At 44.9% G+C, this 63,902-nt stretch overlaps 2 protein-coding genes across 2 annotated transcripts; one reads left to right on the forward strand and one right to left on the reverse strand.

The window, feature by feature from the left end:
• Window positions 1-34,570: 34,570 nt before the first annotated feature.
• LOC124663492 (hydroquinone glucosyltransferase-like) lies at window positions 34,571-51,307 on the forward strand. The gene is made up of 3 exons (XM_047201188.1): window positions 34,571-35,243; window positions 36,152-36,155; window positions 50,539-51,307. The coding sequence occupies exons 1-3, from the start codon at window positions 34,571-34,573 to the stop codon at window positions 51,305-51,307; spliced, it is 1,446 nt and encodes a 481-aa protein (XP_047057144.1).
• A 523-nt stretch (window positions 51,308-51,830) lies between these two features.
• On the reverse strand, window positions 51,831-57,926 carry LOC124660973 (factor of DNA methylation 1-like). The gene is made up of 7 exons (XM_047198828.1): window positions 57,876-57,926; window positions 55,459-56,183; window positions 55,149-55,330; window positions 54,691-54,780; window positions 54,318-54,605; window positions 54,014-54,226; window positions 51,831-52,271 (listed from the first exon to the last, which is right to left on the reverse strand). The coding sequence occupies exons 1-7, from the start codon at window positions 57,905-57,907 to the stop codon at window positions 52,047-52,049; spliced, it is 1,755 nt and encodes a 584-aa protein (XP_047054784.1). The 5' UTR covers window positions 57,908-57,926; the 3' UTR covers window positions 51,831-52,046.
• Window positions 57,927-63,902: the final 5,976 nt, after the last annotated feature.

Consider the following 63,902-nt stretch of genomic DNA (forward strand, 5'->3'; position numbering starts at 1 on the left):
TCCGCCTATTTATTCACGATCTCGTGAAAAACCTAAACACCCGAGCCTCCATCCACGAAAAGTTCCATCGCGGCCGCTATCGCAGACTATAGCTCGGGAGGGTTCTGAAGCTCTTCCCGGCACCCTGCCGGAGAGGGAGATCATCACCGGAGGCCTGTATATCGCCATGCCCACCTCCGAAGTGATACGTGAGTAGTTCATCCCTAGACTACGGGTCCATAGCAGTAGCTAGATGGTTGTATTCTCCAATTTGCGCCTCATGTTTAGATCTTGTGAGCTGCCTATCATGATCAAGATCATTATGTAATGCTACATGTTGTGTTTGCTGGGATCCGATGAATATTGAATACTATGTTAAGATCGATTATATACTTGTCATATGTTATTTGTGATCTTGCATGCTCTTCGTTGCTAGTAGATACTTTGGCCAAGTAAATGATTGTGACTCCAAGAGGGAGTATTTATGCTCGATAGTAGGTTGATGCCTCTAGTTTTCTAGAAGAGTGACAATAACTTCTAAGATTGAAGATGTGTTGTTGCTACTAGGGAGAAAACAACAATGTTTTATCTAAGGGTAATTCTATTGTTTACTTTACACACATTGCTTAATGCGATAACCTGTTGCTTGCAACTTAATACTGGAAGGGACGATAACCGGAAGGTGGATAATTTGTCATAGACGCAGTTGGATTACGGTCTATGTATTATGCTGTAATGCCCAAACGAATCTCATAGTAATCATGTTGTCATGTATGGTCTTTATTCTGTCAATTGCCCAGCTGTAGTTTGTTCACCCAGCATGTTATTTATCTTTATGGAGAGACACTTCTAATGAACTGTGGACCCCGGTCCTTTCTTTTACACTGATACAATCATCATGTTCTGATTACTTACTACAAGCACTATTCTCTTTAATTCCACTGCAAACAAACATCTCTTCCCACACTATACATTTAATCCTTTATTTTCAGCAAAATCGATGAGATTGACAACCTCACTGTAAGTTGGGGCAAAGTATTTTCGTTGTGTTGTGTGCAGGTTTCACATTGTTGCTGACGCCACTAGTGCGCCCTTCCACAAGTCAGCTAGCAACACCTTCAGAAGTCACGCATTTCTCCTATTGGTTGATTATACCTTGGTTTCTTACTGGGGAAAAACTTGCTACTATGCTCATCATACCTTCCTCTTGGGGTTCCCCAACGGTGCGCAATATGCGCTCATCACCAATCTTGCCGTCATAGAAATGACATGGGCCATAGTTAGTCGGGAGAACCACGTCGTTGTTGCGTTTGCAGATGTCCCGGTCATGTGCGAAGGGAATGCCCTTACCGTTGCAACAACAACCCGGCTTGATGTAATTTGTTAATATGCTGTAATAAATTTATAATTATTTCTATTCATGATGTGTTGTAATAAATTTATAATTATTGCTATTCATGATGTGTTGTAATAAATTTATAATTATTTCTAATCATGATGTGTTGTAATAAATTTATAATTATTTCTATCCATGATGTGTTATAGCATATTTATAATTATTATGTGTGTACATGTGATGATGTCACAGTTGCCAAACCTTTTAGAGGCGTCGTTTGATGCCGGTCACCGTTGTCACAATGGTTAGACCCGAACGTCCACTTCGACCCCCCATAGACCTTCAGGCTACGCGGCATCAAAAATAAGTTCCATGTTCACGATAGTTATATGGATCACTTGCGCGCTCACGGACTTCTTGCATATTCCAAGCTTACATCAAGCACAAAGAAGTTTCTGTTGGACCCGTCTCTTATGTCAGCCCTTGTTGATTGCTGGAGACCTTAGACCCACACCTTTCAGTTACGTCGTGCGGAGTTGACACCTACCCTAAAATATGTGTCCATGATTACTGCTCTTCCTATCATTGGTAAACAAGTGGTCCTCAAAGCAGAAAAGCGAGGGAATCCTTTGGAAAAAGAGGCGTGTGAATCAGTACTAGGGTTAGGGTTTAGGCCTGTCGCAGCTGCTGACGCATGCCGCCACAGCCGGTGGTGGCACCCGGCCACATCATCTTGCCGCCACGGGTGAGGATGGCAGGGCCCACCACTCGACGGCGCCGTTAACAGCAGCTCCAGCTGCCCAACGTGCCTCCACTCCTCATGGTGGCAAGGCATGCCGCCACCGGCTACGGCGGCATGCTCCACGTGTCACTTGGCGAGAGTGCCGCCTCAATAGTTTTGACATTTGTACTAAGAGGTGGTCTTTTTTTGCATTTCACTGGGCAGGTGGTCTCATCTGTGAAAAAATCGCACCGATCCTGACAAAGAGGACGTAGAGTGGTGATAACTTAGGGCACGTAGTCCCTCCGATCATAATTACTTCACGCCCTATTTTTTGCTAATAAAGTCAAACTTTGTAAATCTTAACTAAATATTTATGAAAAAAGACATAAGTCTATTATATTAGAATTGACATTAAGTATACTTCCATATTATATCTATTTGGTATGATAAATATTGATAATTTTTTTTTATTCTTGTCAAACTTTGCAAAGTATGAATTTGACTTAACGTAAAAGGCAAACTAAATATAAATGGAGGAAGTACAAATATCTATATCTTAGTGATGTCACGTAGGATAATTGATGATGTGGAGAAGAGATAAATAGAAAAAAGAGGTTTATCTACTCTTAGCTAAGAAATGATCTCTTAGCAACAATTTCTCTCACCATATATTTAGGGTTGTCTCGTTACTAGAGATAAGAGTACAAACTAACTAATTGCACATTATGTTTTATTGTTATATCTAGATTACGTGGTGTGTTTAAGATAAGACGGTCTTATCAACCATTGATCATGCTCTAAGTCATGTGTATAAGATAAGGGGCTGCCGAGAACACTCCACGCTAGCACCCCAATTGTCTCGGAAATAGAGGTATCAGAGCTTAACGTGACGCGTAGCCGTTGTCAAGACCGGGACGGTCAACGGTTTTCGCCCGGATTGCAATGAGGGGGGTGACTACATTGACACCGGCAGACATTGCCTCCGCAGGCACCAGAGCATTGAGCTTTCACCTGGAAAAACCTTTGCATCACACATCCAAGTACCCTCGATCGCCTGCTGTCGCCAAGCCAGGTTCCCAGGATGCAATCTTGGAGCTTCCATTGTCGAAGAGATGCCCACACCTCCCTCCTCGCCACCCTCATCTCAAAAGAGAAAGGCCATCACCACTGCCACATCATTTGTCGGATAGCTAACCGCGTAGTCCACCTTCTAGTGTCGCCGCTCCAGCATCAAATATTTGGTACCCGGGAGAGAAGAAAGCGCAACCGCGATGAGCCCAATGACGCAGGTGCCACCATGGGATGAGTCGTTGCGGGTCTGCACACATCCATCTAAGAGACCATCGCCGGCCACCCAGCACTGCCCACCTTGTCGCCAGCACCGCACGGACGCCCCGAGCCACCAGAGCAGCAGGACCATGCGCTCGGAGCCGAGGAGGACAAACGAGGAGGTGCCTGACCGCACCTAGGCGCAAGGGGCAGAACAACCGGGGACCACCAGACCTAGATCGGGCCCTTCGGGCCTAGACCAGATTCGGCAAGCCTACGCCACCATGGCGCCATCTCTGGCCGCCCAGCACCGCCTGCCGCCAGCGTAGTCGCCGTCATCCCTAGCGCCGCTGTCGCTGGCCACCCGGGAAACCACCTGGGCCACGCTGCTCGCCAGTGGACTTGGTGGCCGCCCGAGAGCATCCGCCGCCTCCAGCACGGGGACGAAACCACACCACGAAGCCGCCACAGCGCTGCCGAGGCAGCCACGCTGCCGCGCCCCTCGTCAAGTGCGCCGTCCTCACCAGCCCCGTCGGCCCGCGCTAAGTCCTCCGTGTGAGGGGGAGAGGAGTCCCCGCCGCCACCAGCGCCCCGGCTTTGCCCAACGATGCCCTCCAGTGGCGACGAGCAGAGGGAGGATCTAGGGTTCCCTCTCATCGCCCACGGGAGTGACGAAGGGGAACGAGCTCTCTCTTTCCCCTTCTCTATGATTTTTCGAGTCTCCTTTCACAATTCTTTTGCCTCAAATATTTTTCTTATCTTCTTCTCTTTTCTCTTTTATTATTATTTTAAACCAAACTAATGATTGTGACATGCTAACAAGAATTCTTCTTTTACTAGTACTATCAGTGTGGAAGACCATAAAATCATCGTGAAGTACAAGCAAGATATTCCTTATCTTAATTCATACATCTAACACAATAATCATAAAACCAAAAGTACTCTGAATATAATAATGGCTCAAAAAATTCATGGGATTTAAATCTTTCCTTCCTCCAATGGAGATAATTATGCAACTGATGCAAAACTTTAGAGGCTCCGATAGTGGAGAAAGGAAGATCAAGAGGGTCAAGAATGGAGGCCAGAAACATGCTTATGAACTTGGGGAAATAGATCCCTTAAATAGCCCTCACTCGGATTCTAACTGTTGGAAACATGCAACAGTTCTTTCGCTGCCCGGAATGGCTGGCCTGGCCTGGCAAGACCACTCTAACCGTCCAAACTTGTCCGGACTACCTGGACTAGGTGTGGCCTAAATTACCGCCTTCTCTGGAATTATCCCGGAACAAGGGTCCTGACTGGTCCGGGATGGCTGGATTTTTTTTTACCAAGAACTATGAGGCAACAGCACCACAACAAATTTTATTATATAAAAGGCAAGAAGTATCAAATATGTACATATATACAGAAACAAAAAGAAAGAAAGGGAATAAGAACACTATCTATGGCAGGTCTCTAATCCACTTGAGAAAACCTTTCCTATGCTTTCCTTTAATTCTATATTGCAGCAAAGTGATATCATACACAAATTTGCCTTTCCACCTTGCAAAGGTAGGCTTTTCATTCCTGAAAATTTTCCCATTCCTCACTAACCAGATGTTCCAGCAGGCTGTTATCATGACCTCCATGAAAAAAGGTCTTCCAAAACTTTTTTTCGCCACATTCAGAACTTCCTGCATACTGTCATTGGACTGCCATGTGATCTGAAGATAATTCCAGACTCTCGCACTGTAATTGCATTCAAAAAACAGATGCGCCCTATCTTCATATTTTCGACCAATACAAAGTTCACAATGCTTGTCATATGTTACTCTCCAGTTCCTCCTCTGCAATAGATCTCGAGTACTTAGTCTGTGAGACAAGAGCAACCAAGCAAACATTTTCAGCTTCATCATGCAAACCTCAACAAAGCGGCAGCAATGCATCCAATCTGTCAAAAAAGTGGCAGCAGCGCATCCGATCTACGTCAACATGCGGCGCTGCCATGTCCAATCTACAATACCAAAGCTGCAGCAATAGTCTCACTCGCGACCAACTTGGTCTCATTAGGTCGAATCTCCCGGCAAGCTTCGTCAGGTTCCTGGCGGTTGACCGCGGTGTCGTATGGTCAGCTGGAGGAGGGTTAATTCCTAGCAGGCCTTCACATGGACCTTGATCTCGGCAAGCATACGTCTGGGGAATTGGGCCATGGAAACAGCGAAGGAAATCTTCAATACAAGTTCTAGGTACTTTCGACGGAACTAGTTTTGTCCTCAACAAGGCAGCCTCGTGAATCACTACAAGAAGAGAAAAAGATACGACAAGGATAGAAAGTTTGCATGTATGCCATGGAATTTCTCGCAAGGATCAAGAAAAGAAAAAAGAGATCAATCAATATGCTAGTACTATCAAGCTCGTGTACCTTCTCTGATGAAGACGACGAGTCAGCACTATACTGTACCAGCAATACATCGGGTTGTGCGGACAACTTCGCCGCAATCACTTTTGCTTTCTCCGCGGCTGCCAACGACCTCAACTATAAACACAGCCACATCAACACCATCCGACAAAATAGACATCAGCTTCGGCTACTTCGCCGCGTACAGTCGCCACACTCGGGGGCTCACCCGTTGTGGATTTGTCACAATCAACTGCGTCTTCTTCATTAACTTCGTCCTCTTCATCAACTGCGTCCGCCACGTCAACTACTTTCGGCCAGGCGCCGTGCAACTACGTCCGCCAAAACTATTGCTAATCATGCAATATCACATGGAGTAACTAAGCTAAGTTTAATTTTATACGTTTGTTTTCTTTAACTAAAAAACAACATCAGGTATGCATGTTTTTATGGGCTAATCATTTTCGTACAAGATATACTTGATTGCTTTTATTTTGCACCGATGAATTATCGGGCCACTTAGCAATATATTTCGTCCCCATCATGGCGTACATCGGCTTCGGAGAAACCGACATCTCCATCGACACCATCTGCCAGATTTGCTGCGGCATTAGCTTTTATCAGGTGCTATATTTCCAGTTAATTGATATTCTTAAAAGATATTTGGACAAATATTTTTTCAGCTTGTACTATTATTTGCGCACAGAATTTTTTTCGCTTCAGTACAACTACAGATCGGATTAAGTTCCAACTATTCTGCTGCATCGACACCGTTCGCCATCATGCACTCGCCACGTTCGGGGGCTTGTCATTGTGAACTCGTCATCACAGGCTCAACACCCTCGGGTGCTCGCCCGTCGCAAACTCGCTGATTCACTACGTCTGCCTTATCGACTGCGTCCATCGCACGATCTGCTTCCTCGACAACTTCGCCGCACCCAATTAAAAAGCTAAGTGTTCCTCTTCCAAGAGTCAATTATTATTTACTTTCGCCGCACCCGATACCTGGAGCTGCGCCATTACATCATTACAGCAAATACACCCGATACTCGGGGTTGCACTATTACTAGATTTATTTTCTATGGTTATCTAGCACTAACCCGATGAACTTCCGGGCCAATGGGTTCATCTATATGGTGGTTATTGATTTCCTCATCTACAATACTACCCAATGCATTTTCAGTGGATTCATTTTCTAATGGTTGTCAGTGGATTCATTTTCTAATGATTGCCAATGGATTTTTTCTTTTGTGGTCATATAATACTGACCCGACGAAATTCTGGGTCAGTGGATTTATATTCAGTGGTTATCCAGCGAATTCATCTTATATAATACTACCCGACGCATTTCCGGTGGATTCATCTTCTATTGTTATTACTGGATTTGTTTTCTTCGGGTCAATGGATTCATCCTCTATGATATCAGCAAATTCATGTTCTATGGTTATTACTGGATTCATCGGTTCAATGGATTCATCCTCTTTGATATCAACGTATTCATCTTCTATGGTTATTACTGGATTCTTCGGTTCAATGGATTCATCCACTATGATATCGGCGGATTCATCTTCAATATATGCTTAATATTTAATGACGTAATCTTCAATGGTTTAATCTTCAAGCGATTTCAACTCCAATGGCGTAAATTTTTAGTGGATTCATATTATATTATTCTCAATGGCTTCATCCTAAATGGCTTCACCTTATACGACGCCGCGACTCCATCAACTTCTTCTGACATCACGGCTAACACTCGGGGGCTCAACAACGACTTCGCCGCGAGTAACAACTGTGACACGGCATCTAAGCAACAATAATGACATCACCCCAGCAGCGCTCGGGGGCTCGGCTATTTCTTCATCAACAATATGGTGGCATCTACTTTCGCTATTTGGTGGTTTCTACTTCAGCTCGACTTCTTCTCTGCACTCGAAGATTTCATCGCGTCGACTCCGCCGTGTCCAATAAGCTAAGTGTTCCTTTGTTTTACATAAAGTTGATTATCATTTACTTTTGCCGTACCCAACACTCGGGAGTTGCGGCGCCATACTTCTTCACTATACATCCCAGGTTGACAAAAGAAGAACTGTGCCTACAAAAATTTCGTGAAGGAGGAACCCGACAAAATCTTCTTCAGGGAGGAACCCGATGAAATTGTCTTCAAGGATGAACCCGACGAAATCTTTTTTAGGGAGGAACCCGACGAAATCTTCTTCAGGGAGGAACCCAATGAAATTGTCTTCAAGGATGAACCCGACGAAATCTTCTTCAGGGAGGAACCCGATGAAACTGTCTTCAAGGATGAACCCGACGAAATCTTCTTCAGGAAGGAACCCAACGAAATCTTCTTCAGGGAGGAACCCGATGAAATTGTCTTCAAGGATGAACCCGACAAAATCTTGTTCAGGGAGGAACCAGACGAAATCTTCTTCAGGGAGGAACCGACGAAATTTTCTTCAGGGAGGAACCCGACGAAATTTTCTTCAAGGAGAAACCCAACGAAATTTTCTTCAAGAGAGAACCCGGCGAAATTGTCTTAAAGAGAGAACCCGACAAAATTTCATCAAGAGGGAACCCGACGAAATTTTCTTCAAGAGAGAACCCGAAGAAATTTTCTTCAAGGAGGAACTCGACGAAATTTTTCAAGGAGGAACCAAAAAAAAGACAGATGGAAAAATCTCCGGGTTCATTGGCTCGTCATTTATTCCGATCAAGAGCATCGGTGAGGTACCTGACGACAATATAGAAGAACCCAATATATTCGGCTAGCCCATCACGTCGTGAAAAATATAGAAGATCCCGAAAAATGGGTCATTACATCAGCCGAACAACGCGCTAGACAACATATTCTTCGAGCGCGTCCGCCGCGGTAAAAACTCCGAATGCCGTGACTCGTAAAAAGGTCACGAAGGTAAGACCCCAGGATCCATCCTGTGTGGCGTGGCATCGCACCCGAATGTGCTCTGCCACTTTATCCACCTCAACAGATGTGAAGAAAAATCCCGGCGGACGCGCTGTGGACCCGATAATTTTGCTGGAATTCAGTTTCGGTAAGTCCTAAAGCGGCACATTCTGAATTACGCCAGTATCCTGAATTCGTGTCCGGGGACGCGAGTTTGAAGTAGGCTTATCCGGATTTGCCACTAGAGTAATTAACTGGTACCTGATCCGTCAGTTGAACCAGCCGTATTTACCAATATCCCTGTATAATATATTTGACGAAGAAAACATAGTGTTGTGGGTATACTTTATGGGTATATCAACGTTATGGCCTAGATCCGGCAAGCCCGGGTGGCCCACAGTTGGTGGTGAGGCATGTGGCCCATCGGGCGGCCCAGTTGCTGTAGATCATGAAGGATGAAGTCCAGCCCGAGAACGAGAAGCCGGATCTCAACCGACCTACGAAGGAGGCCGGATCCGTGACGGCCCATGAAGTATCCGGATCCAGCATGTTCTTAGAGGAAGGCAGATCCTTGACGTACACGGCAAGACATTGTACCGTAGTTAGGCAACTTGTATTCCGGCTAGGACTCTCCATGTAAACCCTAGATCCGTGCGCCTTTATAAGCCGGATCCCGGGAGCCCTAGAAACAACAACTCATTGTAACAACACGAAAGCGCCCAGATAATTCCACACAAGCAGCAGTAGGCCCTGTCATCGTGCAGGTGTTCCGAAGCTGGGTAAATCGCGTACCATCGTCCCGTGTGCACTCCGCCCTATGGCCCCTACTTCTTCTCCCCCTCGTGAGGATCCCTCCTCCGAGGTACCGTCGATTAGGCAGCGACAGTTGGCGCCCACCGTGGGGCCTGCGGCGTCTGGAGGCCGGAACCGGGAGGGTTCCGCCATGGGAAGCTACGACGACACCATCGCTGTGGGGCGCGTCCTTTACGCCGGAAATCTGCCGATCGTCCCTCCGGATGAGTGCTGGATTCCGGCTAAGACTGACCCCGTCAAGCTCTCCATCGTCCCAGTTGGCGGCATACACATCTTCATCGGGGAAACCGTCGATTCCGACGGAAACCCACTGGTAAGTAGCGCTGACGCGACCGCCGCTGAGCGGGACGCAGTCGCGAAGATCCGATCTGAGACGCAGGAACTTCCCAAGGAAGATTCCGCCTTAGATCTGAAAAAATCAAAGCCCACCCAATCCGCCCCTGAGCAGGAAATAAAGGTGGAAGACCAATGCAGATCCGCCTGGGTCTCCCAGGTGTTAGAGAAGCAAAGGTGTCACTTCGTGCACTTCTTGGCCCATACCGCCGGAACCGCCCCTCAAGAAGCCGGAGCTGGTCCCGAGCAGGTCGAGGCCTCGGAAAACAACGTTGCTCCGGATCAGCAGGAGGCTGTCGGAGAAAGCGGAACTCCGGTTGAAGAGTCGATTCTGGGCAATCTAAGCCCTATTTCCGGGGATGCCCCCTCCAGGATCTCCGCTCTCGCGGGAGCGTCCGCACAAGGAAGTGCTGTCCCCAGAAGAGCTGGTTGAGCAAGCATGCATGGAGGCAATCGCACACTCGGATATTCTCAACAAAACCATAACCCCTGACGATGTCGCAGATCCGGAGGCTCTAGAAGCTAAAAGACAGGAGATGCTGGCAACAGCCCAGAAATTCGCCAGAACCGCAGCGGCAATGATGGATGAGAGGAAAGAAGCCGCGCACTTCATGGAAAATTTCCACCAGCGAGAGCTTGAGGTTGACAAACAACTGGTTAAAGTCAAGGAGCTCCAGCAACACTGGAAAGACAAGGTCACCGAGCTTCAGCGGGAGGCCGATAAAATCAGGCGGGATGCTATACCTCCCCGCAAGATTACCTTCGCGACCCCCACTGAGCAACAGCCACTCGCAACTCCAAAGGATAACATGAAGAAGGCTGCGGAGATCCTGAAGAAAAAGACCGAGGAGATTGACATCGAATACGTCCGTACGCTTGTTGCCTCAGCAATGAAGCAGCAAAGCAAGGCAGACACTTCGCGCAGGTTGGAATCCAACCCGGAGCATTGCATCTCTACTGCGCAGAAGGATGCCTACGACAATCGCCATCGTGATGACGAATCGCGAACCGGATCCTCGGAACGCAGAAGGAAAACCAGAGAACACCCAAATCCAATCCCCGTACCATCAAAGATGCCTCCGTCAGATCCGAGAAAGGGAAAGGATGCGATGTACACTAGTAGGAACAAGTACCGGAATCCCTCACCTCCACCCAACGGACACCCGCGTCCTCCACTCCCTCGCCGCCGTAGTCCAGTCGGAAACACCAGGCCTCACGGTCCAGGTGGAATCAACATCCGCGACAACATGTAGCCTCCGAGGAACAGAGAGCGTACGCCGGAACCCCGCCGAAGCCGGAACAACAATCGAGAACCCGAGCCTAGGAGCAGTCGGAACGAGGAGCGTGACCCGGAGCCTCGCAGAAGCCGGAACGACGAAGGCAACCAGCACCATGGTGAAGGCAGCCATCGAAGCCGGAGTCAACACCGCGAGGGACGGGGAGATTCGGATGGCGGAAGCAAGAGGTCACATCGGCCCCCTCGCAGGTCTCCCTCACCACCACCTAGCGGTGGAGGCGGAGGTGGAGGCGGAGGCGGCGGCCGGAGATCTCGCTCTCGCTCAAAATCCCCCCGCCACGGCTCGCGTGACGCGCGGGAACGTCTCAACGAATACAGAACTGATTACATAGGCCCAAAGTGCTTCGGCAGGATGATTCGAGAGGAACCAACGCCAAGGATGAACCTCAAGCTACCCGGAAACCTGAAGACCTATGATGGCACCGAAAGGCCGAATACCTGGATTGAGGATTACTATAATGCAGTAACCTTTGCCGGAGGAACCCCTAATATCGCCTGCCGCATGCTTCAGTTGTACCTTGTAGGTCCAGCCCGGATCTGGCTCAGCGACCTCGAGAAGAATTCCATCTTTTGCTGGTTCGACCTGAACACCGCCTTCAAAAAGCACTTCAGGGGCACCTACAAAAGACCTGCCACAACAAGCGACTTACAGGCGTGTATCCAGAAGAAGGGTGAAACATCAAGGAACTTCCTCACCCGTTGGTTGGCATGCAGAAACGAGTGTGAAAATGTCGATCATACAACAGCTATGCACGCCTTTATAGGTGGACTGTAGAGGGGAGGATTGCTGCGACACAAGCTCACTTGCTTGGCTAACGCAAACAAAATGACTTTGGATGACATGATCTCCATTGCCAGCGACCACACTGCCACCGATGACGACGCAGGCGGAGACCTCGCAGCCACAGCAATTCCCCTGCACCAGCAGAAGAAGAATCGTGATAACGGCAACACCAGCGGCACTAAGCGGAAAAATCCACCTGATGACCAGAAGAGTGGCGGATCCGAGATGGTCGCCATGGCTTTCCAACGAGGTCAAGGAGGCGGAAGAGGCCGCGGCCGCGGAGGCGGAGCCGGCAGGGGCCAGCAGCGAAGTGACGAGGTCACCGCTGCCGGAACCCGCGCTCCCCGAACATACGAAGAGTACAGAGACATGCCCTGCCTGGCCCACCTGGATCCGGCTACGGGGAAGTCCACTCACACTAACCGCAACTGCAAGTGGGTCAATGATCTGAAGAACGACCCGGAAGCAGGATACAAGCGAGTCCGGAAGCACCGCCCACGCGGCAAAGGAGGCAAGGGCAAGAACAAGGACAAAGAGGAAGACAGTTCCGAGGCAATGGATGAAGATGACGCTTCGCCGGAACCCAAAGAAGGATCCGCAGCTAAATCCAACCCTTTTGGGAAAAAGAGTGTAGGCGCGTACCACACCTTCCTCGGAACCCCCACAGCCCGCGCAAGCAAGTCAGCTTTCCGGATCCTGAACGCCACAGTTCCGGCTGTGCCGCAGTATGTCAGGTGGTCGGAAGTCCCATGCACATTTGATAGGCAGGATCACCCTACCATTGTGCCAAAAGAATGCTACGCCTTGGTTGTAAGTCCCCGCATTGACGGGTATGACTTCTCCAAGTGCCTCATGGATGGCGGAGCCAGCTTGAACATCATGTACCTGGAGACTCTGGAGCGGATGAACCTTACCAAGGAGCAGCTTAAGCATAGCACCACTGAATTTCATGGTGTGGTTCCGGGTAAAAAGGCGAATTCCCTTGGCAGCATCAGACTTCCCGTGGCCTTCGGCGACATTAATAATTTCCGCGAAGAGATGATCACGTTTGAGGTCGTGCCCTTCAAGAGCTCCTACCACGTCATCTTTGGCAGGCCCACCTACCACAAGTTCCACGCAAGAGCGTGCTACATCTACAACAAGCTCAAGATTCCGGGTCCAAATGGTATGATTACCGTATCCGGAGACTACAAGAAGGCTCATGAGTGCGAGTTGGGCGAAGCCGCCTTCGCAGAGTCTGTGATATCTGGAGAGGAGCTGAAAGGCTACAGAGCCGCGGTGGATCCGACTGAGATGCAGACCACCAAGAAGCAGATCTCCGAACAGAAAAACTCCTTCAAGGCCGCGATAGAGACCAAAAAAGTCAACTTCAAGGAAGATGACGCTACCAAGCAGGTCTCGGTCGGAGCCAACATGGACCCCAAATAGGAAGACACGCTCGTCGAGTTCCTCCGCGCTAACATGGATATCTTCGCATGGCAACCTTCTGACATGTCCGGAGTACCAAGGGAACTCGCCGAGCACTACCTCAACATAAACCCGGGGGCTAAACCGGTGCAGCAAGCTATGCGACGCTTTGGAGACAAGAAGCGCCGCGCCATAGGAATGGAATTAGCAAAGTTACTAGAGGCAGGTTTTGTAATAGAAGTTATCCATACTGATTGGGTCGCAAACCCCGTCCTTGTACCCAAACAGAATTCTGAAATACTAAGAATGTGCATCGATTACTCCGGCTTCAACAAGCATTGCCCGAAGGATCCGTTTCCCTTGCCGCGCATTGACCAAGTCATTGATTCGATGGCAGGGGCGGAACTTCTATGTTTTCTTGACGCATATTCCGGGTATCATCAGATCCGTATGAAGAAGTCCGACCAAAAGGCGACCTCGTTCATCACCCCATTTGGCACTTACTGCTATGTTACTATGCCCTTTGGCTTGAAAAATGCAGGTGCCACCTACCAACGTACGATGCAGCGGTGCTTGAAGGACCAAATTGGCCGGAACGTGCACGCCTACGTCGACGACATCGCGGTCATGACCCGGAAAGGATCCGACTTGATCAGCGACCTTACAGAAACCTTTGAGAATCTCCGACGGTACAAGATGATGTTAAATCCGCTAAAGTGCGTCTTTGGCATTCCAGCCGGAAAACTCCTTGGCTTCATCGTCTCTAATAGGGGCATTGTAGTTAACCCGGAGAAAATCAAGGCTATCCTGTGCATCAAAAGGCCAACTTGTCTCAAAGATGTGCAACGACTAACTGGTTGTGTCTCAGCAATCAGTAGGTTTGTTAGCCGTCTTGGTGAGAAGGCGCTACCCCTGTACAAGCTATTGAAGAAGACAGACAAGTTTGTCTGGGACGAGGCAGCAGATGCAGCGCTTCAAGGGTTGAAGGAAATACTCACCTCCCCACCTATTCTAGCCGCGCCAGGAGAATCAGAGCCTATGCTCCTTTACCTGGCAGCTACCAACAGAGTCATCAGCCTCGTCATCATGGTGGAGTGACAGGAAGAAGGACACGAGTATGGAGTCCAAAGACCAGTCTACTACATCAGCGAAGTGCTGACGGAATCCAAACAAAGATACCCTCACTTTCAAAAGCTAGCCTATGGAGTATTCTCCGGGTAGCGAGAAGCTGAGACACTACTTCCAGGAGCATCCGAGTAACGGTCGTGAGCAAAGCTCCGCTGTCAACGATTCTCAATAACGCCGACGCAACAGGACGCACAAGCAAAATGGGGCATTGAATTATCCGCCTTCGACATCAACTACAAAGCCAGGATCTGCGGTTAAATCCCAAATCTTGGCGGATTTTGTTGCAGATTGGACGAAGCTCCGGATATAAATCGGAGGCGGAACCGGAGACATGGGTTATGCACTTCGATGGATCCAAGCAAGCATCAAGGCTCAGGAGTCGGAGTCACCCTGAAGTCCCCTACCGGAGAAGAACTGCAGTACGTTCTGCAGATCCACTTCGAAGCTACAAACAACATGGCGGAATACGAGGCTCTACTAAACGGTCTGCGCATCGCTAAGGAGATAGGGATCAGGCATATTATTTGCTGCGGAGATTCCGACCTGGTGGCACAGCAAGTAGCCGGAACCTGGAACGCCAGAAACTCCGTCATGGCGGCTTATAGAGATGAAGTTGACGAGATCGCCAAGTGCTTCCTCGTATACGAAGTCAAGTACGTCAGGAGAGACGACAACGCAGCGGCAGACATGCTATCCAAGCTCGGATCCGGCAGGAAACCAATTCCGCCTGATATTTTCCTGGAGCATCTACGGATACCCTCGGTGAAGGGCGCTAACCCGGAAAACCCAGATGTGGCAGTATCTCCGGCTAGAGAAGTGATGGCCATCATTACGGCCTGGACGCAGCCTTTCCTGGACTACCTCATCGATCAGAAGTTGCCAGAGGACGAGGTCCTCGCACGAAAGATCATCAGACGAGCAAGATCCTACACAATAGTTGATGGACAGCTCTACAAACGAAGTGCAACTGGAGTATTTCTCAAGTGCGTCTCCAATCAAGATGGCATTGGAATCCTCAGAGAGATCCACGCAGGGGATTGCGGGCATCATGCCGCTCCCAGGTCCCTCGTTGCCAAAGCTTTCCGGCTTGGATTTTACTGGCTCACAGCTAAAGAAGATGCTGATAAGTTGGTAAAAACCTGCCGAGGTTGTCGGTACTACGCTACTCAACCAAACGCTCCAGCCCAAGAGCTGAAGACCATCCCTATCACCTGGCCGTTCACGGTCTGGGGGCTTGATATGGTTGGTAAGCTAAAGAAATCATCTCCTGGCGGTTTTGAGTACCTCCTGGTCGCTATTGATAAGTTCAGTAAATGGATCGAGGCAAAGCCAGTGAGAAAAGCCGATGGTGCTACGGCACTCAAATTTGTCTGCAGCCTCGTGACGAGATTCGACATCCCGCACAGCATAATCACAGATAATGGCACGAACTTCGCCCAAGGAGAATTGAAGGATTATTGCCATGACGTTGGGATCCGACTAGACCTGGCATCCGTGGCTCATTGGCGTGTAGTTGACGTGGGAGTTAGAAATCTTTGTGGTGTAACTTTTCTTCAGTTCCCCGGCAACGGCGCCAGAAATTTAGCTTGATGACGCGTAAAGCACACGCCCGTTGGGAACCCCAAGTGGAAGGTGTGATGCGTACAACAGCAAGTTTCCCTCAGTAAGAAATCAAGGTTTATCGAACCAGTAGGAGTCAAGAAGCACGTTGAAGGTTGATGGCGGCGGAGTGTAGTGCGGCACAACACCAGGGATTCCGGCGCCAACGTGGAACCTGCACAACACAACCAAAGTACTTTGCCCCAAGGAAACAGTGAGGTTGTCAATCTCACCGGCTTGCTGTAACAAAGGATTAGATGTATAGTGTGGATGATGATTGTTTGCAGAAAACAGTAGAACAAGTATTGCAGTAGATTGTACTCGATGTAAAAGAATGGACCGGGGTCCACAGTTCACTAGAGGTGTCTCTCCCATAAGATAAATAGCATGTTGGGTGAACAAATTACAGTCGGGCAATTGACAAATAAAGAGGGCATGACAATGCACATACATGATATGACGAATATTGTGAGATTTAATTGGGCATTACGACAAAGTACATAGACCGCTATCCAGCATGCATCTATGCCTAAAAAGTCCACCTTCAGGTTATCATCCGAACCCCTTCCAGTATTAAGTTGCAAAACAACAGACAATTGCATTAAGTATGGTGCGTAATGTAATCAATAAATACATCCTCGGACATAGCATCAATGTTTTATCCCTAGTGGCAACAAGCACATCCACAACCTTAGAACTTTCCGTCACTCGTCCCAGCATTTAATGGAGGCATGAACCCACTATCGAGCATAAATACTCCCTCTTGGAGTTAAGAGTAAAAACTTGGCCAGAGCCTCTACTAATAACGGAGAGCATGCAAGATCATAAACAACACATAGGTAATAGATTGATAATCAACATAATATAATATTCTCTATCCATCGGATCCCAACAAACACAACATATAGCATTACATATAGATGATCTTGATCATGTTAGGCAGCTCACAAGATCCGACAATGAAGCACATAAGGAGAAGACGACCATCTAGCTACTGCTATGGACCCATAGTCCAGGGGTGAACTACTCACTCATCACTCCGGAGGCGACCATGGCGGTGAAGAGTCCTCCGGGAGATGATTCCCCTCTCCGGCAGGGTGCCGGAGGCGATCTCCCGAATCCCCCGAGATGGGATTGGCGGCGGCGGCGTCTCTGGAAGGTTTTCCGTATCGTGGCTCTCGGCATCGGGGGTTTCGCGACGAAGACTATATGTAGGCGGAAGGGCGGAGTCGGGAGAGTCACGGGGGCCCCACACGCTAGGGCCGCGCGGGCCCCCTCGGGCCGCGCCGCCCTAGTGTGGCGGCGCCCGTGGCCCCACTTCGTCTTCTCTTCGGTCTTCTCGGAAGCTTCGTGGCAAAATAGGCCCCCGGGCGTTGATTTCGTCCAATTCCGAGAATATTTCCTTACTAGGATTTCGAAACCAAAAACAGCAGAAAACAACAGAATCGGCTCTTCGGCATCTCGTTAATAGGTTAGTGCTGGAAAATGCATAAATATGACATAAAGTATGCAAAAAACATGTAGATATCATCGATAATGTGGCATGGAACATAAGAAATTATCGATACGTCGGAGACGTATCAGCATCCCCAAGCTTAGTTCCTGCTCGTCCCGAGCCGGTAAACGATAACAAAGATAATTTCTGGAGTCGACATGCCATCATAACCTTGATCATACTATTGTAAGCATATGTAATGAATGCAGCGATCAAAACAATGGTAATGACATGAGTAAACAAATGAATCATAAAGCAAAGACTTTTCATGAATAGTACTTTCAAGACAAGCATCAATAAGTCTTGCATAAGAGTTAACTCATAAAGCAATAAATCAAAGTAAAGGTATTGAAGCAACACAAAGGAAGATTAAGTTTCAGCGGTTGCTTTCAACTTATAACATGTATATCTCATGGATATTGTCAATGTAAAGTAATATAACAAGTGCAATATGCAAGTATGTAGGAATCAATGCACAGCTTCACACAAGTGTTTGCTTCTTGAGGTGGAGAGAGATAGGTGAACTGACTCAACAATAAAAGTAAAAGAAGGGCCCTTCGCAGAGGGAAGCATTGATTGCTATATTTGTGCTAGAGCTTTGGTTTTGAAAACAAGAAACAATTTTGTCAACGGTAGTAATAAACCATATGTGTTATGTAAATTATATCTTACAAGTTGCAAGCCTCATGCATAGTATACTAATAGTGCCCGCACCTTGTACTAATTAGCTTGGATTACCGGGATTATCATCGCAATACACATGTTTTAACCAAGTGTCACAAAGGGGTACCTCTATGCCGCCTGTACAAAGGTCTAAGGAGAAAGCTCGCATTGGATTTCTCGCTTTTGATTATTCTCAACTTAGACATCTATACCGGGACAACATAGACAACAGATAATTGACTCCTCTTTAATGCATAAGCATTTAGCAACAATTAATGTTCTCATATGAGATTGAGGATATATGTCCAAAACTGAAACTTCCACCATGATTCATGGCTTTAGTTAGCGGCCCAATGTTCTTCTCTAACATTATGCATGCTCTAACCATTAAATGAGTGGTAAATCTCCCTCAGACAAGACGGACATGCATAGCAACTCACATGATATTCAACAAAGAGTAGTTGATGGCGTCCCCAGGAACATGGTTATCGCACAACAAACAACTTAATAAGAGATAAAGTGCATAAGTACATATTCAATACCACAATAGTTTTTAAGCTATTTGTCCCATGAGCTATATATTGCAAAGGTAAAGAATGGAAATTTTAAAGGTAGCAATCAAGCAATTTACTTTGGAATGGCGGAGAAATACCATGTAGTAGGTAGGTATGGTGGACACAAATGGCATAGTGGTTGGCTCAAGGATTTTGGATGCATGAGAAGTATTCCCTCTCGATACAAGGTTTAGGCTAGCAAGGTTATTTGAAACAAACACAAGGATGAACCGGTGCAGCAAAGCTCACATAAAAGACATATTGTAAACATTATAAGACTCTACACCGTCTTCCTTGTTGTTCAAACTCAATACTAGAAATTATCTAGACTTTAGAGAGACCAATTATGCAAACCAAATTTTAGCAAGCTCTATGTATTTCTTCATTAATAGGTGCAAAGTATATGATGCATGAGCTTAAACATGAGCACAACAATTGCCAAGTATCAAATTATTCAAGACATTTTAGAATTACTACATGTAGCATTTCTCGATTCCAACCATATAACAATTTAACGAAGAAGATTCAACCTTCGCCATGAATATTATGAGTAAAGCCTAAGGACATATTTGTCCATATGAAACAGCGGAGCGTGTCTCTCTCTCACACAATGAATGCTAGGATCCATTTTATTCAAACAAAACAAAAACAAAAACAAACCGACGCTCCAAGCAAAGCACATAAGATGTGATGGAATAAAAATATAGTTTCGGGGGAGGAACTCTGATAATGTTGTCGATGAAGAAGGGGATGCCTTGGGCATCCCCAAGCTTAGACGCTTGAGTCTTCTTAAAATATGCAGGGGTGAACCACGGGGCATCCCCAAGCTTAGAGCTTTCACTCTCCTTGATCATATTGTATCATCCTCCTCTCTTGATCCTTGAAAACTTCCTCCACACCAAACTCAAAACAACTCATTAGAGGATTAGTGCACAATTAAAATTTACATGTTCAGAGGTGACATAATCATTCTTAACACTTCTGGATATTGCTCAAAGCTACTGAAAGTCAATGGAATAGAAAAATCCATCAAGCACAGCAAAACAGGCAATGCGAAATAAAAGGCAGAATCTGTCAAAACAGAACAGTTCGTAAAGACGAATTTTATTGAGGCACCAGACTTGCTCAGATGAAAATGCTAAAATTGAATGAAAGTTGCGTACATATCTGAGGATCACTCATGTAAATTGGCATAATTTTCTGAGTTACCTACAGAGAATTAGGCCCAGATTCGTGACAGCAAAGAAATCTGTTTCGCGCAGTAATCCAAATCTAGTATGAACCTTACTATCAAAGACTTTACTTGGCACAACAATGCACAAAACTAAGATAAGGAGAGGTTGCTACAGTAGTAACAACTTCCAAGACTCAAATATAAAATAAAAGTACTGTAGTAAAAACATGCGTTGTCTCCCATAAGCGCTTTTCTTTAACGCCTTTCAGCTAGGCGCAGAAAGTGTATATCAAGTGTTATCAAGAGATGCAGTATCAACATTACTTTCACAATTTATCTCATTGGGTATCTTAGATGCTCCCTTATCTATAGTGGTTTTAAGAGCTTTATCAATTTTAGGCCTATAATAGCTTTTTGGTTTAGGCCCCTTAGATATATACATGAACCTTTGCTCCTTTCCCACATAAGCTTTCTCTCTAAACTTTATAGATGAAAAGGTTGAACCCAATGTTCCCATAGACTCTTCAAGTTCACTAATCCTTTGGGTTTGATTATCATGAATAGCACAAGATTCTAAGATGGCTATTCTCTCATTAATTCCACCTAGAGATTTATCAAGTTTATCAGTGCTATCAAGTAATGCTCCCAAAGTAGTATCAATACTTGGAAGGTTTTGCTCTATGGTTTCCAACTTTTTCATGACATCTTCAAGAGAGGTTTCAATTTTAACTTCATTAATAGGTGGTATTCCAAATAAACTCTCAATAATGCAACTAGCTTCTAAAGCAGGAGCGCCTAGGAAGTTACCTCCCGCGAGACAATCAAGAACATACCTATTCCAGCTAGAGATACCAACATAAAAATTCCTGAGTAGGATAGTGGTGGAGTGTTTCTTAGTGCACCTATTATGGGCATCACTAATTCTATACCAAGCATCTTTTAAACATTCTCCCCCTTGTTGCTTAAACGAACGAACTTCAACTTCAGGATTACTCATTTTAGCAGTAGTAAATAAAGCAAACTAGATAAAGAAAATGCAAGTAACTAATTTTTTTGTGTTTTTGATATAGAGTGCAAGACAGTAAATAAAGTAAAGCTAGCAACTAATTTTTTTCTGTTTTGATATAATGCAGCAAACAAGAAAGTAAATAAAATAAAGCAAGACAAAAACAAAGTAAAGAGATTGGATTGTGGAGACTCCCCTTGCAGCGTGTCTTGATCTCCCCGGCAACGGCGCCAGAAATTTAGCTGGCGTGTAGTTGACGTGGGAGTTAGAAATCTTTGTGGTGTAACTTTTCTTCGGTTCCCCGGCAACGGCGCCGGAAATTTAGCTTGATGACGCGTAAAGCACACGCCCGTTGGGAACCCCAAGTGGAAGGTGTGATGCGTACGGCAGCAAGTTTCCCTCAGTAAGAAACCAAGGTTTATCGAACCAGTAGGAGTCAAGAAGCATGTTGAAGGTTGATGGCGGCGGAGTGTAGTGCGGCGCAACACCAGGGATTCCGGCGCCAATGTGGAACCTGCACAACACAACCAAAGTACTTTGCCCCAACGAAACAGTGAGGTTGTTAATCTCACCGGCTTGCTGTAACAAAGGATTAGATGTATAGTGTGGATGATGATTGTTTGCAGAAAATAGTAGAACAAGTATTGCGATAGATTGTATTCGATGTAAAAGAATGGACCGGGGTCCACAGTTCACTAGAGGTGTCTCTCCCATAAGATAAATAGCATGTTGGGTGAACAAATTACAGTTGGGCAATTGACAAATAGAGAGGGCATGACCATGCACATACATGATATGATGAGTACAGTGAGATTTAATTGGGCATTACGACAAAGTACATAGACCGCTATCCGAGCATGCATCTATGCCTAAAAAGTCCACCTTCGGGTTATCATCCGAACCCCTTCCAGGTATTAAGTTGCAAACAATAGACAATTGCATTAAGTATGGTGCGTAATGTAATCAATAACTACATCCTCGGACATAGCATCAATGTTTTATCCCTAGTGGCAACGACACATCCACAACCTTAGAACTTTACATCACTCGTCCCAGCATTTAATGGAGGCATGAACCCACTATCGAGCATAAATACTCCCTCTTGGAGTTAAGAGTAAAAACTTGGCCAGAGCCTCTACTAATAACGGAGAGCATGCAAGATCATAAACAACACATAGGTAATAGATTGAATCAACATAACATAATATTCTCTATCCATCGGATCCCAACAGACACAACATATAGCATTACATATAGATGATCTTGATCATGTTAGGCAGCTCACAAGATCCGACAATGAAGCACATAAGGAGAAGACGACCATCTAGCTACTGCTATGGACCCATAGTCCGAGGGTGAACTACTCACTCATCACTCCGGAGGCGACCATGGCGGTGAAGAGTCCTCCGGGAGATGATTCACCCTCTCCGGCAGGGTGCCGGAGGCGATCTCCTGAATCCCCCGAGATGGGATTGGCGGCGGCGGCGTCTGCGGAAGGTTTTCCGTATCGTGGCTCTCGATGCTCGGGGGTTTCGCGACGAAGACTATATGTAGGCGGAAGGGCGGAGTCGGGAGAGTCACGGGGGCCCCACACGCTAGGGCCGCGCGGGCCCCCCCTGGGCCGCGCCGCCCTAGTGTGGCGGCGCCCCGTGGCCCCACTTCGTCTTCTCTTCGGTCTTACGGAAGCTTCGTGGCAAAATAGGCCCCCGGGCGTTGATTTCGTCCAATTCCGAGAATATTTCCTTACTAGGATTTCTGAAACAAAAACAGCAGAAAACGACAAGCTGGCTCTTCGGCATCTTGTTAATAGGTTAGTGCCGGAAAATGCATAAATATGACATAAAGTATGCATAAAACATGTAGATATCATCAATAATGTGGCATGGAACATAAGAAATTATCGATACGTCGGAGACGTATCACTCATCCACAGTCCAATGGTCAGGTCGAAAGAGCCAATGGACTCCTCTTATCCGGAATAAAACCACGCCTTGAAGAACCGCTGCGCCGCACAGCTGGAGCTTGGGCTGAGGAGTTAGACTCCGTCCTATGGAGTTTACGAACTACCCCCAATAGGTCAACAGGATTCACTCCGTTCTTCCTGGTATACGGATCCGAAGCTGTGCTCCCCTCCGACATCATCCATGATTCACCGCGAGTCTCCGCCTATAATGAAGAAACTGCTGACGAGGCCAGACGGCTATACTGTGGACCTGATCGAAGAAGCTCGGAACCTAGCAGACCAACGTTCCACCATTTACCAGCAGAAGCTCCGACGCTACCATAGTCGTCGAGTCCGGAATCGCTCGTTCATGGCCGGAGACTTGGTCCTCCGCCTTAGCCAGGTGAAAGATCATAAGTTACAATCTCCATGGGAAGGACCCTTCGTCGTTAGCAAAGTGCTTCACAATGGATCGTACTACCTTGTCGATTTCCGAGAGCTAAAGGGCAGACCTGCTAATTGGTACCGGAAACGCAAGCGGGAGGATCCGGATGACATTTACGATGAAACAGAACGTCCTTGGAACATTGCACAACTACGTCCTTTCCACACTTAGCATAGAATTACATACTTTGTAACAGTATTATAAATGATCAATCAAATAAAGCTTTTGGTTCACTCTATGAGTCATTTACCTCCTTTACTTGTTCATTTTTAGATCGTGTATGTTTTCCGACTAAAACCGCAGAGCTGGATATTTCCGCCTAGGCGTGTATGAAAGTTGTGATTTTCAAAAATCGTCCCTTAGGATGTAAGCTTAAGTTTTCTGGTGGAAATATTTTCTGTTGCGAATTCGTGGATTCCTAGTAGCGATTTCTGGCACCTTGGCTGGGGGCTTGTTTCCGCGGTTATTGACGGATTGCCATTGGGCTTCGTCGCTGCTGGCGAGCGTTTCCGGCTAAAGGTCTTCCGACTCACGGAAGGTCAACCGAATAAGCCGGAAAAATATAGAAATCAGCACTTGCTTTCCAAACAAAACGAAACATGCAAATAATATTAAAGGATTGCAGGATAAGTTATTTCCGCACTTGCATAACTGTTTCGTCCCTAGCTACTTAAGAATTTAAAGTTATATTACAAACCCTCTTGGGGCCAAAATTATGCATTGTATTTCGTCTTCCCCGCAGGAACAAGTTTTTACTTCTCCTTAGCCGGAGAAGTTTCCACGTTGGCATCAACCTTTTTTGCGTCAGCCGGAGATTCCTTCTCTGCGTCCTTGGCAGGAGAGGAGACATCTTCGTCTTCATCCTCTTCAGCTGCAGTCGGAGAAGTGGCGCCGCCTTTGTCCTTTGAGCTCGTCCAGGTATACTGACTTCCGGATTGGGCGGGCCTGGTTTCCGCTTCGCGTTCCTTCAGAAGCTCGGCTTCGAGAGGCTCGTCGGCGGGAAGAACCGCCTTCTCATAAAATTCATCATGGCGAATTCTCCGGGCAATGGGCGTATCATAACCATCGATGCTGCGTCAAGAAGTGCATTGACATCCGCATCCGGAGGAACGCCAGCAGTGACCCGGTCCAGATTCAGCTTTGGGTTATGCGCTAAGCACATTGCCAAGGACATGGCAGCTGCACCCCGTGCTGAAGAAGATTGCAGGTCCACAACCAGCTCCGGAAGCAAATCCATCCTCTTGATGAGCTTGCGCACATCGCAGGTTCGGCTCTTCTTGATGTTGAGGTTGTGACAGATTTTCGTGGAGGCGGAGATGAGATCCTTGCAGTCTTCCCCGGCTCAGTCACGCAGCAGGTCATCGCGCGGGAACTGGCTCCGACGTTCCTCATCATATCCAAGTGGATCTGGAAGACGCAAGTTTTGATAAGTACAACAAGTTAAATGCAACATATGCACTATCATACGAGTTTCGAGGACATACCCATGACGTCGGAATTGAGCAGGTCCCAACAACTCTTTGCTGTCTCCATATACTTGCGGAGACCACCAAGCTCTTTCTGCTGCTTCTGGATGGTGTTGCTGTCAGTTCTTCTTTTAAGCTCGAACTCACCCGCCTTGCGAGTAAGCTCCGAGTTTTTCTCAGCAAGCTTCTGTTCCGCCTCTGCGAGTTTTGCCTCAAGATTCTTCTGCGAGGCACGCAGAGTTTCCAGCTCGAAGGAAGCTACAGCGAGGGATGAGGATGCACCTTCTCAGCGTTAGTAAAAAAATAGGTTTGAGATGCGGAAAATAACCCACAGGAAAGCGAGTGTCGGAAACCAACCTTGGGCTTCTGACAGTTTCTTCTTCAGATCGGCGTTCTCCGTTTGGAAACGCTGGATCTTCTCCGCCTGGCTGATGGTAACACGGCGCTGAAGCGCAATATTCTTGTGCAGCTCGTAATGAAGAGCCTTCTGTTCCTGAAAGTCCAGTCAGTGCCGGAGTAAGTTGCACATATATTTTATGGTTAAGTCTTTCTAAAGCATTGTCGCTGGAAAAAAATTTCCACCATCATGCTTGGGGGCTACCACGACATTTAAATCTTCATTCAGTATGAGTTCTCTCTAAAGTATTCAGACGCTAACTACTATATTTTCCACCTAAATACTTGGGGGCTACTGGGGAGTTACCTTTTGCTTGCAAACAAGCTTGTCGAGGAAATGGTCAACGTCTTTCTTGAAATCCTGGATCTCCGACGTCTCGACGTCTGATTTACCCCAGGCATTGTTCAGCATAGCGTTGAGCAAATCTTGCTCCAGCTCCCACTTTTCCGCCTCTGATAGTTTATTAAAAAACTTCGTGGCGTAGGCTTTGGGGGTGGAAGTAAGGTCAGCCGGATCTCCAAAATTCTTGGGGAAAACGACCATGTCACCAGCGGTGGCTTCAGCTTTGCCGGAGGAATTGACTTCTGCCTCCTCCCGGCTTTGTCCTTCAGTTTCGTCGTGGACGGGGCCCTTGCCGCCGGAACCATCTCCGCCCGCTCTGCCGCTACTAACCGGAATTATTTCCGGTGGAGTGGATGCAGCAGGAGCAGGAGATTGATCCGCGGGAGGAGGAGAAGGTTGTGGGGAAGCTTGCGGAGCGCTTGGCGGAGCTGGCGTCGAGGGGCCAATGGCAGGAGACTTCGTATGCATATACTTGGTAATATGCTCCTGAACGTTGGTCCGTGCGGTGGTGGGGTTCGGATTCCTGCAAGCGAGCAAAGGAAAAGTATAAGTAACACAGCTTACCAAGACAAACAACGCGCCTTACTCGGAAACTTACGCTGCGCCCGGAATGTTGGGACGCGAGGGCCTTCCTGCTGTCGAAAGCATCTTAAGGCGCTCGCGCTCTACCTTCTTGGAGTCGAGCGGAGGCGGCTTGGTCACCTAGGTTTTCTTGGCGGAAGCCTCGCCGCTAGCTCCGGCTTCGGAGCCGGAGACTTTGGCGCGGGAACGCTTCGAAGGTCGAGGGGCAGCCTTTCGGGGCGCTCGCTCCTCTTCCTCCTCAGGGTCCTCCGGATCCTCTTCCGCCGATTCACCGCTAACGGGAACTCGGAGTATGTTGCGCAGGTTCTCCTCCGCCAAAGTATCGAGCTGCGAGGAGGGTGAGCAAAACAAGTTAAAACACTTAGAAGATATGAGAAGTTGAAGAAATGCGAAGGAATAAGTGCTTACCGAGGACACTTGTCGTGTGTGCTGATGTCTTTAATCAGTTCCGGGACCGGTTGGCCCCGACCTATTTTCACCAACGTCTTGAATCTCCTCTTGAGAGAATCAGCCGGAAGATCATGGCGAGAGACCCAGAGGAGATCATCCGCCCCAGTATAAGCGCACATTAGGCATGCGTTGTAGCGCAAAGGCTGGATTCTCCGGGTAAACCAGCTGAGTGTGAGCTGGGCTCCGGTTAGTCCGCCGTGAACTAACCAGGAAATCCTCCGCGCGGCCTTCTCCAATATTGGCGTTTGGGAAAGCGTGGGGATGAAGCTCCAGCTCACCAATTCTTCCGGAGGCTTGTTGCTGAAGGGTGGAAGTCCATCGTGGACATTCGGAACTGGTGCATTCTTCACGTAGAACCATCCGGCGTTCCAGTACCGGACGGACTCGTGGGAATCGTGAGGCGGATACATGCGGCCGGAGCGGAGCATGAATGTCATACTTCCGCAGTTCAACATGGCTTTATCCTTCGTCTCCTTCTTCACTCGGAAAAAGAACTGCCATAATTTGACATCTGGTCGGATCCCAAGATGCCCCTCGCAAAGAGTTGCGAAGTTTGAGAGCAGGAGGTACGAGTTGGGGCAAATGTTGTGGGGCTGGAGCCCATATGTGTCGAGGACGGAGAGGAAAAACTCCGAGCAAGGGAGCGACAAGCCGCGCTCAACCCACGCCTTTGTCATGACTCGTTCGTCCGCATCGGGTTTGGGGACGACGGAATCGCGCATGAAACTCCAGTGCTCGGAGATCATGCCCTCGTTTTGGAGCTCTCTAAGCTCCGCGTCTGTGGTCTCGCAGGGCCACCATTGACCCCTCACCCCTTCACGACTCCGGTCCTTGGAAGCCTTCTTGTTTTCCGCTTCCTGGACTTGGCCTTGGAGCTCTTCTTCGAGTTCTTGAGCTGTTGGGATCCGGCCTAGTAAAGTACTGGAGAGGCGGAGAATGGTTGAGCAAGCCTAATGTCGGGAACATATGGTGGTAGATAAGCAATGGGATCCGGACAGATTGGTTCCACGGCACTGGGATCCGGGCTACTCGGAGAACTACCAGTGCAGTGAGGAGAACCATGAGACATGCTTCCGGCTGCACCCATGCGAGCTAAGTTGAGTAACCGGAAAATCTACACTACGACTACTTCTTCTTCTACGAGACCGGTGCATGTACCGTCAATGGCGCGGCGGACCGGTGAAGCTCCGGCGAGGTAGAGGTCGCTGAACTGGTGGTTTCGAGCCTCCGATGACCACGAATCGGCGGCGGAGTCGATTTTCCGATCAACCGTGGCGATTTCGGTCCGAGGAGAGGCTTGGAACGGCGGCGCGCGAAGCTCCCGTGAGAAAGGTTCGCCGGAGTTGAGATCTGTCGGGCGGCGCGGCGCGAGGAGGAAGATGAAGTGGTGAGGTGCGGTGAAAGAATGAAAAGTTACCACGTGTTGAGGTATTTATAGACCTCGCGCGGAGATTCGTGATCCGGATCCAACGGTGGAAACGGAACGGTCACACCGTCAGATGATTGACGCGTGTCTTAGGTCAAATGCGGTAAAACGACGTGGAGGTAACTTAACTGTGCGCTCCCGAGATTTCCGGCTAAAGATTCGCATCTTCGAAAATTTAGCGCGGGAAATAAGGAAGTTGCGCGCGGGAAAGGCGGAAACTCCGTTGCGTTACCAATTCCGAAGATAAGAGATTTCCGAGCAGATGAACCCGGAAACAAGTAAAAGTTTTGAAGCTCTTCGAGATTCTCTTCGGATCCAAGCTAATAAAGTCGGAGGAATGATGAATCTCGGAGAACTTCGGGGGCTACTGTTGTGGGTATACTTTATGGGTATATCAACGGCATGGCCTAGATCCGGCAAGCCCGGGTGGCCCACAGTTGGTGGTGAGGCATGTGGCCCATCGGGCGGCCCAGTTGTTGTAGATCATGAAGGATGAAGTCCAGCCCAGGAACAGGAAGCCGGATCTCAACCGACCTACGAAGGAGGCCGGATCCGTGACGGCCCATGAAGTATCCGGATCCAGCACGTTCTTAGAGGAAGGCGGATCCTTGACGTACACGGCAAGACATTGTACCGTAGTTAGGCAACTTGTATTCCGGCTAGGACTCTCCATGTAAACCCTAGATCCGTGCGCCTTTATAAGCCGGATCCCGGGAGCCCTAGAAACAACAACTCATTGTAACAACGCGAAAGCGCCCAGATAATTCCAGACAAGCAGCAGTAGGCCCTGTCATCGTGCAGGTGTTCCGAAGCTGGGTAAATCGCGTACCACCGTCCCGTGTGCACTCCGCCCTATGGCCCCTACTTCTTCTCCCCCTCGTGAGGATCCCTCCTCCGAGGTACCGTCGATTAGGCAACGACACATAGTGTCTCTTTGGTCTCGAAGAATTTGAAAAAGAGAAAAAGCACGGAAATTTCATTCGATTCTGTAAATATATAAAGGTTTGTAGACTCAACTCGACTATGCGACTCGAGTGGAGCCCACTCCCATCGGGAGCACATGGATTTCATTAAGTCCTCCAGTAGGAGTCGATAAAAAGAGGGGTTGCGCCTAAAAATATAGTCAAGTTCTTCATCGAGTAGTACAACTTGAGTCTATGCCCAAGTGCAAGCACTTGCCCATAGACTCGGGGGCTACTCCCATCGGGAGCGCTGGTCGCGCACCCGATAGAAAAATAACTTCGAGAATCATCGACATCATCTATGCTACACATGATTTACGACATTGACATGATATATATCCGGATCAATGGCCTCTCGTTGTATTTCTTCGACTTTGGAGATGATTATGATTGGAGTCTCTACGCAAGTCTTCGACTTCCCTAGACACTCGGGGGGCTACTGTCATGGGCATACCCTTTGGGTTCCCATTATTAGTATACCTGGCTCGGTCCAATATGAAGAAGGCCCAAGAAGGCAACCCGAAGAAGTAGTCGACTAGGACTCTTGTAAAACCCTAGGCTGGTTGCATATATATAACCAGCCAGGGCACCCGATATGGGGGGGGACAACATATAGAGAATATATAGAAAACATAGCTCCGCCTACGAGCGACCCGTGTAAACATACTTATGATTATATACTAGATTGCTAGCAGCACGTAGGGATCCTCCACCGAGGGGACCCAAAGCTGGGTATATCGTGTGCCCAATCTCGCTCCCGGAATCTCCATCGTCGCTCTTCCCGAAACTCAAGTCTACAATACGTAGGCATTGGCGAGGCGATTCCTCGTCACCGACAACCATAATAGTCCAACAAAGGGGTAAAACTAAATGAAGAAAGTTTTAACCTATCTATAAGAGGCAAACTGGTAAAACCTGTACGAACTTGGGGAAATCTCCACCAACTTAATTGGAGGCTCCTAAGAAATTGCCATGAAGGTCTCGCGCTTGAGGAATCTCCACAACTTAATTGGAGGCCCCAAGAACACCACTAAGATCACCAAGCCGTCTAGGGTCCAAAGACCCAAGAGGAACAAGCTCCAACTATAAGCACCCGAGAGAAATACTCACAAACTTTCATCGCCAAGTATCACCACGGGAAACTCAAACCGTTGCACCAAATGCAATGGCAAGAACCTCACTCGCAAATTCCACCAAACCTACAAAAGCTATTGAAAAAATAAGTGAGAAAGAACAAAGGTATATAACACCAAATTTCTCCAAGATCAAGATCTATTGGGTTCCCCTCACAAAGAGAGGGATTTGATTGGTGAAGATGTAGATTTAGATCTCATCTCTCTTTTCCCTCAAATAGGTGCAACAATCATGGAGTGATTGTGGAGAAAGGAAGCTCAAGAGGGTCAAGAATGAAGATAAAAAACTTTCTCAAGAAACTTGGGGACGAAGAAGACCCCTTAAATACCGCTCCCATAGATTCTAACCGTTGAAAACACGCAACAATTTTTTCCGCTATCCGGAATGGCTGGCCTAGCCGAAACACTCTAGCCAGCCGGACTCGTCCGGGCTACCCTAACTAGGTCTAGCCCAAATTACTGCCTTATCTGAGTTAATCCGAACAAATCATTTTAGCCAAATAGAAAACACACACTAAAAAGGACATAACTTGAGCATCCGAACCTTGATTTTAGTGATCTTGGGCTCGTTTCGAAGCTAGCAACAAGCTCTACAAGATCATGCAGATAACCATAATATTAAAAAAGGGTAAAACCAAATGAAGAAATTCAATATATATAAGAGACAACCCGGTAAAACATTCAATACTGAAAATGCAACAACTTGAGTTAGGAAACTCTGATTTAGGTAAAACCAATTTTGTTGGAAAGAGGATGAAAATATACATGCCACATAAAGTTAAAATATTAAGAACAAGTGGTGTATGTTTTTTCATGAACTTGTGAACATCTCAATACGATGAACCGGAAAAAACTTCAATATCGAAAACGCAACAAGTATTTTATGCGGAATTCATGTTCGGTGAACTAGAGATTGTCATGAGAGTAAACAACAAGCTCAGGTTTGGGCTCTCTCCGACTGATGCGATTGAGTTACTCACTCGAGAGCCCTCTTGATAGTACGCCATATATCCTATAAACCGGTTTCCCAACTAAGTCACAAGACCGATAAGAAAGAAACCATATTATGAACAAACATTGACCTTGCGTATTCCACTTGAGCTAGATGATGAAGATCTTAACCGCTTCAAGATGAAATGCCTTTCTTGATTGAGCTTGCTTGATGAAGTCTTGCAGCTTGCTCTCCATACTCCACAATGAGAGAGCTTCTTCTTCGACACATCTTCACATATCCGTGATCAACATATATATGGCAAGCTTCAAGCATATGATCTCTTCAAGATGTCTCATATCGAACTAGCATTTTATTTCTTCTTTCCATAGTGTTGATGTCTTGAAGATATACGTGGGAGCCCACTCTATCTTCTTCTTCAAGACATACTTGTTACTTTATCTTCTTTATTTTCTTCTTCGTATAACCTTGAAGCTACATATGATTCAAGCATTTCCTATGGACAAATCATACAAATATAACTCAATACAAACATTAGTTCATAAGGATTATCACGAACTAGTTGACACCCAAAGCGTTGCTGCGGGAATGATAGATGATTTTCAGATATGAAAAAATAGTATGGACGGGCTAGTATACAAATATATGAAGTGTTATTTGTTTAGTATGCAAGAAGGTAACAACGACATGATAAGAGTTCCTTTTTTGAGATCCACATGGTATGAGTTAACCCCCTGAATTTAGGTACTAAAAATCATGTGCATAATTCATAGCACATAAACAATAATAGAACTATAGCGGAATATGTCTAATTTGTCATGACGAAGTGATTAATTAGTATTGATTTCTCACTTCAGGAAAATATTATGCAAGAAATATATGTATAATTTAGTACTGTCCGTATTTCTCCACCCTGTTTTATTAGCCTGCCCGTTTCTTGCAACACTCATCTCACAATGTCATCTTGACGAATGGAAGATGATTTTCTTTAACTTGGTTCTCATGGTGAAGCTAGTAACTGAGAGATACTCTACGATATGTATGTCCTTTTTAGCATGTAGCAACAAATGTATATTGTGTAAATATTTGTATTGTACTACTTCCTCCAATCTTTTCTAATTGACTCAAATTTAGTATAAAGTTGTACTAAATCTGAGTCAATTAAAAGAGACCAGAGCATGTACATGACAATGTAAAATCTTGTCAAGTCAAGAGATAAGGAAATCGCCCAAAGATATGATATGTTCTGAGACCAAGGGACAACTACTACTGAAATTTGAGGTTGATTGGAAAACCAAATGGAGAACCCCAAAAAAAGCATAGTTCAATGTGACTGTTAAATTTCATCAACTTGCATGTCGTTTGTGGATACATAAGTACTATATAAGTATTGGGTAACTCGGAAGATGTCAAACAAAAAAAGGGTAACTTTGGCCTTCATATTCTCTTAGCAATTGCATTTTTCGTCAGCTCATAAGGTTTAACCATCATGTCGGAGTTAAACCATTGGGGGATCTAGGGATTGATTTCATACAACGTCTTTGATTCCAATGACTAATAATAATACGAACGAAAGTATGTATACAACATCTACTGAGATTTAGATTACATGTGCTGCAAGAATACTAATCAGAATAAAAATGCCATGGAAGGTGACTCGCCTTTTGTTACTGCTCCACCAGAACAATAATCAGATGTGAACCAAGAATACTAAACAGAACAGAAACGCCATGGGAGGTGACTCGCCTATAAATTTTGCTTGCTTGGACCGTTTGTAAGTTTTGCTGGGTTGGATCATTCGCGATAGGCCGTGTCCTCGGAAGATATCATGATGGGCGTGCGAACTTATATGCTGTCATCCTGCAAAAAAAAAATTGATACGATGAGAACTCAAGAAGAAAGACATGCGTGAGGGAGTAGTAGGCCGCGGCAGGGAGCCTTCTTTGGATCAGTGACTATGTGATATTGTGGGTTTCAGATGTGAAGGAACCAAGGGGAATCAGAGGCACCATGACACGGGAGAATCACATTAGTTTCATGCTCTGGTGACGCACGAGTCACAAACTCACGATGGAATGGTATAAAAAGGTGGGGAGGAGTGGAATATTAAGAAACATGTCATTATAGTAGCGCTGAGTGTGGAGGCGTTACTTGAAGAGGAAGGTCAGTGGACATTTTTAAAAGAGGAGAGTTGGGATAGCGTCGCTCGCTGTAGGGAATTACCAATCAAACGGATTATGATGGGCTAGGGCATGAGCAATCAGATAGATGATGACGTGGATGGTTTGCATGTCAAGCTTGCAAACATTAAAATCACTTAGTGCGGATGAACTTTATAGATATTATAGATTAGCAAAATCACACGTGAAGGCTCCATGCACTTTCAGCGGCCAGCGTTCATGGCCACGTCGTGGACCCCATCAGGCGGACACTCGATCTCATAGTCCGCTTCTCCGTGTCCAGTTTTTTCTCTTCCATGAATATTGATGTGGTCAAAATCCTCACTCTACTTGAGGTTTGTAAGGTTCCTATAAATTCAAAATACGCAAGAACAAGTTTTCAGTTCAAACCTAAGTAAAGGAGACTGGGTAGAAAAACTCTGAAATCAATGTAAAACTATGATGGCACCTTTTATTATTATAATTCAAATATCAAGTATGACACAATAAACTATAAAATTTATGATTACATTTTACGGATAGTGATGTTGTACTAGTATATCTAAACCGACTAAACTAAAATATGACTTGGTAGGACAATACTATTTGCGCCACTTTTGTCTAGGCGATAGGCATCTCGATGATACTGGCTTTAAATTAACACCAAGTTGAATAATAGCAATAGATTAGGACACCTGAGATCGAATCAGTAACTGGACGGTCTACAAATGGCATCTACGGCTTAGCAAAATATATCTAGCTAGCTTCTTGCTTAAGGTAGAACATGAAAGGCGATAAGCATCTTACTCCATTCTGAAAAATACTAATCAAGTGGGATGCATATATTCCAAGACCTATACGACATTAACACCATATATGCAAAGGCAGCCAGTTGCAAATTATGTATGCACACCATATTCAGTGCAGCGTCGCGAGGCTGATAATTAAGGCAGTCAAGCTTTTTTTTTTCTTAATGAAACACACTATGTGTGCGTACGCTCACAAATATATATATATACTCACCTCTATGAATACATATGTACCTTACATCTGTGAGCACCTTCGAAAATCCGTGTCTAAAAAATAATTTAGTGAATCTTGAGATTGACGAAGTCACCACACGTCTCACTATCAACGAGAACGTCAACTTCCACGCAAAGAATTTTACGCCTTTCTAAAACACCGAAATCCCAAACCACTGCCCCTCCTTTGGTCCAACCACATTTCATCCAACCACAGTTTGGTCTTACACAGCTGCTAACCTCATGTGATTGCGCGTAGGATTTTTGCATGAGTTAGTATTTATAGAAAAGATTTTTTTATTTCGTACTTGCTTATATAAATGGAGACTTCGCATACATCGACCTATGTCACATATGCATGCAAATTTTTGTAGAAAAACGTCCGTAGATGTAGCATTGCGCATGCTGGGCACAGGAATACGGAGGCTTCGATTAGACAGTAGACACCCATCATGTCAGCGCCGCAACCCCCGCATATCGTCCTGCTGGTGAGCCCCGGGGCAGGGGCCGGGCACCTCCGCCCGGTGGCCGAGCTTGCTAGGCGCCTCGCCGCGGACCACGGTTTCACTGCGACGATCGTCACCTACACCAACCACTCGTCGCCCACCCAGTACTCCTCCGTCCTCTCCTCCCTCCCGCCGTCCATCACCACCACCGCGCTACCCGAGGTGCCCACCGACGACCTTCCGAACCACGCGCGTATCGAGACCCGCCTCATTACCGTCGTCCGCCGCACCTTGCCTCACCTCCGCGAGCTACTGCGCTCCCTCAGCGACGCCCCCGCTGGCGTCGCGGCCTTCTTTGCGGACGTGTTCTGCCCGTCAGCGCTCCAGGTCGCCGCGGAGCTCGGCATCCCCCGCTACGTCGTCTTCACCGCCAACCTCATGGCGCTAGCGTCGTTTCTCTACCTCCCGGAGCAAGACAGGACCACCACCTGCGAGTACCGAGACCTCCCGGAGCCCGTCCTCCTCCCGGGGTGCGTGCCGCTGCGCGGCGCCGATCTCATCGAGCCCATCCAGGACCGCGGCAACCCAGCGTACCCGCTCATGGTGGATCTTGGGCGCCAATACCTCCTCGCCGATGGCTTCATCGTCAACACCTTCGACGGCATGGAGCACGCACTGCGTCAGGTTTTTCGAGGCACAAAAAAAAGTGCTGCGTTTATTCCAGTCGAGATTGCTCTTTGCCGGCATTTTTCGTGAGATGCCGCGGTATGTAATTCAAGGCACAAATACTGGTGCCAGTAATAGCTATTTCAGGCAGATCAGTTTTTGCCTGTTAAGAGTTTTGTCGGCACTTTTCGATTGTGCCGTGGAAGGTTTTTGCCGGCACTTTCTGGAGATGCCGCCGAATCTTTTTCTGGCACAAGGTGGTGACGCCGCGGAACCTTTTTCTGGCACAAGGTGGAAATGCCGTTCAAAGCTTTTGCCGGCATTTCTGCAAATGCCTCCAAATTTGTTTTCAGGCATATAGGCCTAATGCCGCTGTTTCTTTTTGTAGGCAAATTTTGATATACTGTACTGGCAGCATTCATGAACATTCAGTCAAATCATTTAACTTACAATTCAGTCATAAGCATTCAGTCAACACTTTGAAACATCCAGGTATTTAACTTACAATTACACAAACAAGCATTCAGTCATAAACAGAATTCAGTCATAAGCAGTCATAAACATGATCATCCAGCATCAGATAACTTACAAGCATTCAGTCATAAGCAGTCATCAACATCATCCAGCATCATCCATCATTAGATAACATACAAATTCATCAGCTTGAAAGCATCATCCAGCCTGGTCACACATCATCCAGCAATTCATCAGCCTGGACTGGAGAAGCTATGGAGGCTTTTGACTTGAAGGTGAAGGTTCTCCTCCTCTTAGTTCTGTCAGGGTTTTGACTGTCATTTAGGTTATCTGTTCTCCTAATTTTATCCCGATTCGCTGCTTGCTCCTGCAATGTCAACACCCTACCATCTGATCTGGAATGAATGCGCAAGTTCTTGTCCATGCTGCTCACAATTGATGCATGAGTCATGTCCACTTCTTCAGTACTGACCTGCAAGCATTACCCAACAAGGTTCAAAATGAAGCTATGGTCCCCAACAATAGTTGGCATCCCTATAGCTTGAGAAACAGAAGTAATAGAGTCATTACTGCAAAGCAATTCATTTCAAACAACCAACTGATAGGCAACAAGCTAGGCTAGGATGATTGGAAAGCATCACAGAGGTCACTGTATCAATACACATGCTTTTCCAACTATAAGCAACCACCAGTACATGGTGAGGAGCAACAACACAGTTTGTCAGGCAACATGCATAGATAGTTAAAGCATTAGATAGTTATCAAGCAATTGTTTGGGTATCCATGGAAGCAGAATCCTGATATATGGAAGTTCCTCTAAATATCAGCAGGTGCACCAATACTACAATCATGGTTGTTTCATGACACTACAGTATTGATCATGTTTCACATGGTTTTTTTCATGACACTACAGTATTGACTCTACAGTATTGATCAAGAGGCAAGTGTAACTTACATTCTTCCTTGGCCACTGGATTGAGTGTGCCTCAGCTTCACCGAGTAGCGTCATTCTCCCCTTTGCTTGTGGTAACCTCGTGGTTCTCTTCAAGACCATGTTGATCATAACCTCTATGTACTCATCAGTGTCTGCATTCTGCACAGTGCCAAGAGCCACTATTGTTTCACTTGTTGGTGAAGTTAAAGCGACGTCCATCCCTTTTGTCACATTTTCTGTCCCTTTGTTCCTTTTCTTCTTCCCCTCACTGTTTTTCATCTTGTTCTCTTGTGCCTTCTCCACTTTGACCGATTTAATGATCTTGTTCACACTAGCTGTCTGCAGATAACATATTTTGTTATTTATTTCTATAAGGCTCAGTTATAACATATTCTGTAGAGTATTTTTCATTCTATGAGGGTCAGTACCTTTGCCTCTAGATGCTTGTAGGTTGTCTTTGAATGATTCCCTTCTTCTTGATTGGTAAACATTTCTTCCTGGCTAAACATACTTTCCTGGCTGTATACACCCTGCTGGCTATACGTTGTTTCATGGGTATAAATTGTTTCTCGTCAAATACCAAAAATGTCGCATGAATGTATGATTAGGTGGTAGATTCAATTACCAGTTTTAAAAAGTACCAATGTTAGCAGCTCATACCTTTGGTATAGAACTATTAGGTTCCTTCACACTCTTTCTATCCTTTATTTTTCTCGGCTCTTCTATCTTCATGAGTTGTGGTGGCCTACATTTAAACAATCGCAGCACACAATTAACGGGACCATCTAGGAGCCAAGTGGACATGGAACTCGTTGATACTTTACCTTGGCTTGAGATCCTCCAACTTGTGAGGTATGACTATGTTTTTGGCTTCTTTTTGCATGTGTTACTTCGGTTGATCTAGTTTCCTGCATTTCAACAATCGTAGCACACAATTAACAGGACCATCTAGGAGCCAAGTGGACATGAAACTGTTGATACTTTACCTTGGCTTGAGAACCTCCAACTTCTGAGGTATGACTATGTTTTTGGCTTCTTTTTGCATGTGTTACTTCAGTTGATCTAGTTTCCTGCATTTAAACAAAATTATCAAAATACTTACCTGCACCATCTGGATAGTATGATTACAATACAGATCATGAAAGAAGAAGCTGAGTCTTACATTTTCTTTGCAACCTGTAACCTCACTGCTAATAACTTTCTCAACATTTTGTTTGGTAACCTACATTGGTTCAATCATATCACTAATTTAGATATCACCAGACTTTATGGAAATATACTGTTGACCATGTAATTACTCATGAATGAAGAAGTTTGTAGTGTACCTGGATTGTAGGAATACCTTCCATTCCCTCTTCACTTGTCTGCATTGTTGTCGTTGTCTGGTTGTCCCGTATTTTCTCGGCTAGCTTGGTACACTAGCATTAGTTGACTCAACTCGCCCTTCTATGATATCGCTCTTTCGCGCCATGTTTTCGACCACAAGCTTTAGGTCTCTCGGTCTCTTTCCTACTCTCTTCAAGAGCTGCTAGTGCTTGAGCTAGATTTTCCGATCCTTTTCCACCAACTACCATGCCTAGACCATACCTTGTTGACTTCTTTGCTTTGGGAAACAATGTTGAATAGAGGTCATTGGGATTTGGTTCCTCCCCATGCAGCTCGGGATTGGCATTTAGTTTCTTATTGATTTCATTCTACAAGGAAATCGGTGTCATGGCAGAGTATTGTTGCAAGAACAAGTATGTGTGCTTGGCGTAGTTACTTGAAGGTGAAACTTACAATTTTTCCAGCGAGCAAAATTGTCAATCGGCGTCCTTTGCTATTAGTGTGAGTGATCTCGTATAGCTCAGCCCTCCCAATTTTTTTACCTTCTAGGATCTCCCGCAAATCACATGGATTATGCCCTCATGAACTTGTAAAAATATTTCAAATGGTAAGGTTGTACACAAAGTAATATGCAGAAAATTTAATTCTGAATTGATTAGTTTGGATTATTACTCGTTTGATCTTGTACAACCGCGAAGCTCCTTGACCCAGATAGTGTGTGTACTATTTGGCTGGTTTTTCCTTGCAGCTTTGTTCTTCCTTGACAATCTCTCGCAATTTAAGTTTACATTTTCAGTTCATGGTAAGATTAGTAAGCATACATTTTCAAATTGAAAGTTTGAAAATGTAATGATTCACCTTGCACTTTTTTTGCTTCCAACGCCTCACCAACCAATCCCATTGAGCTTCGGAAGTCTTTGGCCACACCCGTTCGCAACGTTCTCTTCTATTGATAACTTTGACTTGTAATGTTTCTTCTTTAAGTAGCACTTGAAATCTTTCCATTTTTTACCTGCGTGACTTTAGTACCCAGTACCTATGCCTTTCTTCAACATTAAAGAATGCCCGCAATACATAAGTAGCAACAGTTAGACAAAAAAAACCTTTCCACTCGTTATTGCGGTGAGAAATAAATGTAATGCAGTTTATATACCTTAACAGCTTTCCCACAAGTGCATTTTGTCGGATCCGGGTACTTTGCTCCAGCTTGTTGCTGCCATTGAAATTTCTTTTCCTTTAACTAAACTTCCAACAAAATTGGAGAACTGGTCGGTGTTTGGACCACAAGGCTGTCCATTGTCATTGAATTCCACATCTATTTTACGAGTTTGGATTAACATGTTTCCGTAACCCCTTCGATAATGTTGGACCTCTATGGGATTTCTCTTCTTCCGTGCCTAAAACCATAATTGTTAAAACAGATTAGATATACTATATTTCTTTCCATTAGATACTGTTAACAGAACATTGATAGATCAAGAATCTAGCCTGGAGTGTTGTTAATTTTAATTGATCCATCTTCATATTCATCACCAGGATCAGTAGTTGCATCACTGTCATAGCCTTCACCATCATTTTTTCTCTGCCCATCCTCAGCACCATCTTCTTCATCATCATCCTCTTCATCACTGTCATCTTCATCATCATCATCATCTTCATCTTCCTCTAGTTGTTCATATATAGTTTTATTCTCAACAATCTTCATCTTCCTCTAGCTGGTCAATCTCATCTCTAGCATTACTACTATCTTCTGGAGAGCTAGAGTGTGTGTCAGGATCATTGTTAACAACTGGTTCACCATGAAACAGCCAGGTTTTATATCCAGGCATGAATCCAGCACAGACTAGATGATCATTCACAATGTCTACATCATGCCAGAACCTGTTACCACAATTTTTGCATGGACACAGTATCTTCCTATCTTGCACTTCATTTCTTACAACGAAATTTTAAGAATAAGGAGACTCCAGCTGCATACTCATCCGAAGACCTTGAAGCTTCCATCCAACTCTTATCCATTATTACTGTTTTTTAGTAAAACTTAGAGTTTAAATAGAATCCGAGTAATGAACTAAGCCATCTTATACAATCACAAGGGAACAACTAATAGAGCAATGCGAGTAACCAAGCAATAGAGCAATGCGATAACTATGAATTGCGGTAATCCACTAACCGACGTACGCAGCAATGCATTAACCAAGCAAACAATCACAAGGGAGCAAGTAATAGAGCAATGCAGTAACCAAGCAAACAATACAGGAAGGTTAGCATGCTATCCAAGTACTAGAGCAATCCGAGTAACCAAGCAAACCAGCAAATCATAGCAAACCGAGTAATACGAGAATTTGTAGGTGGAGGTTCGATTCACCACGTACCAGACGAACTCGCCTCCGTGTTGTTTGAGTTCGTGAATCGTCGGAGAAAGGACCGCCGCGGATCAACCTTAGCTTGGACTCCAGTAGGATCCACCTTGGCTTGAACTCCAGTAGGATCCACCATGGCTTGAACTCCAGTAGGATCCACCATGGCTTGAACTCCAGTAGGATCCACCATGGCCGTCAGCACGCGGATCCTAGGGGTCGCCGTCGCCTGCGAAACCTCAGGCCGCCGCCGCCACGCAGAATCCGCAACCCTAATCGGTGGAGGGCCGAGGTGGAGGAGATCTAGATCGGTGGAGGAGATCTAGATCGGTGGAGGAGGAGGTCGGTGGCGAAGGAGGAGGGCCGAGGTGGAGGAGATCTAGCGGAGGTGGAGGAGGGCCGAGGTGGAGGAGATCCGAGACGGAGGTGGAGGAGGTCGGCGGCGGTGGAGGAGATCGGCGGCGGCGGAGGAGGGCCGAGGTGGAGGAGGGCCGAGGCGGAGGTGGAGGAGGGCGGCGGCGGCGGATCGGCAGAGGAGGACGAAGGAAAAATGCGAAGGAAAATGCGAAGGGTTGAAGGAAACGTTGGGTGGAAGGACCATATTGTAAAAATGAGTTCGGTGGAAGGACCATTTGGTAAAACGTTTTGAGGTTCGGTGGAAGGACCAAATCATTTTCTTTTGTTTGAAAACAAAACGTTTTGGTAAATTTTTTAAAACATTAAAACATTTTAGCATTTAAGAAACCATGTTAACATAAGCCAAAGGGTTGAGAACCATCCTTTGGTAACCATCATGGATTGAGAACCATGTTATCTCCATGTAAGGATTGAGAATCAAAGGGTACATGCTCCTTTGGTAAAAAAATTTAAACATTGCAAGATGTTTAAAAGCAATGCGAGAGGTTGGCTTCTATCCATGTTTGTAAACATGTCAAGGGAATCACTACTGCATAAGCAGTTCATCCATTTATGTTGTTCAAAAAGAACAACATAATTTTCAATAGAATTTTCAAAAATATGCAGCAGCTATTGTTGCAAGAAAAATTCAATGCAAATGTGATGACAGCACAAGTGCTTTATGAATTCTTGCAATGACATAAATAGTAATACAAAATCAGTTAACTTCCTAACACATAGTAATAGCACACATATTTGATAATGCCATCATCAGGTCATACAAAGACTGGACAACATAATGACAGTAGTCTTACATAAGCAGAACATCAACATAAGCCAACAACAAGATGTGTGCCATTGCAGCACATCAACAAAAGTAACCACCAGCCATATGTCTTCCACAAACTAACAGTAATTACATACTGCACAAACTACAGTCAAAAGCACCAACATAAACTAAAGCATCTTCGATCAAGCAACCAGACTTGAATCAGCATTTCTTTAGATGTCTTCTATCTTGTGGACAGAGACACCAATGTAGTCTTGCATCATATCAACCCCGATAGAAGAAGAGAGCCTTTAACTATGGAGTTGGCCTCACAGAATTTTTCCAAGTCTTCTTCATTCAGCCAGACGACCAGCCTGCCCAGGACCCCAGTTTGAATGAAGTACTGCCCAGCAATGTCTTCACTCACAGTCCTGCTAGAAACTCTTGCAATTCCCCTCTTTGGGTAATTGTAACCATGGACAAGGTTCTCTGGCAGTGCCTGCAATAGAAATCACAGGAATAGAGCATTAAGCAATACCGAATGTGAAATGTATGAGCTGTATGAACTGCAGGAACTTGTATGAACAATGTTTTTGAGATTACCAAACTTTTTGATCTACAATCAATCGCATCAACTCCGTGAACAAAGTACTGAAGCTCATCAATTGAGTCCACATCTTTTGAGGCATCCTTGTACATTTCCCGGACTATCTCGAGTCATGTCCGCTTCACCAACGACATGCATGTTTGTGAAAACTTGTCTTGTAAAGTGTGCCTCCGATCACTTCGGGCACATAAATTGGTCCTGGACAAATTTATAAAACGGTGATCACAAATTATTAAACAAACTAACCGTCCGACAAGTTTCCGGAAGAGTAATGTACATACCATTCATAAGAAAGAAGGGCTTTTGGTTTCCATCGGGATCCGCAACGGATACTTGGAAGATGCCATCACCAACCTCTTCTTCATACTCCATACCTTCTGCATCTTCATCATCAAGCTCATCTTCACTGTCATCTTCAGTAGGTAACTTGAAGGTGACAACATCGTTGACATCAACAAGGTGTGACATGAGGAAATAAGACCACCAGGGGCCACATATGGCTGTGGAGTTTGTACTCTTCTCTAAGTAAAAGTCCAGCCTGTGGCCAGCAGCAAGAGCATGCAACCACTTGTCCCCATACTTGTTCGAGTTTTTCCTTGAAGTAACAAGGAACAATCTGTTCAAAGCATGAAACACAATGTGAGATTAGTCTTGCAGATAAATAGAAATTTAAGCATGAAATTCAAGTAATCAATGTACAAGGAATTGCATACCGCAGAGTGATCATAGTCCTCTTGCATGATGATCTTGAATGATGTAGCACGCCTGTTTGAATATTTGCAGTTGGCCATAGGCTGATGGCAGAACCGACAGTTGCCTTGATCCATTTGAACCTATCCCAAAGTAAATGTCGAGTATATTAATTGATATGAACCCTAAAAAAATTGTTTACAGTGATGGAAACAGATCTAATCTAGCAAATGAACCCTAAAAAGGTTGAATGGGTTGAAACCATGATATATAATCTAGCAAATGAACACATGCAAGGATGAAAAGGTTAAACAGATTGAACCAGTGCAGTCAAAACAAGCAAATGAACGCATGCAAGGATGAAAAAGGTTAAATGGATTGGAACCATGCAGTCAAATCAAGCAAATGAACGCATGCAAGGAGGAAAAAGGCCAAACAGATTGAACCAATGCGAACAGATCTGAGAAGATTAGAAAGAGGGAATGAAGAATGTTCAATAGATTTAACCCATGCGAACACATCATCAATCAAGAAGAAGTGGCACAAAAAAATCACCTTGCAGAAAAGATGGCAAGAACTGGAAGCAAGGAGAGGGGTTTTTTTGTTTCGAACTAAACTTGCAGGAGAGGGGTTTTTTTTGTTTCGAACTCACCTTGCAGAAGAAGCGACTGCAAGATCTAGATGAACTTGAAGAAGAACCGTCGACGAACTGCTACAGGAGATAACCGCTTCCAGTCGTCACCGTCGAGGAACTGCTACAGGAGAAGTGGAGCGAGAGAGATGAAGTGGAAAAAGTGACGGAGAGAGAGATGAACTGGTTAATATAGTAGGGGGACGGTATGACTTCCAACAACCCAGCCCAGGATGAATTATATATGGGCTGGCGACCGGCCCAAAATGAAATTGAAGGCCCAGATCTGGTTAATGTTAGCCCACGATGCAGAGAAACTTCTGTTTTGAAATGTCCTTTATAAATTCTTGCATGGTAAAACTTAAAAATCCTGATTTTTTTGTGAAATCTCCTTTAGAAATGGCAAAAAGAACAACAGCTGTTGCAAGAAAAATTCCATGCAAATGTGATAAAAACACAAGTGCCTCAGGAATTCTTGCTTTCACATATATAGTAGTAATCACGATGAGATTACGGTAGTCTTAAAATTGAATCTTAGCACATTCAAAACACATTTAATATCATCAAGCAAATCACAAGTACATTCCACGAGTAGTCTAAAACATTACAAATCACAATAGATTCCACAAGTAGTCTAAACATTTCAAATCACAATAGATTGGTAGAAAATAGATTAAACGAGCAAGTCACACATGACCACTTAACAACTAGACCCTATACTTCATGGGTTGATGATCTCCACAAAGTCCGGAACAATTGCTTCAGCCCTTGGTGTTGCAATCATCGAAGGAGAGTTCCTTCAACAATATGTGATTGCTCCCTGAAGTTATCCCACCCAATGGTAATTGCAATGTGATCATCTCCTTCAATGTGGTACCGAGGCTACAACAGGCTCTTCAAGGTCCCTCTTCCACAAGTGTGCAAATCCATTGACAGGGGAGCCGACATGGGTAAATGGTTTTGGATTCAGTACTCGAAAGAGGGGAAAAAAACTTGTCGGTACGAGACTTGTATTCACGAGTTCACGAGCACATGTCTTATTACATGTACAACATACCAGGGCATCAAAATGCACATTTTCCTCATTATAAATATGAGCAAAGAACCGCAACTCCTTTGTACTCTCATAGAACTCATTTTCATCAAGCTCCTGGTTTGGAGCAGCCAACACAACTTTGGTCGGGCCAAAGGTAATGGCAGCCATATGCTCCTCGGTGATGGCTCGATGTTTGTGAATATTGTCTTGTGGAGTTGCATCCCGATTCTTGGGATTACATCATAAACAAGCGAGTGCGGAACAAAGAAACAAGTCGGTATAAAAATGAATACCTTGTCGGTGTTCACAATTTGGTATATGAACAATTTGATGCCCTGGTATGTTTGTGAATAATGTATCATACCTTGTTCTCTAACATAAGGTTTCTCTACCTTGTCGGTGTTCACAATTTGGTATACATTGAGATGGAATCTGTTCTCTTCTTCCATGTAGGTGAAAGAAACTACATCACCAAGTTGGATATCATACAACCTCACAAGGGACCTCCAGTATGGACCACAAATTGTTGTAGTGGTACCATCTTTCTCAAGATACATGTCAAAAACCCTCATTGGGCATTTTGCCACCATCCAGATTCTCGAACTTGCAAGCTTACTAACTTGCTCCTTGAATTTGCAAGGCACAGACTGAAATAATTTAGAAGAGCGAGATAGGAATGAAAAATAATACCGAGCATTGCAATGCACGGATCGAAATAATTTAGAAGAGCGAGAGAGGGAATGAAAAAGTAATAGCATGTCATACTTGAGCATTACAAGGCACATAAAGACATAATTTGGTATAGCAAGGAGGGAAGAAATAATAATAGCATGTCATACTGAGCATTGCAAGGCACATCAAGAAATTATTCAGTATAGCAAGGAGGGAAGAAAAAATACAAGTTAGTGGTATTAATGCAATGGTACTAACCACTCCATTTTCAAATCCCCGCATCATCCGAACTTCGAAGGAAGCCGCACGCTCGTTAGAACGGCGACCACGGTTTTCCAGGGGTTGACGACGAAAAAACAACCAACCGCATCCATCCCTGATAAGAACATGAGTTGCAATCTCATCCATTGGTTGATGACAGAACAAATGAACATGAAGATTCATGCAAGAATGTGAAACATGTAAAGAAATTTACCAACCAAAAGTGCAACGCAAATGAAGGAGAACAAACTGCCCAAACTGCCCAAACAGTAGAACTCGCCAGGAACTGCTTCTTTGGATTTCCCTGGCCGGTTTTTCTCCTTATGTAGGTGCCAGGCAATGATTCCACGTAGTGGTACCACTTACCCACGTTCCCACGATAGAACAGAAAAGGCCCACAGGCCCACAGGCCCATTGTGCAAATAAGTAATTAATGTGCAGGCCCAATAGAACAGAAAAACATTGAATGGACATTTTTAAAATTGCTTTTTGAAGAAAACAAATCAAAAAAATGTAAACGCCAAATGTTGGCTACCTGCCTTGTTCTGAATATAGATTATTTCAGAACATTGATGGCAGGATAGTCATTTTGTACAAAAGGAATAAAATCATTAACAATATGACACAGGATATTGATTTAATCTTTGATAATATTTCATACATTGTAGAACAATACAAGCGGGATAATCAGACTTAATTCATAAGATCCATGCATAACTTATAATAGTCTTGACCAGTATTACAGCAAGAACCAATAACACTTAACTTACAACTACTGAACCAACCAAAACTGGACTTCTACATTAGGTCATTCTTGCAAATCTTCAAGTTTTGTGATAACCATCCTTAGCCAGGCAAACTGATCCCTCCTAAGGTACGGAATATCCCTCTCATCCTTGAAGGTTATCTTGCAAACATCTCCTTCCTTGAGTTTGAATGATTCAACAGTTTTTGTCCAGCCAACACTGATCTTGGCCTTTCGAGAACCATCATACCTCATCCTGCGAGTACTCGTTTAGAGAGCTTGTACTACAGCTTGACAACTACAAGCAACATCCTGAGCTCCACCAGAAATACCATACTTAATGTGCTGTTGTGACATGAGAAATTTCACAAGGTATGCACTTGTGTACTCTTGTGAAAACTCCTGAAATTGATGGAACAAATTCGAAATCAGTAAAATTCCTATAAGAATTTACAATGTTATGGAACCATGCATCATCCTCCAAACCAACCAAAGTCAATCCAACCAGAGACATGGGAACTTAAGCAAGATCATCCAGGAGCAACATTTAAAAGATAGTGAATTAATCAGTTGCTATTTAAAAGAAAGCAGTATCACTTACCATTTTACCTTCTCCTGGTATTACATTGCTGTTCATCAATGTGCAGACATAGTGCTTCATTTCTGGCATTGGCAGCTCCTCCACAATGCTACGTAGCTGATTCCTTTGATTACAAGTAAGCCGCACTTCATTTCCAAAAATGCAGCACTTGTCAAATGATTCATCTCCACATAAACCTGGCCCTATTTGACAAAATATTGTGGTGTTAGAATAATAGTAAGGTAATGCAGCACTTGTCATATTTGAAAGAAAACTTTGATTAAGGAACAAACCTCTAAGAATGGTCCACGTGTTCCAATCATCCGAGGAAGCACTGTAGTAATCATCGTCTTCACTGTAATGATCATCGTCTTCACTGTAATGATCATCGTCTTCACTGTAAGATTGGGGATCCTGTGGCCTGAATCTTGTGGTGGCTGCACCGGTGGCAGCGACGGAGACGGCGGCGTGATATTGCGGCGTGAAGCTGCTGGTGGCTGCACCGGTGGCAGCGACGGAGACGGCGGCGTGATCTTGCGGCGTGAAGGTGCTGGTGGCTGCACCGGTGGTGATGGCTCTGCATGCTTGCGACGGAGAGAAAGACCAGAGGAGAACGGCCATTGCGGATAAGAAGGATCCATGGCGGTCGGTGAGGGAGAACGGCGGTGGCGAAGGAGGAAGAACGGCGACGGCGGCGGTGGCGAAGGAGAAAGCTAGGGTTTTTTTTCTGTCGAAAGGAGAGCACGAATGGAAGAGAGAGTTATTTAAGGCAACGCCGCGGTGGGAGGACGAAAGTGTTTAAGTGAGAAATAACGAATGGCTTTTTTGCAAAATAAACGTCGACGTGGGAGGACGAAAGTGTTTAAGTGAGAAAGAACGCAGGGACCACGCCGCAAAATAAGAAGTGGATATATTGTCTCTTCCTCTCCGCCCGGACAAGATCTAGATTTCATTTCCCCCCACTCTGCTAGGGTTTTCTTGGACACTCCGAAGGAGGAGACGGAGCTGAGGAGCCGGAAGGAGGAGACCACGCCGGCGAACACGTCGGAGGCAACGCCGGCGAACACATCCAAGGCAACACCGGCGAGGAAAGGTACAACTCTCCATTCCAAATCTTGATCCTTGATCCCCATTCCAAGATCTTGATCCTGGATTGCATGTACTGGCTTATTGATGCTATCCTATACTTCTTGGCTTGATCCTACGCTTATATGGATGAATTGCTAGTCGTTGTCTTCACCGATGCATGCTACCGATGCTACTTATGCATCCGAATATGTGTTCCTGTTGCTTTACGGTGATACCTTTGCATAATTCATGCATGGATTTGTTATGTAATCCATCCTGGATGAATGGATTATCGATGAACCGCATATGCGAGTGATGCTTAAGTGTTTTGCTTTGCATGATTTGATGTTTCCATGGATACTTTGGAAATAAATAAAGTCTGAATCCATTACTGAATAGTGAGGTTCGGATGATTAAGTTTTGATTCCTACCGATAGTGATGGTTATCTCGTTGTTGGTAAATCCATTACCTTAGTAGCCTTGCTACTAACCGGTTGCTCACACACTTGGCTTAATCTTGTTGGCTGCCTATCTCTCGCTTGCATAATAGGGAATCATAGTTCATATGAAAGCCATTATGCTTATGAAGAATTTCTAGGATTTCGATGGTTTAATTATCTAGGGTTTCATTGGGTGGTCTTTGATTGCATGTATCGGCATGTGCATCACTATCAGAAACTGTCTCTGTTTACCAATTGTCTGGTGATAATGACTTGTTAAACATGGCATTTGCTCTTGTTGGATGAGTTACAAAGCAATAGAAACCGTCTCTGTTTACCAATTGTCTGGTGATAATGTCCGTCGATAATTGTATTGAGATATGCGGATACATAAGCAGTAGCATAGGACAAATAAGTATAAAAACATATGCAACTGTTTGAAGTGGTTTAATTATGTCTGGATCAGTTCCTCCTATTATCTTGTTGGTTTAGCTCCTAGCCTTAGAAAATAGTACATGCAAATGAAGCCCAACCATCTAGTTGCTCTACTGTCTTCAGTTAATATGCATTATCGTTCTGTCTGTCTTCATATTGTTTTGATATTAATTTGAGTTGTCTATTAATATTATAACTTCAACCTTCTAGATGGGATCCACAAAAGACGATCCAATTGAAATTGACAGTGATCCAAGCTTGTACTCCGGTTCTTCAAGCTCAGACGCTACCATGTGTGACAACTCTGACTGTGACTGTCAATCCCCTGGGGTCTTCAGAGGTATGAAATTGCAATTGATTCCTTCTTCTTCCTGTTGGTTAACATCATCTCTAGTCTAATGTGGGTTAACATCAATGTTGGTTAACATCAATGTGGTTATTTATTTATTTTTACTAATGTAGGCTTCCATTACTTAACAATCACATTTCTCTTTGTTACAACTAGGGCCACTGGTAAGTGGGAGCCATGACTTTGATGAGCACTTGCATGTTTGGAAATGACATGTACTTGACAAAAGGTCAAGTCGATTTCCTTAATGAGCAGTGCAACCACTTTCCAACAGAGGAATTTGAGTACTATGTCTACAGGATGACCAAGTCAGCAGTGATAAAGAATAAATGCAAGCTGGTAAAAATACAAAACCTAACCTTCATTGCTGTTGAGTACTATAAGAATGCTATTACCGTTGCTGATTGGAACCGATTGTATACATTGTATGGTTGACGAGGATATTGGAATGAAGTTCACCGCCAAGTACACGAAAAGGTTCATTGACGATGCTCCCGGCAATGCTCGTTACTCTTTCTCTAGAGTACACCGACAGCAATGCACGCTTTAAAGTGACCATGAAGATGGCAAAGGGGAAGGCCAAGAATGCAATCATAGCAACTGGTTGGTCAAAGGCTATGAATACTTATGAGATCAAAGAAGGAGCCATCTGCATCTTTGAATTCTACGTTGACATGAAAGGTAAGCTTGCTCGATGATCCACGATCTACCGATGACCGTGATGACTCGATTCATCCGAGTCATCGAGTAAGTGCTCAACTTCCCCGAGTCATCCAGATTAGTTATGGAGTATTAGTTGTCTTAGTTGCTATGGACTGTTAGTTGTCTAAGTTGCTGAAGTAAGTGCTGAACTGCTGAACTACTTTTGATGCCTACCAGTGGGCATGCTACTTAAGATGCCTGTGATGCTTTTGTATGTAATGCCTGACATGCTTTTGTATGTAATGCCTGACATGCTATGCCTATGATGCCTGTGATGCATCTTACTGCTATGCATGTGATGCATCTTACTGCTATATCTGTGATGCCTGTGATGCATCTTTACTGCTATATCTGTGATGTATGTGATGCTTTTGTATGTCTGTGATGCATTGCCGGCACTTTTGAAGATTTGCCAGCGAAAGAAATTGTCGGCGATTACATGTATGCCTGTAATGAGCATTGCCGGCACTTTTGAAGATTTGCCACGAAAACATCCGGAGGCATATCGATAAAGTGCCGGTAATACTGAGCATTGCCGGCACTTTTGAAGATTTGCCAAGAAAACATCCGGAGGCATATCGATAAAGTGCCGTAATATCGAGCATTGCCGGCACTTTTGAAGATTTGCCACGAAAACATCCGGAGGCACTCGATAAAGTGCCGGTAATACTGAGCATTGCCGGCACTTTTGAGAATTTGCCGAGAAATCGATGAGAATTACTGGCACAGACACAAAAAATGCCGGCAAAGATTACAAATACAGGCACATTTGAGAAGTGCCGGCAAGAAAGTGCCGGCAATTCTAGCACCTGACGTAGTGACGAGGCCATTAGCGCGTTCCAGGAGCTATCCGACAACGGCGTCTATCCTCCGGTTTACCCAGTGGGTCCCATTACCCGGCAGTGCTCCGACGAGGATGCCCAGCACGGCTGCTTACGCTGGCTGGACGGCCATGCAGCCGGCTCTGTATTGTACGTGTGCTTCGGCAGCGGCGGGGCGCTGTCCGTGGAGCAAACCTTGGAGCTGGCAGCCGGGCTGGAGGCCAGCGGGCAAAGGTTCCTGTGGGTGGTGTGTTTCCCCAGCGACAAGGACTGCAGCGCGGGCTATCTCGGGTCGCCTGCCGACAGCCACGGCGAGGACCCACTGAGCTACCTGCCGGAAGGATTTGTGGAGAGGACGAGCGGCAGGGGGCTCGCCGTGCCGCAGTGGGCGCCGCAGGTGGAGATCCTGAACCACCCCGCCGTGGGAGGGTTCCTGTCGCACTGCGGGTGGAACTCCACGCTCGAGAGCGCGGCGGCCGGCGTGCCGATGGTGGCGTGGCCACTGTTCGCGGAGCAGAGGATGAACGCTGTGATGCTGGAAGAGAGGGCCGGGATGGCGCTGCGGCCGAAGGCAAGGGAGGGCGACGGCGTGGTTCCACGGGAGGAGGTGGCGGCGGCCGTGAAGGAGCTGATGATAGGGGAGAAGGGAGAGACGGCAAGGTTGAAGGCGAGAGAGATGCGGGACGCCGTGGCCGTGGCGTTGGCGCCGGATGGGCCAGCTCGCAGGGCGCTGGAGGCGGTGGCCAGCAAGTGGAAGCGCAGAGATGGCACGGGCGAATGAACTGAGCAAGTCTGGGTGCGTGTCAAGAGTGACAAGAATTCGTCGCAAATCTGGCTCGTTCGAGGTTTGTGCTGCCCGCACAACTTGCCGATCTCCTAAAAGTATCAGTTGTCAGAGAAATAAAAAAAATATCGAAACAGAAAATGTCCTTTTGCATTTTCTATCAAAACTCAAAATAGAGGGAACAAAATTGTCTGTTTGATAATTTTCACATACAAAAGCTTAGCTCTCATGAAGTAATCAATTTTGAACGTTCATGTGTCACTCTCATATACCCTTAACACCACTCACTTCGAAAATCAAAATCAAAACAGAGGCACGGGCTGTTCAACTTACGGCATTACCAACAGACCCACTTGATATATTGTATGGTAGCTAAGCTCAAAAAAAAAAAAACTTGATTGTATGGTAGCAATTCTCAAAAAGGCTTTGTCCCATTAGGTAATGGTGCTACATCAACTGTGTCGTACCAAAATCTTTGTCTGATAGAACAACATTACCAGGTGCTATTTCAGGCATCATTTGCACCCTGGAAATGGCATCTGCTGCAACATCTCGCGTTGCAATAGTCTCGAGTGCGCATCACTCACGTCAAAACTACACCACAGACAAAATAACCCAGCAAAACTCGTGGAGTACAAAACATTCTAGCCGTCTCATCATCGAGAGCCGCCCCGGTCGTAACATGGTAATGCTAAACCACAACACCTTGTCTAGTTCAGTGCTTCAGGGATCTAGTTCATCGCTTCTTATGCGCCCGCCACTGTCTCAGGACGTACTGGAAGACTTCTTTCAGTGTAGCTTTGCGTCCCTCCTTGTAATTCCACAGTTCTGGTACAGCACAGCGGCCACTCGGGTTGTACTCGTTAAGTTCAAGAAGTGCCTTCGTTACCAAAGCATGCACTTCTTCACCATACTCTTCCTTCAGAGCATGAAGCTTCTCATCATCCTCAGAGAGAAGTTCCTACACCAAACCACACACGATAAGATAACAATACTTCTCTCACCCTAAAAAATGAAAGATGAACAAATAATTATTTGACAATGATCGTTATCAAATATCTTTGCCTCCAACTTAACGAAGTATTCATAGACGAACTGCAGAGTCTACAAATGTTGTCAGAACCACAGCTTAGCACAATATTTTGAGCGGGAAATGTTTATGCATGTTATGATCAACTCAAGACATGCCTACTTCATTATATAGTAATACAGCATTGCAGAAACTGTAGCAAATTTACAGCAGGAGCTTTCCATGCCATTGGTAGAGGTGAATTGCAGAAAGTTCTGGAAAAACATATTACGGGCTTCAAACCCCAGGAATCATTTCATAAATGTCAAACAGACAAGACCCAATATATATCCAAGTTACCCAGCACAGAACTAAAAATGAGCACTTAATGATGAAGGAAAACTTGCCTCAGGTGAGTCAACAGCAGAGAACACAATATACTTGGAAATGTCATAAACTTTTAAAATAGTAGTAGTCAGCGCACAAACAATGTGAGCGCCAAGTGAAGCTTAAGAAACATCAGGTGATTCAATGTGCATGCTGTAAGAATTCTATTGGAAAAAAGTATGATTGCTCCACATATAGGTCCACAAGCAAATGCTAGGTGCACTGAAAAACGACGATTAACTATAATTGGTATAGACGTGACCATCAGCTTCAGAGGAAGTCTTCATCAGAAAGAAAATCACTATTATTTGATTATATTGTATAGATCTCAATCAGAAGCTGCTAACAGTAACATAAAGTCTTCAAATCTCAATAGAATTGCTTCTCAATACTAAATTAGCAAGGGTCTATGAATCAGATGAACACTCTACAACTACAAGGTAACAGATGTTTTTGTATGACATTACATCAGTAAATCTACCTTAGGTAACGTCATATTATCGGTATACATATAGTATATGTTTAAATTTTAAGATTCAGCAATCAAGCATCCATTGAATACTTACATATTTTACAAAAAAATTGTATTATGCAACCTATTTGATCTGCTTATGGATTAATTTTAAAATATGCATGTGCTAGCTTAGATATGCAGCATGCAAGGACAAACAGGATTCTTTAACAGAACACGGAAATGTAGCCCTTTGCTTGCTGTCAGAGGGATAGTTGTAATGCAGTAGGACTCTACTATGTATTTCCTTTGTGTTAAAATACTATCTTATCTCGTTGTTTGTACCTGTATATATATTAGCGTTGAGCCCATGGAATAGATCAATTAATATTCCACGTTCATGGGGGACCAGGGAAAGAACACACTTTTGTACTAGATGAAGAAAAAGGGCAAGGATCCGGGTTAGTAATGTTACCAAACATTTTTTAGACAGACACAAATATAACAGGTTTTGGGTAGCATAACAATATTCAGAGCAGGTCACTTACCATGAGTCTGATTTTTGTACTATGGTAATATACTTTTTCAATTGTCATCTACCATTGATAAACTTTGATCAATATATACTAGGTATTTTCCATGTTTATGATTGATGCATGAATTTCACTTTTCCTTTTTTACATTAGTTTCAGAATCTAAAAGGGAGTAATTAAACTTGGTGCCTCTAATTGTCACCATGAGTTATTCATAAATAGAGATGTACATTGAAATGTTTCCAAAAAGGAAGTACGAATGACTCAATATTACAAGTTATTATGGGGAAAAAAGTGTGTAGAAAAGGAAAAGAAATTCATACCGTTTTTTTTCCATCAACCATAACAACCCTAAAAGGGTGCCATTCTAGGTTTTCAATCTCAGCTTGCCACTTTGAACAAAGTATCGCAGCAGTAACTTCTGCATCTTCTATTGAAAATTTACTCTTGAGAGCGACTACAAATGATTTCAGATTAAGCTCGCCCATCCTTTTAATGCCAATATTTGCTCGGCCAGTTGTAATATTCTGCAAACCCTGCAGAGTATGCAACATACCAATAATGATCCTGGATGTTATGCAAACAGTAGTGGACAAGTGCAAGTGCTCAATCAACGAGAGAACTTACATATATCAGCTTCTTCCGAGCATCTTGCAGCTCCTCGTTGCTCTTCTGTTCCTTGATAAGCAGAGTACGGTGGAGCGATTCCATTCCATCCATTTCATCATACTTGTCTTGTAACTCCTCACTGAGCTCATCTATTTTCTTCTTTGATTCAGATTCTTCCTCACCTGGCATATGCTTCATTACTTCCAATTTACCCTGAAGCTGTTTTATTTCTAACTCGAGCTTCTGCTTGGCATCCAGTTGCTGCTCCAACTTGATAATCTTATCTAGAGCGGCTTGTTTCTCCAACTGCATTTCACCATTTATTCACAGTAAGACACTTATATAAATCATGTTAAAAAAAATCAAGTGAAACACTATACTAGGCCTAAACCTTGTGTTTTTCCACAAGCTTGAGCACATTTTCATCAGCCCTCTGTTGCTCCAGTGTTGCCATCTTCAGGTGATTTGTTTTAACACCGTTCTGCATCCACATAACACAGCCCAGAAGTTATACGCATATCCCCAAAAAGAGAAATTTACCTAACAGCGTCCAACATTTTGTCCCCAGCACCATGAACTCCCTAAGTAAGAACATGTACCCGCATTTTACCCAAATTACCATGGTACTAAACCCTCTGCACTGTATTATTCGAAAAGACAATGTACGGTGGCAAATCAAAATACAATGATAGACACCACAGATAAACAGCTATGTAAAGATCGAAGACGCAAAGGAACGAGCAACCATCCTGCCTAAATGGGAAAGAAAAAAAAAAAAGAGGGAATAGAAAACAGAGCTCCATAATTCTGTATGAGATAAAGTCATAACAGAAACAAGACATTGCAGACCTTTTCCTTCTCGTGCTCAAGTTTCCTTCTATCAGAGACACTACGAGCAGCTAACTCGTCGAGCTGCTTGGATCTTGAGTCAAGGTCCTGCATCTTGGATTCCAGTTCTGAACGTCGCTTTTGATTCTCATCAATTATCCTCTGTGAATGGGCACGAGCAATTTGCTGCATCCTGTGTATTTCTGGTAAAAGAGTCAGTTCAAAAGAACATTAAATAAATGAGATCCAAACATGTTAAAAAGGATAGAAATGCATATGCTGATAGTTATACCATCGCAGAGCATATAAATGGCAAGAGATCAACACAAACCTTCAGTGTATTCACGGAGGATCTGATCCTTTTGCTCCATCATCATGTCAAGTGTGGTGGTCGTCTCATTGTACTTGCATTTAAGTTCTTCCACATGCCTTCTCTTTAGCTCAATCTCGCCAGCTAGATTAGCTACCAGTTTGTCGGTTTTGCGTGTTTCTTCATCCTCAACATCAGAGATAGTTTTCAAGTCACCATTTTTTTGAAGATATTCTCCAATTGGCCCTGGAGATTTCTGATCATCAGCTCTTGCAATCCAACCAAACATCTCTGATCCTCGATGCTTGCGCATCTTCCAATCCAGCTTGCCATGTCCTTCTGACTCAAAGTGATTTTCAAAGGCAAGCGCGCTATTGAAGCCAATCCAGTCTTTTCCAAATTCAACAATAGCATTCCCTGTGTGGCCTCTATAATTCCACAAAGGAATAACCTTCTGAGGGCAAAAGCACGAGAGCCTCTCCTTCAACCGGTTCCCACTCTCTCCAACATGGCGCCCATTTTTCCATTCAGTAGGTACATTGACCAGAACACCCATCCAGGGCCAGACGAACTGGTCATCTCTATTCTGAACATGCTGAGGATCCATAGCCGTAAGCTGGGACTGGCGGGTCACGTTGTCTCTCCCCTGCCGATAAGCTGCGGAACCTACTCCAGTTGTATGCTTCAGAAATAGGCTATCCGTACTCTGATTGCTTTTCCTAGAAGCTCTTTCCTTGTGAAACCTACTGACATGGAAAAACAAAAAACACTAAGGGCCTGTTCAGGAATCATAAAAAATTCAACACCTGTAAATCACATATTCTATATTGTGCTATGTAATTAGTAAAAGAAATAATCTTAAACAACTGTTCATGCACAAGGAAAATTTTGCAGGGAAATCTGGTATATTGGACAATTTCATTCACTAGATCGGCTCTGAAAACTGAACTGGCGCAACCAACCAATTTCATCCACTGGGCCGACTGGTCATTTTCATTCGGTAAATCGTCTGAACACTGAACTTAACCATGAATTAGCTGCGGTAATTTAATTTTCACTATAGTGGGCTGAAGTAGAGCGAAACATAATCAAGAAAGCACAAGACCAAAACATTGATAATCTTTCCAATAAAGTTTGAAGAGCCTTCTGAATCATACAGATGAAAGCACCAGCTGACAGATAACAACCGGCACATGAAAGCACCAACATGATAGGTTGGAACTTGTTCTGAACAGTGGTCATATCAAAGATACAATATCATCAAAGTCAATTGCATATAAACTTTCCAATATTGTCAAAACAATCCATCGTATATGCCTCAGGCACGCATTTATACTTCATGCAGGTTCAAAATCTGTGATCGAAAATAACACCTCATAACTCGTATCCTATCCAATGAGATGATCATTCATATATGCTGGCGAGATGAAAGTACTGGTACCATAGTGCAGGCAAGTAGGGCTAGCTCACAGGACTAGCTAGCCTGTACAAAAACTGGAGCTAGTAGTTAACAAAGTGCACAGAACCATATCAGAAGGAGCCAAATAAACACACCATTGATCAAAATTAATGATTATTTATTCATCATATGCATGCCCAAAGCAGCATAACTTAACTGCCGAACCCATTTCTTAAGAGTGTCGAGTTATGTGGTCAGTTTTATCTAGAAAAACAATATAGCATTGAAGCAACACACAATAATATGCATCATAAATGCAGCTTGCAGTTTTTCATTTCTATAAGATGACAGACAGCATATACAATTAACAGATTCCAGATATATCGAAGCTACTAGCAACTGAGAAACATGAAACAGCATATTTCCATTTCTTAAAATATAAATAACAGTGTCCATTTCTGAAGTATCCACACAGACAAGCATGCAGATGTGAACTCAGATGCCAAATCTCTTAGAAAAATGTTGAATTCACAGATATTCTAGTCCAGCTCTGGCAACGTGCAACAGATGCCAAAGCTTGTCTACGTCTAAGTCAACTATAAAAGTAAGTTTTGCATCCATGTAATTAACCATGAAGACAAGGAAAATTGCCAGTCCACAGGAGCTACCGCTGCTATTAGTTCACAGAACCTCGCAGATCTGAAGTTTGCTTCTCTAAGATACTGCCACCACGGATATGTGTACTGTGGCCGAAGCACACTGGACGCTAATAATCAGTGAATCCAGACTCTGCGCCTTGTGCCTAGCGAAGTCCTAACCATCTTGAGATCGCAAACTCGTAGTACGTTTCGTCCCAATCGTCTTCACGCCGCCACGAGGCACATGGTTCAAGCACGCAATCGATAACTCGGAGCAGAGCACGAGTACGGGCATACAAAATCATCGTCAGAGCAGCACGTATCGCTACCACCGTGGCCTCGTGGGTACAGAAAATTCGGGGGTGAAATCGGTGAGGGGGAGAAGATTCGGGATCACGTACCCATCAGGGGCCTCGCTGTCGCTGGTGTACATGGCGGCCCGCCGCGGCCGCCCACCCGCCTGCCTGCCGGCCGCGCCGTCACCAGCCAACCTAGGGTTCCAAGCAGTCCACACGGATCAGTCCAATGCGGCTGAAACAGAAGGTGGGGAAGGGGTCGAACCACGACGAGGAAGAAAGGAGCGGATCGTAGGGTTTGGGCTCACCTCGCCGCGGCGCCGACGTTGGCGGAGGAGCGCGGCCGCTGTTGGGTTGGGAGATGTGAGTGAGTGAGCGGAGAAGGACGTGATCAGCCAATCAGGGCCTCAGCGGGTTGGGGCCAGGCCAACTTGTGGAGCGATCGAGTGGCACAGTGAACACAAAGCACCACGAACGACAGGGTCCAGCCAGACCGCTTATCCGGACCCTTCGAAATATTTTTTTTTTAATTTCCGAACGTCCATAGTTCGAATTGCTTTCTTTAAAATTTATTTGTTTACTAGCAAATGGTCTTAAAATAATTTAATATATGCTCACAAATCTAGAAACAATGTGGTGTAACTTGTAGCGGTCAAAAAATCTTATACTCCACATTGTACCATTTGAAATAAGTTATATTTTGCTTTAGAGTTAGCTCCCTTGTTGCTGTACATCAATCCTCTTGGAAGAGAAATAAAAACTCCACACCTAATTTCTCTTTCTTGTGTGCATGGTTATCTAGAAGTACAAAATATCATGTGCATCATGCAAAAAAAAATAGAATACAATTAAATCAGTCATGTTAAAAAATTCTAAATTACATGGTAAAAGCAATAAATAAACTATATTTTAAATCCACGTTAAATAATGCTCACATGTACTTTATTCAAAGCTAAGAGGGGCACCTCTTAGACATAGTTTGTTCACTTAAGTGTGATGCTTTGTTAGATGAACCGGCCCTATGATACTCATGATTCCATCACTTGTGAGATAATCCTTCGTGCCTCAAAATAAAATAAAAATTAGAAAACTCTGAAAACCACGAAAAAAATTGTTTTCTCTTCTACTTTTGTTTCCACCAGGTTCATAAGGAAGGATACCACCGGATCACAACAAGTAATATTCATTAAAGCAAAGGTCAATGCCCATAGAAGGTGAGGTTATTTGTTCCTCAACGATATCGCCTTCGCTTCAATCAAGCAAGGGGGGTAACCACTTCTTACACTCTCTTTTGATAACTGTAATCTCTTTTTTTTTTGCATGCGCAGAGTCTCTATCTCATAGCGTTGTCATGCGACCATTTATCCCACTGTTTTGACATGATTATTTAGATAAGTTTTGTTCATACTTATGTGAGGGATACACTAGCTCATGTTGGACCCCATAAGAGACAAGTTAGAACTTTGATGCCCCTTGTTCAAATTCTATCTAATTTGTGATATCATTTGCGATCCTCTTATAAGCATTGCCATGATCTCTATATTTAAAAAATAAATAAATAAAGTAGAACACGAGAAAGAGTCTTCCAATGATGACTAGGGTGTTGTAGTAATTGTCTTAAGATTTTATCCTTAGAAGTAAACTCAACCCCATATAAATTAATAATCGAATTAAAAGTATTGTTCAAAGTTAGTTATTTGATTGAACCTTGTTTTGCGGTAACTGAGATTCATGCCAAAAACAGCTAAATAAAATGAGATATTTCTTTATGTGTATATTACCCCCACTGGCATATCATAGACAACTCCGCTGACCTTTATACGATCTTCCACGAGAGAAATCTCAGATTTTGGCTATGAGTTGATTACATGTCCGCAACAGCAATCTTATGACGAGTAAAATACCTCCAGGAGCATCTTTGCAAAACAAATTCAAATGCTCCTCAAAAGAGTATTCTTAGTTATTCTAAGCTAGGTTTACAACTTTTTGTCATGATCTCATTACTAATAAGTGTGAGATCTTGAAAGACAATAAACTGAATAAGGTATTAGAAAGCCATGAGTTAATAAGTGGGAGTTGAAAATTAGTTACTCTATTGATAGGCTTCTTTTGACATGTCCTCTCACTCTTAATTGTTTTAAGTCTTGAATGTTAAAAAGAGGAGAGATAAAAATGCAATAGGAGGATCAAAAGTTTTCTTGCAAGATAGATTTGAACTTTGACATGGGGCATAGAAGTATTGATGAATCTCTATACATATACCTGAGCTTGTGATACCTTGTATATATATGAGCAATCTTATTTTGAGCTAGAAGGAAAAAAAATAAAGATACAGGGCACCACTCTTCATCGGTAAGCTAGATGAAAGGACGAATTTATAAACCATCTTTCTTGGGACGAGGAAGGGTTTAGCTAGGGATGTTTATGAGTCCAAAAAGCAACAAGTTTTTCATTACATAAACATATACTTTTTGTCTCATTTCATGATGTACCTATATCCTAAAATGCATGATTACAAGTACTACTTCATTTTCATGAGAGATTTGCAGAACTAGTAGTTTTAATAGGATTTTATCACTTGTCCTTGTGTTTCGGGTGTGTGTAGGTGTTCATAACGTTTATGGAGAAAGCACAAGGAAATGAGCCAAAGGGAGGCAATATGGAGGAGTTATAGGCATGAAGGCTTAGCCATTTTAAGGGTAAAACGGAGTCAATTTTTCCATCACAAGATAATAAAGATCCAAGAGTATGGTGTTGTATCCCTCATCCATATGAATCCAACGAGTCGAAGAACACTTCAGTTGGAGTTTGCATGAAGAAATGACGCTCAAATTAATGTAGAAGTCCAGGATATTTAACGACCAGTGGTACGGTCATCACCGTGTACCATACCACCCTCTTCCGGGACCGTTTCATCAAACCAAACAATATTTGTCAAGTCTTGAAGGCCATATCTGGTGCGGGGGTTACCCAGAACACGAAACCGACCTTCAAGAGCCAATATAAGAAGGGGAAAACCCTAGCCGCCATCAACAATATCATTCCCATCTTGGCACGTTCTAGCCATGCTGCCATGCCGCCGCCATAGTTCTACACCAACACCACCATCACACCATTAAAGGGAGAAGGTAAGGAGACTTGGGAGAAGGAGGAACCACCATCGATTTCAATAAACACCATCATCGTCCATGTGTCCATCATCGATTCCTCCTTTCATCTTGTTGTAATCCAGAACTTGATTGTGGATTTGTACTTTTATTCCTGTGTACATTCATACACCTTTCATCTCATTGTCATGATATTGGCTTGTATCTCTGTATGTGAGTAGTCTCTTAGTTTTTGGGAGATGGAGGAACCCTAGCACCTCTGTGATTTGAAATAACGATTTATGTGTTTAGTTGTAATATGTGAAAGTGGTGGTTGATACGTCTCAAACGTATCTATAATTTTTTATGCTCCATGTTTGTTTTACACCAATTCATATATGTTTTGCTTACACTTCGATGCACTTTTATATGATTTCCGGCACTAACTTATTAACAAGATGTCATAGTGCCAGTTCCCTGTTTTTGTATTTCAGAAAAGTTGTACAGAAAATATTCTCGGAATTGGACGAAACAAAAGCCGAAATCAAAATTTTACTGAAACGAAGACATAGTCCAGAGGGGGACGAAGTGGCAGCATAGGGCGGCCACACCACCCCACGGCGCCTAGGGGTGGTGTGGGCCCCCCAGGCGGTCACCGACTGTTGGGGGGATGACCCCCGGTATGCCAATGGCATGCCAAACCGGATGGTTTGAGCCAGCAAGATACCGGTTTAATGTTTATGCTGGAGCGCGAAGTTAAGCGTTTGGCAAAGTAAATCTATGCCGGTATCCCCAAGAGGGATATACCGGAACAAGCTAAGAAGACACCGGGTTACCGGTAAGAGGTGCACTGTAGCACGTCGGCAAGACTGGTCAAAGATTCTCTCCAGAGCTAGAGGACAAGGATGAGATAAGCAAAGTAGCTATAAACGAAGCCCTGGCGCCAAAGAGGAAGGTGACGCCAAAAGCAACCGGGGGACGTCAGCCTCCCTGATTAAAGAAGATACCGGCGTCACCTATGATTAAAGTAACTTTGTAAAGTAGTTTGTCTGTTCAAAGATGCCATTAGGGTTTTCTAGGGTTTCTTCCCCTGTAAGCCACCCTCTCCCCTATATAAGGAGAGGGGGCACACCCCATCGCGGGCAAGTAAGTACGTGCGATCTAGGAGAGTCCTTGTATTCAGAAACCTGTAACCAGTTGAGATCAATGAAGAAAGAGATCTAGAGCAGAGTCCTTCCTTGTGTCTTTCTTCTTCTACCTCTGGCTTTGGCTAAGTTCTTGAGGAAAGCATCCGGAAGTTCATCCGATCTAATCAAAAACCCTCCCCCGAATCCTCTAGCGCCCATTCGGCCCCAACTTAAGCCATCCTATGGCATCTGTCTATTCACCACGACGACAGTTGGCGCCCACCGTGGGGCAAGAAGTGGCGCTTGATGGAGTTCACATTCGGGCGGGCATCCTTGACGTCGCCGGCGAGCGGACGGTGTCTGCGCTCATGCAGCGCATCTTTCTTCTTTTCTTTTCTTTTTTAGATCTTTGTACATCTTGTACAACTGTACTCTTTTTGCCTATTATTAATAAAAATTGCAGTGGGGGTTTTCCCCACTGTTTCACCCTCAAAAAAAATGCAGTGCATCTACTCCATGGACTTCATCAACGACTACGCGGGCTGTTTCGCCAACGGCGGCATCTTCCCCAAGAACGGCCGCTTCATCGAGTTCGGCAGCCACCGCGTCTACTTCGGCACTGTCCCCGTGCGCCATCGCCTCTCGCCGGTGCTGGTGGCGCCGGATCCGCCAAGGTGGCTATGTGCTGGCCGCGCCGCCGGCAGCGTGGAGGTAATGATGGCTGGCGCGGTTGGTGCTGGCAAGGAAGCTGTGGATGAAGGTGCTGGGCGTACGACATCGACTCGTCCGGCCAAGCCACCGCTGGAGCGCGAGGCAGGCGCTGCGGGAACATCTTCCGCACCACCGGAGACACCACTTCAAGCGGCGATGAACGTGCTGGCGACGCCCATCGCGCAGAACATCGACCCGGCAGCGGCTCAGGCGGAGGCGGAGGCGCAACGCCGAAGCTGCTCGCGAACGGCGCCGCCATCGTCCGGGCGCAGCGCGAGCTGGAACCTAACCCTACGTGAGTATAACGCTGCCCATGGCTTTGCTTCGAGTTAGCGCTCGGGCTGCTAGGATGCTTGGAAAACCGGCTTAAGGCTCGCAATCTAGATCGGGATTTGCGTAAGGAAGTTCTTGCCGGCAAAAGTACCTGCTGCATACGTGAGCATCGTAGAGAAACCTAAGTACAGTTGCCCGGATAAAACCATAAAAGCTACTAAGGCTGCAGTAGAGCTGTGTGAATCGCTTTCCGGAGAGGCTTTGGCAAAACAGCAAGAGCGTGTTAGAGAGTTGCTAGAAACCATTGAGCAGCAGAATGTTGAGCAGCTTGCTAATCTGAACAAGGCTGCGGCCTCGAAATCCGCGCATTCAACAAAGAATGCCGGAAGCAAGTCCCATGGGCAGGCATCGTCCCCCCCATCCAGACAGAAGAAAAGAAAAAGAAATGAATGCGCAGCAGATGACTGTGTATGATCCGGTCCTTGCCGGAAAACAACAAGCCGGACAACACGATGCCGGTAGGAAAAGCCAAGGGGCAAATCGAGGCTACGCCAAAGGAGGCTATGCCGGAAACAATCATGCCGGTAGATATGAAACCGGGCAAAATTATCGAGCTGCAAGGGCAGCGTATGAAGAGGAGGAAATGCTTCCCCCGAGGTACCGGCAGGCAAGGGCCGCGGTACCGGAACATTACGATGAAGCTGATTCGACAACTGAAAGACTCACGGCATACCGGAACCCATTGGGAGAACGAGTGGGAGAAAGACACCTGCCAGAACGGGATGCGAGGCACCGTCTGGATAGAGTGTATTTGTCTGAAATGATCGAGGCAGAAGGTCCTCCGGGCCCAAAATGTTTTGGTCCAAGGATCATGAAAGAGGAGCCACCAGTTCGCAACTTCCAGTTGCCCCGTGACACAAAAACATATGATGGCA

Source organism: Lolium rigidum, chromosome 6 (assembly GCF_022539505.1).
Source record: "Lolium rigidum isolate FL_2022 chromosome 6, APGP_CSIRO_Lrig_0.1, whole genome shotgun sequence".
NCBI lineage: Eukaryota > Viridiplantae > Streptophyta > Magnoliopsida > Poales > Poaceae > Lolium > Lolium rigidum.

Coding starts and splice junctions, on each gene's coding strand:
- LOC124663492 (XM_047201188.1), top strand. CDS start 34,571: ATGTCAGCGCCGCAACCCCCGCATATCGTCCTGCTGGTGAGCCCCGGG.
- LOC124660973 (XM_047198828.1), bottom strand. CDS start 57,907: ATGTACACCAGCGACAGCGAGGCCCCTGATGG. Junction 54,781..55,148: donor TTGAGCACGAGAAGGAAAAG/GTCTGCAATGTC, acceptor ATGTGGATGCAG/AACGGTGTTAAAACAAATCA. Junction 54,227..54,317: donor CTCGGAAGAAGCTGATATAT/GTAAGTTCTCTC, acceptor CATACTCTGCAG/GGTTTGCAGAATATTACAAC.